At 36.4% G+C, this 72089-nt stretch overlaps 2 protein-coding genes and 1 long non-coding RNA gene across 3 annotated transcripts; 2 read left to right on the top strand and 1 right to left on the bottom strand.

Moving 5' to 3' along the window:
• Window positions 1-26780: 26780 nt before the first annotated feature.
• Window positions 26781-28808, bottom strand: LOC124542777. The gene is made up of 3 exons (XM_047120669.1): window positions 28246-28808; window positions 27357-27772; window positions 26781-26831 (listed from the first exon to the last, which is right to left on the bottom strand). Exons 1-3 carry the CDS (start codon window positions 28523-28525, stop codon window positions 26781-26783), a joined length of 747 nt encoding a protein of 248 aa, XP_046976625.1. The 5' UTR covers window positions 28526-28808.
• A 5687-nt stretch (window positions 28809-34495) lies between these two features.
• On the top strand, window positions 34496-35068 carry LOC124542717. Its single transcript, XR_006967364.1, has 2 exons — window positions 34496-34801; window positions 34958-35068. It is a non-coding gene; the product is annotated as an uncharacterized LOC124542717 (long non-coding RNA).
• Window positions 35069-45433: 10365 nt separating this feature from the next.
• Window positions 45434-54322, top strand: LOC124542776. The gene is made up of 8 exons (XM_047120668.1): window positions 45434-47529; window positions 47914-48031; window positions 48653-48855; window positions 51756-51919; window positions 52026-52235; window positions 52559-52693; window positions 54022-54145; window positions 54240-54322. Exons 1-8 carry the CDS (start codon window positions 45510-45512, stop codon window positions 54320-54322), a joined length of 3057 nt encoding a protein of 1018 aa, XP_046976624.1. The 5' UTR covers window positions 45434-45509.
• The last annotated feature ends 17767 nt before the right edge of the window (window positions 54323-72089 follow it).

Raw genomic sequence — 72089 nt, 5'->3', positions numbered from 1 at the left:
CCCCGTCAATAAATTTGTAGCACCAGACGGGGTCCATACACAGAGAATAGAGAGTCACTGGAGAGTCATGAAAAGATTATATGCCAAAGAAAATTATAAAGGCAATTTTACAGAGTGGCTAATAGAGGTGATGTGGAGGAGAAAAATTAAAATAAATCATTTAGATCCTTTTGAAGAGATAATAAAATGTATAAAATATGTATATAAATAAAAATGTATACTTATAATACTCTTTTATTTTAATGGTATGTAGATCATCCAAATTAGTGACAGAACTGAATTAGTCAATCCCGACCCTGCATGATACTAGTATGCCCTACCCCTAGAGTGTATATAAAAGTCCGGAGGCGCGGAGGGAGAGCAGCCCCCGCCCGCCGTAACAGACTGCAGGCACCATGCGAGCCGAAGCGGCTGAGGCTGGTCGCCGCAGGCGACCAAAAAGCCGAAGTTGCGTAGGCGAGTATGAAGTGGCTGCAGACTGTTACGCAAGGGCAAAGGGGCTGCACTTCCCGCAGCGCTGGAGACGTTCGAAAGCCAGATTTCTAATTTTTTACCAAAGTACTATAGTTCAAATGGCTCTATATTTTTCATACATTTTTAGGTTAGAAATCCAAGATTTAAAAAAATCATGTCTCAAAAACTATGTGTTTCCGAGGGGGGGGAGTGGTACAGGGGGGTTCTCCACCATCCCCCCCCCTCCCCCCAACCTCCCAAAATCCGAATTTCGTGGCCTTCTAATCTAAATCCCTTCCAAAAATTATTCGTTGCTGCTAGGAAACATTTCGGTATGAAAACTTGCTGGACATCTGACGGAGTAATCATTGTGGCGCTTCCAGATAAAAGCCGTAAAAAGATCCTTACATCAGCCGAATTAAAGGATCTTTGCGAAAAGTTTCCTCAAGTTTCCAGTGCGTCGGACAAGACAAGATCTCGGCGGGTTAAAGTTACTACAAAGTAAAGGTTTCTCATATATTCCTAAATTGCTGTCTGCCATACATTACGTCACCCGTGTCTGTGTATTTGTGTCCGGTTAGTTGATATTTTGCTGCCTATTAATAATATGTTACTCTTATTTTTTCTTATTTACGAGTCGGTAGTCTAAAAATTCGTTAAATTCTTCAAATTGTTTTTAAACAGTATAATTTAACCTTAAAGACAAGAGACTTGAACGGCAGTCAAAACACTGACGCGTGACAACTGACATTGACACGCTTGACAGCAGATTAGCGATCGGATATTCTGTTTGAAAATGTTTATCTTTGTGGTGCTATGTTTCTTTTTCTTTGTATTTTGAATTTTAAAATAGATTTTTTTTTTTTTATGGAATAGGTGGCAAACGAGCAGGAGGTTCACCTGATGGAAAGTGACTACCACCGCCCATGGACATCTGCAACACCAGGGGGCTTGCAGGTGCGTTGCCGGCCTTTGAGAAAGGAGTAGGCTCTTTTCTTGAAGGTTCCCTGTCCCTGACCTGAAGGTTGATGTCGTATCGGTTCGGAAAAACCGCCGGCGAAAGCTGGTTCCACAGAGTGGTTGTGCGAGGCAGAAAATGTCTAAGAAATCGCGCTGTTGTGGATTTTCGGACATCAAGATGGTGCGGGTGAAACTTAGAATTTTGACGAGATGTCCGAAGGTGAAATTCAGCAGCCGGGATTAATCCGAACAATTCCTCGGAACATTCCCCGTGAAAAATTCGGTAGAAGTTGCAGAGTGATCCAACATCTCTACGCAAAGCCAAAGGATCAAGGAGATCGGAAAGGGCTTGATCGTCGATAACTCGAGCCGCTCTACGTTGGATGCGGTCAAATGGAAGGAGCTGGTACTGGGGAGCACCCGCCCAGAGGTGAGAACAGTACTCCATGTGAGGCCGAATTTGCGCCTTGTAAAGTTTTAGGCGATGGGCCGACGTGAAATACTGTCTCGCCTTGCTGAGCACACCGAGAGACTTCGTTTAACGAAGACTCGATTTCAGACACAAGTTTGTTCCGGTTTTCTTCGACGTTTTCCCGAGAAATATTAGCGCGGCCGGTGTATAAGGTGTCAACGGTACTGTCGTCTGCATAGCAATGAATATTCCCGAATCTAATATATCTAATATCTATATTTTGTAGCTGCTATTTAGAATTTCAAAATATTTGTGTCATCTAAGTTATTTTCTTTTATTTATTGTTGTACTTGTATAATTGTAGATATGTAGCATAGATAAAGACATTTTTTTCTTTGTTTCTTTTATTTAGATTAAGGTCTATATATTTATATATTAATATTTATTTTATATCTATATGTCTGACTTAAGTGATGCTTGTATAAATGATGATTTCTTTTCATGCTCTTCTGATGAATTCCGTAGTGTTTCTAGCCATAATCAATCTTTTGATAGTGAATGCTTGAACGTTGATTCACAATTAAATTCTATCTTTTCCTGCAATTCTAATGGTCTTAATTTTGTACATATAAATGCGCAAAGCATTCCGGCACATTACTCTGATTTTCTCGCATCATTTAGCAACGTGCAGGTCGACGGTATCCTTGTTTCTGAGTCTTGGTTAAAACCTTCTCTTCCTTCGACTCTTTACACTCTACCGGATTTCACTCTAATTCGTAATGACAGAGTTTCTCAGAGAGGGGGAGGTGTTTGCATTTTCTTACGAAAAAATATACCCTTTCGGTTAGTACAACAATCCTCAAACCTTTCCCCTTCACCCACATCCTTGAATACCTCTTCATAGAAATTTCTTCCCATCACACTTAACTCCTTTTAGGGGTCCTCTATTGTCCTTCCTTAAATATTAATTATTTTAACACCTTTGAAGACCTTCTTGAGAAACTTTCACCTTCTTTCACTTGTCTCGTGAAAAATGATCACAGAGCGACAAATTTAAAATCTATCGTGTCTTCTTTTAATTTTACTATTCTTCCTCTCTCAGAAACTCATTTTTCACCTAATTGTACTCCGTCTCTTCTTGATGTCATTATTGTCTCCAACCCTCACAGTGTGTCAGCTCATGGTCAACTTACAGGTCCTTTCTCCTTCCATGATTTACTCTTCGTTAGCTATAAACTCTCCTTCCCAAAGCGCAAGACCAAAACAATTTTAAGACGCAATATGAAAAATATAAATATTACAAATTTATGTTATGACGCCAATGGCATTGACTGGAGTAATATTTATGTGTTGACGAATTTTGACTATAAGGTGGCCTATTTTAATGAGTCATTAACAAAATTGTATGACAAGCACGCTCCAATTAGGAAAATTAAGGTAAAACATCTACCTGCACCTTGGCTTACTCAAACTATTAAAAATATTATGGCAAAACGTGACAAAGCCAAGAGAGTCTCTAAAAGGAATCCTACTGACCTCAATATTGCGACTTAAAAAAAATTGCGAAATCTCTGCAATAGGATGTATAGAGATGCTAAACGCCGATTCATCCACTCCTCCATCGTTAAACTGACTACTTCACAAATGTGGAGATTTTTTAAATCTTTAGGCGTGGGTAATCTCTCAAAATCTTCTCAACATTCATTTGATTTGAATTCTCTAAATAAACATTTTTCTACTCCCCCTTTAACAATTTCAGCCTCTACGAAGGCTGAAACATTGTTAAACATGGCGAACGCCATCACGCCTGATTGTATTCCTTTTAATTTTCATACAGTCACAGAGAGCGAAGTCAAGAGAAGCTTCCTGTCTATCACTTCCAAGGCGGTTGGTAATGACAACATTAGTCGGGATATGTTAATACCTATCTTTGACTCTTTAAACCCTGTTATTACTCACATTTTAAACTTTTCCTTTGAATCCAATACCTTTCCAACAGTTTGGAAGTTAGCACATGTGATTCCTTTACCTAAAATATCAAGTCCCTCTTCAATTTCACAATTTCGTCCCATCTCTATTTTACCTATCCTATCAAAAATCCTTGAAGACGTTGTACATAAGCAACTGTCAGAATTCCTAACTCATAATCATCTCCTCAGTCCCTTTCAATCCGGTTTCCGTTCCGGTCACAGTACTTCCACCGCACTGCTTAAAGTCACTGAAGACATTCGCTTTGCTATGGACAAAAGAGAGTTTACTATTCTAATTTTGCTCGATTTTAGCAATGCCTTTAATTCAGTCGACTTTGAAGTATTGCTTGGTATCCTTCGCTCACTTAACTTTGCTCAGCCTGTGATTGATTGGTTCCAATCTTATCTTCGTGCTCGTCGGCAGATGGTAAAGTCTGATGAGGCTTCCTCGGACTGGGCTGACATCTCTGCTGGCGTTCCGCAAGGCGGCGTACTTTCTCCTCTTCTGTTTTCAATCTTCATTAATGAAATTACCAAAGTTATTTCTTCTCACTACCATCTCTATGCAGACGATTTACAACTTTATAGACACGCCACCTTATCAAATCTGTGTTCGACCATACATGCTATCAATTATGATCTTGTAAAAATTAAGGACTGGGCTGCATCCTTTGGCCTTCTTGTTAATCCCTTGAAGTCGAAGGCAATGATAATAGGTACCAGACAGTTACGTAGCAAGATTAATTGGGACATTGTACCATCAATTATCTATGATGGAACTCAAATTGCATATAGTGACCAAGCTACTAATCTGGGGTTAGTCATAGATTGCAATTTATCATGGAGAGCTCAGGTTAACGAAGTCAGTAAACGTGTCCATTTCTCTCTACATTCTCTAAAACGTTTGCAGAATTTCCTTCCTTTCAAAACAAAAATATTACTTGCACAATCTCTTCTTCTTCCTATCCTGGACTACGCTGATGTTTGCTATCTTGATGCGAATGAAGAGCTACTTGACAAACTAGATAGACTTCAAAATTTGTGCATACGTTTCATTTACGGTCTGCGCAAATTTGATCACATTTCTGAGTATCGACGTCAGTTAAAGTGGCTTCCTATCCGACTTCGCCGGAGCTTGCACATATTATCGCTTCTTTTTAATATATTAAACCATGGTAGCCCTGATTACCTACATGAGCGTTTTCTGTTTTGTCCTGCTCGTGAAAGACCAGTACGCGCATGTGTGGCGTCGAAAACGCTTGAGGTACCATTTTTTAATACGACTTCTCTATGGTAACTCGTTTTCCGTTGTTGCCGCTCGCCTATGGAACTCTCTTCCAGACAATATTTTCCATAATAATGTTACCATAGATAACAGATGGATTGTACCATACTCTCCAATGTTGTGCAGGTCATTTAACGCCCACATTAACGTCGAATACTGCCATTCAGTTCAGGTTATAAAATATATATGTAAATATATAAATAAGGGTTCTGATCAAACCACGTTCAGCGTTAACTTCACGTTTACTTTTGTAAATGATAATTTACCCAAATTAGTCACAGACCAAAAACAGGCTTTTGATGAAATATATTGATAGCGTAACGAATAAACAAGGAAAAATATTTTTTTAGATGCCCCAGGGGGCACAGGGAAAACATTCCTCGCTAATTTAATATTAGCACATGTTAAGCAATCCGGAAAAACAGCTTTGGCAGTGGCTTCTTCTGGGATTGCAGCTACTTTATTGAGTGACGGTAAAACTACCACTTCAAACTCCCATTGACAGTTTCTTTGGAGCAACAGTCGGTATGCAGATTTCGATACGATAAAATGGGCCCATTGGTCAATTGTTACAGAATACGTCGTTGATAATGTGGGACGAATGTACCATGAGTCATAGAGTTCATGTTGAAGCAGTGGATCGAACACTTTAGGACTTAAAAAACTCAGTCGCTGTCATGGGTGGTGTCACTTTTGTGTTTGCAGGTGACTTTCGTCAGACACTTCCCGTCGTCACAAGAGGGACACATAAAGGCATGTCTAAAATCATCGCCCCTATGGAGTACAGTCCAAACTTTGAATTTACGTACGAACATGAGAGTCCACGTTATGGGAAATATGGATAACGATTTTCCACAACAGTTGCTCAAAATTGGAGAAGGGTCTTTGTCTGTCGAACCTTGGTCTCTAACTCTGCGGAAATCGTTATAAATGAGAGTCTGGGTCTAAATGGGTCGTACAGTTCACAGTCTGTAACATCTTATAGACGCAGTATATCCTGACCTCGAATATTTACTAGATATTGGCTTTGTACAAAGGCTATCGTCTTACCAAGGAACGATACAGTCAATGTAATCAATAATCTAATTTTACAAAAAGTTCCCCGCCATGGTAAAATCTACACGTCAATTGATACAGTGTGTAATATCGAGGATACAGTCCACTATCCACAGGAATTTTTAAATCCACTAAATCATCTGGTTTGCCACCTCACGAACTGCTGTTGAAATTCGGAACGCCTATCATACTTTTAAGAAATTTAACCCCACCTAACCTGTGCAATGGCACAAGGCTACTAATAAAAGATTTAAAAGAGAACCTAATTGCGGCGATTCGCATCGGCCCAGGAGCTGTCCAGTTAGTGTACATCCCAAGTGTTCGCGCATACAGTCATTTAAGGGAGCAGTAACTCCTGAAGACCTATTTTGCTATTATTTGTAATCAGGCGCTTCCTAATGTTTCATACAATTTGTTGCACAGGTTTTCTGTATCTACCGACCACATTATTTTAACTTTTATAAAAATGTAATTTCATATCGTTCAAATTATTTCTGTGTCACTTCTAACTTTGCACTCGAACCGTTGTACACCTTTCTATTAATTAGAACTGTATCAAGAATTGTTTGGGTTTAATTTCAACACAATTAGGCTCCATAGTGTTCACTACGAAACATAAATTTGGCGACCGTGACAGGACAATTATATATACAAAACCAAAACGAAGAAACATACAACTAGGAAAATTGCAAATCATCGTCGTCGATCGTCATCATAGATCGATTGATCTTGAAGAACTATTGAAAGCACCATCGCTTAATGCAAGGCAGTGATCCAGCTAAAGCGTCCCCTTCGCAGCTCAGCACGGTGTATCCCTCTAGTTAAATGAACTTTCCTTTGTTCTTTGTTCATAATCCCATTCAATACCTATCAACACAATTACCTTATGCCCTCGTAAAATGCAATTATTTTCCAGTGATAGTTCGTTACGTAATAGAAAATAAGGTTTCAACTGTAAGTCAGTTACTTTACGTGGCCAACCGTTTTTAATAAATTTAATAACTTGTTGTTAAGACCTTATCCCGCCCCGTTTCGTACATAATTTCATTAACAGTAACGGGTTTTAAAAATTTGTTCGAAATGAAATTTATGTAACAAGACTTATCAAGTTCATTTGTTAACATTTGTGAATTATCTCCCACACCGCGATAAGTAATCCGCAACATTGTTTTCCCCTTTAACAAACTCAATATTAAAATTATACGCCGACAAAAATATAGCATATCGTTGCAAACGATTAGCAGCTAGTCCCGGAATTCCTTTTTGTTTTCTGATTATCGATAATAATGGCTTATGATCAGTTCGTAATGTAAATGGAACCATACGTCCATACAAATAATGGTGAAATTTCTTAATCGCAAAAACAATAGCCGCCGCTTCTTTTTGTATTTGTCCGTAATTACGTTCAGCTTTAGACAAGGACCGCGACGCATACGCCACTACTCGCTCCTTACCGTCTGACTGCCGCTGCGCGAGCACTGCACCTAGCCCCGCTGGCCCCGCGTCCGCCGTCACTATAGTCGGCAGATCGGGATTACAATGAACTAACACCTGATCGGAAATTTACTTTTGTTTAATTTTATTAAAAGCAATCTCTTGATCTTTCCCCCAAGTCCACATCTCGCCTTTCTAAAGTTATAAATGTAAAGGACTTAAAATCCTAGACGTGTTAGGCACGAAACATCTATAATAGTTAACATTCCCCAAAAATAATTTTAATTCGCTTATATTTTTAGGGCACTTGGCATCCAGTATGGCTTTAAACTTTTGTTTCGATTTATGTAAACCCTCCTTATCGATGTCAAATCCTAGATATTCTACGGATGACTTAAAAAGTTCACATTTTTCAGGTTTTAACCGTAACCCAGCATCTTGTAACCTACCCAATATTAATTCTAATCGTTCTAAATGAATATTTCTTGTCGGACCCGTAACTAATATGTCATCCAAAAATATTAACGTTCCCTAAATATCCGATAATAATTGTTCCATCATGCGCTGAAAAATGAATGGAGCGTTCGCTAAACCGAAAACTAATCTATTATATTGTAACAGTCCCTTATGGGTATTGATACAGGTAAGTTTTTTAGAATCATCCAAAATGAGCTGGTTATAGGCCCTAGATAAGTCTAATTTTGAAAACTCAATACCCCCGTGTAGCTTAGCAAAAATATCCTCAATTCTTGGTAAGGGGTAATTATCCACATAAAGAAATTTATTTAACGCTACTGAAAAATCACCACATATCCTAATATTTCCATCTAAGCGCAAAACCGGATCAATAGGAGTTGCGAATTCTGAATGATCGACTTTTTCTAAAATACCCAAATCAACTAATCTCTTTAATTCTATCTCGATTTTAGATTTTAATGCTAACGGTACCGGTCGTAGCTTGAAAAATTTTAATTGCGCCTCTGGTCTTATTTTTAACGTAATTTTAAATTTTTTAAAACTGCCTAATTCGTTAGAAAATAATTTAAAATATTTTTGTATTAATATATTGCTAATTTTATCTTCCTTAATATGACACAAATGTAAATTAAAATCAGAAATAAAATCACGACCACGACAATAGCACTGGTTGCCTTAAATTGGTTTTTACAACATATATCTTAAGCAATTCCTCGTGACCTTCATAACCCACTAACAATAACAAATAACCCAAGGGCTTCATTTGGCTATCATTATAAAAATTAAAAACAACACAACACGATTACAGTTTACACCTTTGCAAAAAAAATTATCATAAACATGTTTCATATTTCACATATAATATTTTCACCCCCTATTGAAACTATTTGTTGCATTGGCGCTCTATTCACACATTTAATATTAAAACATTGAAAATTACCTTCAACAAGGTCGTTATCGCCCATTTCCACAAAGTAATTATATTTAATTTTATTTGCTTAAACATACGTTGTAAATGACTTTTTACAATACATCTACGACATGTATAATTCTTATAACGACATTGATCCTTTATATGATTTTTGTAACCACACACTACACAGCACTGTTTTACGTTAGAAACACTCGAAGCACTATTCTTCGGCGGCGTGCGGGCCCTCACCGCAAACACGGTGCCGCTGCCGCTCGGAGTCCCTCGCACTTGCACCAGCGCTCCGTCCTGTGACGATGTTGGCTCATTGCGCGCACTCTGCAATGCCATGCGCGCATAGCGAACCTAATTCCAACGCCTTGTTGAATGTCAGATGTTAAATGTTTTCGGCGAACAATTTCTCCTTCTCCTTAAATTTTTCTAACCCCAATACAAATCTATCCCGTAATGCCGTATCAAGGTCAGATTTAAACTCACAGTATTGTGCAAGACTTCGCACTCGCGCCGCCCATTCCGCTAGTTCCTCCCCGGGCCTTTGCTCAGCCTTATAAAACATATATCTTTCAGCAAAAGTACTTCTTTTCGACATAAAATGGTTATTTAGTTTTTCCACTAAGCTTCCATATTCTATCTGTTCAAGATCGATTGGGAAAACTAAATTCTTTGCGACGCGGTAGGTGTCCTCGACGAAAGCAGTTAGTAAAAGTGCACAACATTTAACGCCGCTCGTATCATTCACTTCGTTAATATTATTAGCAAAATTGCTTGAAACGACTAATGAAAATACTCCACTCTTGCGTGCGGTGATCAAACACGAGTGGACCTGCATATGCCATTTTCTTATTTTCTTCTATTTTTCGTGTAACAAACGAACTCAAAATAAGAATATTATGTGTGGATTTCGTTACTCGTCGCCAAAATGTAGTGTTTAGAAATAAAACACGGACTCGATGCGCAGACAAGAATCTCCGTCTCACGTACTTTTTTAATAATACCCCCATTACAATATACAATAATTTAATTGCAAGTTACAATCATAATTTAATTCTTACATCATTGCTATATTTTTCTAAAACGGTTAGCAACGGTCAACGTAACGGTTACATTTTTTTATTGTTATTATTTTCTTTTCATTTTATAAATAATTTCACACTTCAATAATAAATAAATCTCGTAAAAATCATCGTAACCGTTGCGTTATATCAAAATTATTTCAAGTGTTTTGCCGAACATTCCAACGTGCTGCGTGGCGCGGTCCAAAGTCCATCGCGCCGCTCCTGCGCGGTCCAAAGTCCATCGCGCCGCTCCTGCGCGGCGTTGATCAGCTGTTGTTCGTGGATTCAACCAAAGCGAGGAGCGTGAGATATTTTCTTTTTATTATTTATCCGCGGGAATTATTTATTTTTATATTGATTTTTATTTAACTATTGTTGACAAACTTTACCGTTAATATTTTTCCGTTAAATTTTTAAATCATTTTATTTAAATTTTTGTTGTCATTGTTTTCAAGTTTATTAATTAACATTAAAAATGATTAGTGATGAAAAATATAGTGCAAATCCTACCAAGGGTACCTTAAGAGAGCTAGTCACTAAGCGTAGCTCAATTAAGGGACAAATCACAAAATTTAAAAATTATCTAGATAAGTCAACAAACTTAGTTGTCTGCAATCGAATTAGCTGAACTGTCATTAAAATTAGGTAAATTCAACAAGGTTCGACGAGTTGCAAAGTCAAATAGAGGTGATAAACAGTCAGGATCTTGACACTGAAATTGATGAAAGAGACGATATTGAGCAGGACTTCATCGTGAATACCGTTAAGGCAAAAAATATTTTACAAAAATATGACAACATTAAAGATGAAGTTAGATGTGAATCTGTATTTCGAGATGCTCAATTTGGTCTCGATCATCGCAACATTGGCGTAAAATTGCCACAAATTGAAATTACAAAATTTAACGGCACATATTTTCACTGGCTTGAATTTCACGACACACTTTTAAATTTAATTCACAATAATCAGCATATATCAGACGTTCATAAGTTTCATTATTTAACGTCTTACCTTGAAGGAGAGGCAGTCCGCATTATTTCAAATCTGGAGGTTTCCTCATCCAATTATAAGGAAGTGTGGGACTTGTTATGTTCGAGATACAACAACAAATGACTATTGATTAACGATATCTAAAATCTTTACTCAACGTTCAACAGATCAGTCGTGAGTCTGAGGTTTCGTTACGATTTTTAGTAGATCACGTGACTAAGAATTTAAGAGCTTCATCTAGTTTAGGGCAACCAACAAATCATTGGGATACTTTATTAATTTTTATATAATCTTCAAAATTAGATTCAACTACTTTTATGAAGTGGGAGGAGATGCGGAACACTCTTGACGAATTTCCTACACTAGAACAATTTAATAAATTTTTAATTGATCGTGCGAATGTTCTTGAAGCTATAAATCACAATTGCAATTATAACAAAACATCGCAGAATACACAACGCCCTCCTCCACCAATAAATAATAATAAACAACCAAAATTTGAGCGAAGCTTGATAAAAACTTTTCCTTCTATAGCTTCAAAGGGTTATTCTTGTGTAATCTGTGATGACAATCATCGTATTTATGATTGTCCAATATTTAAATCAAAAAATTATAAAGATAGATTGGCTGAAATAGAAAAATTAATATTATGCCCCAACTGCTTAGAGCAAGGTCATTCCGTTAATGAATGCCGTGCCGGTCCATGTCGTGAATGCAAGAAGCGTCATACTACATTGCTTCATCCAGTTGATACCATTAGTAACACAATTAGGAATAGTGCTTTATGTAATTTTGATTCTGATTATGTTATTCTGTCTACAGCCCTAATAGAAGTGTCAAATCCAAGGCCAAATCAACATGAAACTGTCCGCGCATTTCTAGACTGTGGCAGCCAGGTCTTTTATCAGTAAATCTTTAATGCAAAAATTGTCTCTCAAATCAAATCCTATTGAACTTGATGTAATAGGCATTAGCAATAGGCCTGCAGATACAACAAAAGAAAGTTGTACTGCCCAAATCACATCTAAAAACAGTTCATTTAGTGTAACATTATCATTATTTGTGCTAAAAGACATAATGGGAAAAATCCCTAACAGTACAATAAATAAATCAAATTTTAACTTACCTAAAAATGTAAGTTTGCCCGATCCCTATTTTTACCAACCAGGTCCAGTTGACATATTGATTGGATCCGATATTTTTTGGGACATACTTGAAACAACAACGTTCTTTAGGTCCAAAGTCCCCTAAATTAATGAGCTCAAAGCTAGGTTGGTTGGTTGGCGGTCCTATAAGTATATCAACAAACAAACATTTTACGATTCATTGCAATCATATTAAAATATTAAAACTTACTAAATTCTGGGAGATGGAAGATCTGCCCCACAGAACTATCCTAAGTGAGAATGATAGGGCTTGTGAACTTCATTTTACTAAAAATACTATTCGACTACAGTCAGGCCGGTTTTGTGTCAAATTACCCAAATCAGACTCACCAGATCGCCTTGGTGACTCCTATACTGCAGCGAAGAAACATTTTCTAGGCCTTGAAAAACGGTTTCGAAAAAATCCTAGTTTAAAGGCACAATATGTTGAATTCATCCGTGAATATGCCGATTTAGGTCATCTTTCTAAAGTTTGTACACAAAATCCAAATAATTCTTATTTTCTGTGTCATCATGCCGTGTTCAAAGACAATAGTGAGAGTTCTTAGATTCGCGTTGTTTTTGATGGATCCGCTCCAACTACATCTGGTTACTCTGTTAACGACATCTTATTGGCAGGGCCATATATTCAGGATTCGCTTTTCTCCATTTTATTACGAGCGCGTCAGTACAAATATTTGTTAACAGCAGATATCGAGAAAATGTACCGCCAAGTACTCGTTCATGAAGACGACCGAAATCTACAACTAATATTATGGAGGGAAGATGAATCCTTGCCCATAGAAACACTCCGTTTAAGCACCCTTACTGCAACTTTACTGTTAGTGCAAGTTTTCTATCAACACGATGTCTTTGGCGGGTCGGGGAGGAATGTGATGATGAAATGGTAAAAACTATAATTCAAAGAGATTTTTATGTCGATGATCTCATAACGGGAAGTGATGATGAGGCATCATTACTTCACATTCAAAATTCGGTTTCAAAGACGTTAAATTCCGCATGTTTCAATCTAAGAAAATATAAATCCAATTTACCTACTATTTTTAACAATATATCTAACACTCAAGAAAATCTAATTTTTAGAGAATCTTCTAGTACTTTAGAAATTGTTTGGTGTCACAAAACCGACAATCTACATTTTCCAATTAGGCCTCCAGCACAAAATTCTGTAATTTCAAAACGATCAATAATGTCCAATTCATTTAAAATTTTTGACCCTCTAGGCCTTTTAAGTTCATATACAATACAACCTAAAATGAGTTTTCAAAAATTATGGAAACATGAACTTGATTGATCCTTGAATCTTTTTTTTTAAATTTAAGGCTAAATTAAAAAAATACTGTCAAACTTTATAATTATATTTGAATGTTTGTCTAAATAAGGTCTAAATCCGATTGGGATGAGCCAGTCCCTCAAGATATTGAGCGAGATTGGATTAATTTTGTAAATAGCTTAATCTACATCAAAATTTTGCAGATTCCGAGAAGGGTAATTGGTAATTCTCCAAAAACTATAGAATTTCATACCTACAGCGACGCTTCTATGAAAGCTTTGGGAGCTTGTATTTTTGTCTGGACCATAGACGACAATGAACAAATAACTGTCAGATTTCTATGTGCTAAGTCCAAGATTTCACCATTAAAAACTGTTACCGTTCCCCGCTTAGAGCTTTCTGCTGCTTTACTTGCCGCTAGACTTTCTAAAAGCGTAGCTAAATAGTATAAGATACAAACCTTATCGTTGGGTACATTGGTGCGATTCAACCGTTGTTCTGGGGTGGCTCAACAGTGATCCTGGAACGCTTAAAACTTATGTAGCTAATAGGATCCTAAAAATTCAAGACACAACGTTATCGTCATGCTGGCGTTATGTGCCCACCAATCTTAACCCTGCTGATTTAATCTCCAGGACTCAACGCCTCTGAGTTGCAGAATTGCGATTTATGCTGGAAAGGCGAACAACGTGTGGGTAGGTCGTACGAATAACATCATAATTCTTGCTCTGCACTTGTTTTTTTTAATTTAAATAGTATTTCTCTTTTTTTTTTAAATAAAAAGTATATATAAATGATTTAGGGCCCTCGCCCACGGAGACTTTTTGTAGCGATGCAGTCGCGCGTTTCGTAAAGGCGCGACAGCAGCGATACTAACGCTCGTTAGTCGCATTTGCAACTGTATCGATGCAAACGCGCGGCCATGTCGGACGACATCGGGGAGACAACGTTGGGGGGATGGCGCGTGAGTAGAGAAACGAGCGAAACCACCAAGTAATCTCTCTTTGTTAAATGGGTGCATCCAATATTGACGCCGGTTTCGTTGCCCTCGTTTCGGCTGCTCACAAAGCAGCACCAAAGACAACGTGACTAATGTTGCCTCAACGGAGTCCATCTTGCAACTGTAGCGATCACCACAGGCAATTTTGTGCCGTTACTGAATCGCATTTGCATCGCGACAGAAGCGCGACAGTATTGCGTTGACATCGCGACTGAATCGTGGTTATGTGGGCGAGGGCACACTGCCAGCGATCGCATCGCGACTGTATCGATTCGAATATGCGACAGCATCGCTACTACATCGCTACAAAAAGTCGTCGTGGGCGAGGGCTCTTAGTGTTTACCTACGTCAGCTGGCACATTTAATTACTCAACATATCATCTTTATTTTGCACAATTTTTATTGGTTACACTACAATGGATCTACACACTCAACTAAATAAAAATATGGAAGATATGACGAAAATGTTCGAGGCACGTATGGATCTCTTCGATAAAGCTTTGGCTAAAACACAAGTTGCATCATCAAGTCCTGACGAAAGTGCTTCGGGTAATTGTTCCTCACTGGCGGCCGACTTAAATGTGTTCAAGGAGTTTGTTTGGAAGGCTCTATCGATGTTACGGCATCAGTTGCAATTGCTCAGCACGGGAGTCGACAATCAAGAGGTATTGTCCAGAAGAAATATACTTCTACTTCATGGTGTATCTGAAGATAACAATGAACAAATCAATATCACAGTTGAATCCATTTTGCGTGATCGTTTAAAACTATCTGATTTTGATTACTCTCATATTGATATTTGCCATCGATTAGGTGTAAAGAAGAATAAAGCTAGACCTATACTCGTCCGCTTTATTAGTTGAAGGGCCAGGAATGCAGTATGGAACTGTAAAATTGCACTTAAAGGTTCCGGCATAACAATTACTGAATTTCTCACTAAACCCAGGCAGGAGTTATTTGTGGCTGCCCGTAAGCATTTCGGAATGAGAAATTGCTGGACCGTCGATGGTAATATCGTCATATCTTTGCCAGACAAAAATCGCAAGAAAGTAAATTCTATATGTGAACTGAAGGTATTAATAGAATAACATCCGCTTGCTGAATCGCTATATGAACAGAAAACTACAAGATCTCGTCGAAATATTAAAACATCAGCTAAGTAATTGTATTTGATGACCTCCGTGGTCGAGTGGTGTGTACACCGGTTTTCATGGGTACGCCACTCTGAGGTCCCGGGTTCGATTCCCGGCCGAGTCGATGTAGATTACCATTAGTTTTCTATGTTGTCTTGGGTCTGGGTGTTTGTGGTACCGTCGTTACTTCTGATTTCCATAACACAAGTGCTTCAGCTACTTACATTGGGATCAGAGTAACGTATGTGATGTTGTCTCAAATTTATTTATTATTTATTTATTCCTTGTTGGAGGGTACTATGTGGTCAGTTTCTTATTATTACACCTTCATCTATTACTTATTCCGAACGACGGTAGGCATAGTTTATTGCACTAAGTTCAATTTTTCACTTGTAATGTTTATCCACTTAATTGAATGAGGTCCGGTAGATCCAAATTTTTTTTAATTTTTTTTCTTCACTTTTTATAACCTTAAGTTGTAAAAGATAACTAATAACTAAATGGCTGTCACAATCTGTCATTGTCTTAATGACTACTCATTCCCACAATAAATTGATATAATGTGCACACATTATTTATCATTTAGACAATCCTATATTGTCATTTTGCACTACGTTCGGATATTCCTGTAGATAGTTTTTTATAGATAGAATATAATAGCTGATAGTTTCTTTTTATTTTATTTTTATTTTTCTTTTCAATTTGTTAATGACTGTTCAATATGTTTTTAGTAAGCTATTTTTGAGTTTTTTTTTTCCTTTTATAGATATATGAATTTGCTCCAATGAAGTTTTGTGTAATTTAATGATATCTCTCTCCTTTCGCCAGTGTGAGTAGGTTTTTGCTTGTAAAGTTATTTTATCTACTTCTGTTATTTTTATAAGTTATTTATACATTTTTTTATATAATACTCTATATATTTATTTATTTTATTGTTTCATATTAATTTTTATTTTGATAATTCTCTCAAGTTTTTTTTTTTTTTAAATAAGTATTCTACATATTATAATGTCTGATATATTGTTCTTTGATGATGAATATTTCTCGTGCTCATCTTCTGAAGATTTTCAAAGCCTGTCAAGTAACCATTCTTCAATGGATGATTCATTTACAATTGGTCAAAATCTCAGTTCCATTTTCACTAATAAATTACATGGCCTTAACATAGTTCACATTAATGCTCAAATCATTCCGGCTTATTTTCCCGATTTTCTAGCATCTTTTAGCGGCATCTTAGTTGATTGTATTCTTATTTCTGAGTCCTGGCTAAAGCCTTCTCTCCCTTCTGCCCTTTTTCATTTACCTGAATTTACTTTAATTCGGAATGACCGTACTGGCAAAGGCGGTGGAGGCGTCTGCATTTATCTTAGAAATAATTTAAATTTCAAGATCATAAGTCAATCTCCTTTCACATACTCTGGTAGTTTTGAACATATTTTCATTGAGATCCGCTTGAACCATACCTCACTCCTTGTAGGGGTGGCATACAGCCCTCTATCTACTATTAATTATTTCGATGCCTTCGAATCACTCTTAATAAATTTATCTCCCGCTTATAGTGACACAATAATCATAGGTGACTTTAATACGTGCCTACTAAAAAATGATTACAGGACTCAGAAATTATATTCTTTGGTTTCATCTTTAAACATGTCAATTCTTCCTCTCTCTGCTACCCATTTTCCACCTAATGCTCATCTCTCTCTTTGAGATTTAATAATTACTTCTCAAACGTGTAATGTATTATCACATGGACAATTAACTGCACATTTCTCCTATCACGACCTCTTATATCTACGCTGTAATTTTAGCATTCCTAAACGTAGACGTAAAGAAATTCTGCATCCCAACTTCAGAGACATTGATATGGAGCGTCTGCGTGTTGATGCCGTAAATTTGGACTGGTCTAGTGTGTACAATGAATCGGACATAAACAACAAAGTATCTTTCTTTACTTCATTGCTTATTGGACTGTACGACGTCCATGCGCCAGTAAGACCGGTCAGAGTTAAGCATTTACCTGCTCCATGGCTTTCCTCTACAATAAGGAATGTAATGACCAAACGCAACAAAGCCAAACTCAAATGTAAAAAGTATCCAACAGCTGAGAATGTTACTGCCTACAAGAAATTACGTAACCTATGTAACAGATTGTGCAGGGACGCTAAACGACGCTTTATTTTTAACTCAATCGAATCTCTTTCCACTGCTCAAACATGGAGATTCCTTAAAACTTTTGGCATTGGTAAAACTGATATGCACTTTAATAACACAATTAATCTTAATGACCTTAACAAACACTTCTCTTCTCCACCTTCCACGCTTCTAACTTCAAAAAAATTTCTTCTCTTCAAAAACTGGCTGCTATACCATCTCCTACATGTCTTCCGTTTTCTTTTCAAGATGTCGCAGAGGAGGACGTTAAGAAAGATTTACTTTCAATTTCTTCAAAGGCCGTTGGCAGTGACGGCATAAGCCGGGACATGTTAATTCTCATCATTGATATAATCTCTCCTATTATAACTCATATTCTAAATTTCTCCTTATCTAACAAAGTCTTTCCTACTGCATGGAAAATGGCACATGTCATTCCTCTGCCTGAATCCCCTAATCCCAGTTCTTTTTCACATTTTCGCCCTATATCCATTCTTCCAATTCTTTCTAAAATTCTCGAGAAAGCTGTTTCAAAACAGTTGGCCTCTTTTCTCCTCAATAACAATCTCTTAACTTCCTTCCAATCTGGTTTTCGTCCTTCTCACAGCACAACCACAGCTTTCAGTGGACTTTGACTTATTGCTGGGTGTCCTTCGCTCTCTTAACATTTCCTCCTCTGCGATTGATTGGTTTCATTCTTTTCTCTATGACCGTCAACAACGTATACGTTGTGAGGTGAGTCACTCTGACTGGACTAGACTCTCTGCTGGAGTACCGCAGGGCAGCGTTCTATCACCTCTGCTGTTCTCTGTATTTATTAATCAGCTTACTAAAATTGTTTCCTCACACTATCACCTGTACGCTGATGATCTGCAGATTTACAGACATTCCTCACTGAAGGAATTAAATGATGCCATTGGAAAAGTTAACTGTGATCTTGCTTTAATTAAAGATTGGGCTGACTCATTTGGGCTGTTAGTTAACCCCACTAAATCTAAGGTACTGATAATTGGTAGCAGACAGCTTAGAGGGCGAATTAACTTTGCTGAACTACCCTTTGTAGTCTATGATGGTTTACCTATAAGTTACGTAGATAAAACTAAGAATTTAGGCTTAACATTGGACTGCAATCTGTCCTGGTCTGCACATATCAATGATATCAGCAAACGGTTGCATCATTCCATTCATTCTTTGAAGCGATTGCAGAATTTCCTCCCACTAAAAACAAAAACTATCTTGGCTCAATCTCTTTTACTTCCTCTCCTCGAGTATGCCGATGTTTGCTATTTAGATGCCACGGATGAGCTACTTGACAAACTCGAACGACTTCAGAATTTATGCATTCGATTTATATTTGGACTGCGCAAATTTAATCATGTCTCCCATTTCAGACGTCAATTAAAGTGGCTTCCGATTCGTTTTCGCCGTAATGTACATGTTTTGACCACACTTTTTAATATATTAAATCATTCTACTCCACCCTATCTTTTCGAACGATTCAAGTTTTCTGCACCGCGTGAAAGACCACTTCGATCTTGTGTCTTGAATAAAGTTTTTAATATACCCCCTTATAATGGTATTTTCTACAAAAAATCCTTTACGGTGGTTGCTGCTGAACTTTGGAATTCTCTTCCGGGCTATATTATAAAAAATTGTAATTCAGTACATACATTTAAATTCAGATTCAAAAAATTTTATCTTACAGTTTCATCACAACAATAGATATCATATATATAAGTATATATGTGTATTTTATTTGGTATATGTATGTATGTATATATTGACAGTCCATTTATAGAGGAAAGCTTTGGGCTATATAACATTACGCTGTCACCAAAAGTGTCAGTGAGGAATGTTGCAAAAACGGGGAAAATTATTAACATTACCACTTTCTCTGACAAACCGAAAATCACGCGGGCGAAGCCGCGGGCGGCCGCTAGTTATTGTAATATATTGAAATAGTTTGTATTTCATTAGTTTTAACCAGTCTCAGAGCTTTGTTCCAGTCTCCAGAAAAACACACTTTTGTACTTCAAGATTTATTTAGAATCACAATTCACTTATTACACTTGCCGATGTTCCGAACGGACTAACTGTACATTTCATAATTTCAACTGACAACAACAATTCGTTATAGTGGAGTAACTCAACAAAACTAAGTGCATAAAACATAATAATTAAATAAGGAAAACGTAACTTTTATTATCATTAACATAACTTTTGCTCCGTGAACGTCTCCTTTCATATATGCTCATCGAACGTCTTGGCATGTCAACATCATTCTCTTGCAATAATTTGGTCTCCATCTGAGGCTTAAAATACTTATATTTTAGTGTCGATGAAAAGTAATAAGTTATTAAATGAAAAGAATAAAGTGTATTGAGCCTTGGTGCATCAATGTTGAACAAAATACAATTTTACACATTACGTTAGCTTATAAATAACATATGTATTTATAATATTTTATGGATATTCGTAAAGAAAATTTCACCTGATTTAAATATATTAATATATTACAATTATATTTTAAAGTATTTTAAACTTCAAACACAAAAAAACTAACAAAAATGCAAAAAAATAAAAAATTCTCATAAATGTAAATATATGGAAAAAGAAACCCAATTATGCATAAAATAAAATAAAAATAAACAATTATTAAGCGATACTTACGTAAGCGGGCTTTACGGCCGATTTCGAAATAAATTAATATTGTTCAATCCCCACTTCTGAGATGTTGGAATAATACAAAAACTCTCCTCACAATCAATACTTTATCTCTCCTGAAGTGGTTCACAATCAAAACTAATACAAGACTGATTATTTTGCTCGATCCTCTCAATTCGACGATTAAAGTAAGAATGACCATTTCTAGGCTTACTCCTAGTATTTAATGTTTACACGCCCCACCTCCGACTCTAGCAACATCCGGTTTTGATTTACCGCACTCACAAGTAAGTGAATCTAGTAAGAAATCTATGCCTGTTAAAGAATTAATAAAAAGGAGGGTACATAAAGCAGTAAATCAATGTTTGAATAGTGAGTTAAATATTAGATCTACAATACATACCTTCTGGAGACCGCTGAAAATCAGTTTAGAAGCATCATTGATGCTTCTTCTTTTACTGAGCGAATCTCCATTTGGTATTGTTGTACTGCAGCACAATTTTTTTTTTCTTCCCTTTTTCTATTATAATATTATTTATTTTTTTTGTGTAATTTTAATTTATTGTGTTTTTATACTGTTTATATATGTGAATAAGATTGTTATTGTGTTGTAGTGCAACTTGACCAATAAATCTTTATTATTATTATTATAAAATTACAAAATGCAGAAAAATTAGTTCCTGATTACGATCCTGATAATCGTGATTTAAATATAAAATGTTGGATTAAGAAAATTGAGCAATTAGGCGTAATTTATCATTGGAATGACGAAACTAAATCATTTATTTTGCAATCAAAGCTACAAGGACAGGCTATACAATGGTTTAATAGATTGGATTCGTATGACTATTCGTGGGATGAATGGAAATCTATGATTATAAGGGCTTTTCCACGTCATCATGATTACGCATCGTTGTTAGATGAGCTTTTGTCTAGAAAGAAACTCCCAACTGAATCTATGACTAAGTATTTTCAGGAAATGTTAGCTATGTGCTACAGGTGCCAATTGAGCGTTCAAGCCGCTGTATCCTGCATTGTGCGTGGGCTGCCTCAAGAACTTCGAGCAAATGCACAAGCATTTCAGTGTCATACTCCAGACGAGCTGTATGAAGGTTTTCTATGTGCCATTGATTCTTATCAAAACAATTCACAGAGAACGCAAAACTTTCCTGACAAAGCTGTTGGGCTTTCGAAAGCTTTGAACGCTGAAGGGTCTACCAGCTAGTTGGAAAATACCAATGCGAGAAAAACACCGGTCTGCTATCGCTGCAATGAGATAAGACACGTTGCGACTACCTGTAAGTTGCCTGATAAACGTAAATGTTTTAGATGTGGTAAACTAGGTCATGTGGCAAGCACGTGCACTGCTGATGGTGAACAGGTAACTTATACTAAGGTACAGCTATTATCAAATTTAAACGATGTATACATGAAAGCTTACATCGATACAGGGAGCGAGCTAAATGTTATCAACAAGAAGGCATCAGACGCACTTAAACTGAAGGTAAAGTCTACAAACACTGTTTTAAAGGGTTTTGAATGCACTTGCTAACAAATGTTTTAACATCTTTATCCAAGCCTGGCCAGTAAAATTTTCTTTTAATATTATTTGTCATTCTACGCACACCTGCATGACCTGCGGTGGGTAGTAAATGAAAGTCATTTAATATGTATTTTCTTTCTTCCTCATCATATATTCTTTTAACTCCTCTTAGAACATAGATACGTGGACCACTCCAGTCCTTACGTTCTTTTATTTCTTTTAACAATTCTTTTATGAAATTTTCAATTTCATTATTCTTTACTATGCATATTGCATGCATTTATTTTTCTAGTTTTACAAAATTCTCCTAACTTAGTCACAAATTCGGCTCGCGTAAATTGTGCCCTAAAGTTAGATTAATATATAATATTTTTCTACGTAGACTATAAATAAAACATTCTTTCTCTTCGTATAAGTTATCATTATTTTTCAATTTATTTAACTCCTCATTATTTATAAAAGTCATTTCCACTGAATCATTTGGTATCTTTAGTACCTCAACTACTCGTGGTTGATCAGGCCACAATTCGTTAGGTTTACTAATTTTAATTGTATTATTCTGCTCTACTTTATTTTCTAAGCGCCTCTTTTGGCCTCTAGTCATAACTAACAATATTTCTTCGTTCATTTGTTTTAAAGTGTCCTATGTTATGCGAATTCTAGACAAAGCGTCCGCTACGCTATTATCCTTACCTTTTACATATATAATTTTAAAGTCGTATTCTTCTAGTGCTAACCTAAACTTAAGAAGTCTACTTGAGGGGTCTTTCATTGAGAATAGATATAATAAAGGTCTATGGTCTGTCATAATCGTAAAGGATCTACCGTATACATATGGTCTAAAGTATTTTACTGTCCACACTATAGCAAGTAACTCTTTTTGAATAGTGGGGTAGTTTATTTCGGCTTTATTAAGAGGTCTGCTTGCAAAAGCTACCGGTTTCATATTTTGATTACACAAAACAGCGCCAATTGTTGTACCTGAAGCGTCAGTTTGAATGACGAATTCATTATTTTCTGAAAAATCGGGAAATTCTAGTACGGGGGGACTTGTCAAAGCCTGTTTTAATGTTTCGAAACTTTTTTGACACTCTTCAGACCAAACAAATCGTTCATATTTTCTCGTTAATTTATTTAAGGGATATGTTATTTCGGCAAAATTTTTGATAAATTTTCGATAGTAATTACAAAAAGCTATGAACCTTTTAACTTCGTCAGTATTGGTAGGTATGGGATATTTTTGTAGGATTTCGATTTTTGCAGGGTCAGGTAAAACTCCATCTTTTGAAACTAAATGTCCTAAATAAAGAATTTCTTTCTTCAAAAAATTACATTTCTTGGGATTTAATTTTAAATTAACTTTTCTTAGCCTTTCCATAACGTCAATCAAATTTTTATTATGTACGCTCAAATTTCTTCCAAATACAACTAAATCATCTAAATAAACAAAACACTTATCAAATGTTAACCCTGACATTGCAACTGACATGGCTCTGCTAAAAGTGCTAGGACTAGTCTTAAGACCCATTGGTAATCTTTTCATTTGGTATTGACCAGTGTTTGTCGTAAAAGCCGTGTATTCCCTACTTCGTTTATCTAACTCTACCTGATAGTAACTTTGATTAAGATCTAAGTGTGAGAAATAGATAGAACCACAGAGAGAGTCTAAAATTTCATTTATATTTGGCAAAGGGAACTTATCGTCCACAATGCAGTCATTAAGTTTCCGATAGTCGATAACATCACTTCACTTTTTTTCGGTACTAACAAAATTGGACTTGACCACTCGCTCTTAGCTTCTTCTATAATGTCGTTCTTAAGCATTTCTGTAATTTGATTATTAACTTCATTTTTTAAAGAATGGGGTAATCTATACTGCTTAACATATACCGGACTCGTATTTGGTTTCAAAGTTATTGATTGTTGATAAATATTGGTAGTATTTAATTTATTGCCTGGCAAAAAGAAAACATCTGAATACTTTGCACAAATATCCTGAATGGATTTATGCTCCTCTGTATTGAGGTGATTTAAATTTAAAATGTTTAATAAAGTTTAGCCCTATTGAAGTCATTAGCAGTTGACCAAAAGTCGCATAACTCATAATCTTGAATCGAATATATTTCCGGTTGAAACATTGGCAAAGTAACATCATGTTCATTGGTATTTAAAATTTTAACAAGTAATCTCTTGTTTCGTATCCTACTGATACAACCTGCAAGGAAAACATTATCAGCTAATTGCTGACTGTGGATAACACAGTCATTTTCCGAATTATTATCCAAAAGTAAGTAATGAAATGATTCACAACGCGCTGGTATAAGTAAATTTTCATTAGAATAATTCAACGAATCATAAAGTTATCAATTCGTCTGTATTTTTTTTTTTGTTTGTAAGGTAGTGCTTCCCGTGGTGTCCCATTTTAATTTTATTTTTTTCCGATGATGGTATCCGTATGAAAACGACATAAGTCTTAAATTTGCATTATGTATGTGCGCGATAAATAGGTAATTAACTCAAAATTGGTTGGCACAATTTTGATTATTCTTTTTTTATTATAAAGGATATACTTTAAGGGTAGTTTGGTGAAAGTTTGGTAAGGTTCTGAGCATAGGATCTATAACAAATTAAGGGAACGGGAGGGAACGGAACAATTCTGAGGAGCTCGTTAGCAATACTCGGTCGAATCTTTTATTTATGGGTTACTTGGATATTTGAATCACCTTCCGGAACGTGGTTATGTTCATTTAATTGTCATAATCGAATATTATAATCAACTAGCGACCCGCCCCGACTTCTCACGGGTGCAATACTAATACTAAATATACTAAAGAATTTGTTTATTTACGACATCACATTGCAAACTTCTAAAATTGTCAGTGTTTCTTTACTATATTGTTCATGTATTATATACACAAACCTTCCCCTTGAATTACACTATCTATTAAAAAAAACCGCATCAAAATCCGTTGCGTAGTTTTAAAGATATAGGGACAGAGAAAGCGACTTTGTTTTATACTATGTATTGACGGAACTCCTAAACGGCTTACAGTTAGGGTGCGATTTGTGGCAGAATTTCATACTGTCTTTAATCAAATTTTGTATACATGATGTGATGTCATATGATGTACGACATATAATAGCTCTTTTGCAAAGTTTTTTACCGAGGTCGATTACAGCTCTTTCGAGGTACCTTGTAGTTTATGCCGCATGACGTATTAAAACCGCATTTTCGAAAGTCTATTTTTGCTTTATTCGAAAGTTTCTTTTGAAACTGTCCCCGAAGTAGTTTCTGAGTCATATAAACGGAACGCTTAATCTATCCATATTAAGAAAAATTAGTTAGTCAACATCAGCTTCACTTAAAATCAAAAAATAAATAAAATTTTAACAAAAAGAAAAACCGACTTCAAACAAAACACTTTTTTAAAGCAAATAAAAATGTACAATTTTATTTATTGGCTAATTCTTTAACTATAAAAAATAGAATTAAAAATGCACATAACAAAATAAAAATGACTTGGAAAATTATTAATTGTGAAACTGGTAGAAGTGGTAATCGGAGCTCCGAATTAAACTTAAATTATAATAATAAAGGCACGGTGGAGTGACGATATACGCAAGGCGGCAGGCAGGAGCTGGATGCGAGTAGCCGGAGAAAGACCACAGTGGCGTGCACTGGGAGAGGCCTATGTCCAGCAGTGGACAAAAATAGGCTGTTGATGATGATGATTGATGATAATAATAAAGTCATAAATAGTGAACGGGAAGTTGCTTCAGTTTTTGAACAATTTTTTGCTGACATACCAGTTTCTACAACTAAGTTACTTATTTCTTCTCCAGCTGTTGCCGAATCATTGATGAAAGAAAATGTACGAGAATGCAAATCAAAATTTAATTTTACCCCTGTAAACACCAATATCATAATTTGTTTGATTATTTTAATGATGAAAAGGCACTGGTATCACTGCTCTGGGTGACATGTCAAATTTGAATTTCTTTTAAATATTTTAAATTATTTAGTTTTAAGTGCTTTAATTCCAATTAATGTAGTATTCTGTATTACAATTCTTTAAAAAAGTGTCAATAGTGTTTGTGACGCATATACGCAACTAAATCGGAACAAAAGAAGAATCGAGTCGACTGTTATACTCTGACGGCCGCTTAACTTGAAATCTACGTAAACCCGGGGAGTATTTAGTTTTAAAATTTATTTACTCATTTTTACACGTTCTAAACCTAATTCGAACAAGGCTTACATGTTCTGGACAGCATCTGTCTTCTCCTTTGGCGTGATTACTGTCTCACTTTGCTTGACAATTAGTTGGAAGCAAGGTTGAAAATTTTAACATAGTCCTCAGATAGTTCTTCACAATATCTGTGCTGTGCATAGAACCCAGCTTATTTTGTAAGCTGTAATCCTTGTGTTCAGTACATACTAAGCATATATTGTTTGAATTAGTTGACAAGTGAATAACTAAATACCTACATATTTATAAAAGTTAAATAAGTAATAATATTGTATGTGATTAAGGAAGGGATTTAGATTAGAAAGCCACGAAATTCGTATTTTGGGAGGTTTATTGGTGGAGAACCGCCCTGTACGACACCCCCCCCCCTCGGAAACACATAGTTTTTGAGACATGATTTTTTTAAATCTTGGATTTCTAACCTAAAAATGTATGAAAAATATAGAGCCATTTGAACTATAGTACTTTGGTAAAAAATTAGAAATCTGGCTTTCGAACGTCTCCAGCGCTGCGGGAAGTGCAGCCCCCGCCCGCCGTACTTTTATATACACTCTAGGGGTAGGGCATACTAGTATCATGCAGGGTCGGGGTTGACTAATTCAGTTCTGTCACTAATTTGGATGATCTACATACCATTAAAATAAAAGAGTGTTATAAGTATACATTTTTATTTATATACATATTTTATACATTTTATTATCTCTTCAAAAGGATCTAAATTATTTATTTTAATTTTTCTCCTCCACATCACCTCTATTAGCCACTCTGTAAAATTGCCTTTATAATTTTCTTTGGCATATAATCTTTTCATGACTCTCCAGTGACTCTCTATTCTCTGTGTATGGACCCCGTCTGGTGCTACAAATTTATTGACGGGGTCACTATGGTTTACTTTTTTATGTATGTAGCCATGTTCAGGAAGGCAATCATATCCTTTCCAAAAATCAGTGTGTATTGTGGTGCCTTCCTGAACATGTTTCTTGATTAGCCCCACTAACAAATCGGCATTACGCTCGTTTCCGGGGCATACTTCTAGGCGAAGATCGTCACTTCCGTCTTCAATGAGGCCCAGAACCCAATGTCCTTCTACATTGCGTCCTCTGTTATACTTTCTGCGTCCAAATTTGGACTCATCTCACTTCGGACTCACCTGGACAATTTTGCCTGGGCCTCCAATTTTCTGAAGATTATCTTCGTTTTCCAAATGATATACTACGATTGCTTCCCGGCAGTAGCTGTACCAGTCAGCAATCGTAGCTTGAGACACTACAGTTTCTCTATAATGTGTCGTCTCCTTTCGTGCCAATTCGTACGTATAATTCTCACTAAATAAATATGTAAGTTGAAATATTAAAGGTAGTGGCAACCTTGAGTTTTCGAACCATGTTTCCAATGCCCTACTGTACGATTTGTTTCGGCATTTGCCTTTTCGGCAAGAAAACTTGCCCACTTGACCATGACTCGTGGTTTCAGTTAGTTTCATTGGTTGCTTGTGGTATGTACACATTTTAGAAGTTAGCAGTAAGCCTCGCTGCTCAGCGAAAGCAATACATTGCTCATGAGTACCTGAAACAATATGAAAAAATTCCACTGTTATAAACCAAGTTCAAGTACTTTATAGTGAATATTTTGATGACGTTCATTATGTTAATAAGTTTATTACTTATGGCTTAAATACTGTTCTATTTTATTTTTATTTATTTTATTTAAGGACCACTAGTAGCTACTACATGTTTTTATGAAATGTAAAACAATTAAGTGAAAATAGCTAACATGTGAAGCTTTTTAAAGTAGCCACAACAATTACAATATTTGTTTTAAAAATACATTAACACATAATTATAGCAACATGAGTAGAAAGATTAAAAAAAAAATAAGTCAAAATTGATAAAAATTAAAGACCATAAAAAATAAACATGCAATTAATAAAATTAAAATTAAAAACACAAATAGTTTAACTTTACTTTAACTGTGAATTTAGAAACACTTTATTTTAACTGTGAATTTAGATAAACGAAAGGTTAAAATGACTAACTTACCAAGTGTCGAAAATATCATGAAAAGGTTCCACTGCGAACGAATCTCGTCAGCATACAAGTTTATGCGTCGTCCACTGGAACCAGAAGACGACGGCTGCTCTGGCATATCCCGGGACGAACCAGGTGTTGGTTCGGCGGAACAACCAGGTGTTGGTTCGGCGGAACAAACAGGTGTTGGTTCGGCGGAACGACTAGAGACCAACTGCACTACAGTCAACTCTTCGGGGGACGATGGCGTAGATAACGAGGCTTGGGGCTTCGGTGAAGACATGGTAGTCATACAAATATCGACACGAGTACAAAAAGATGCTCTCAACTGCGCGGCTATAAGATGACTGATGTTTGACACTTGTTTGTTCGTTTGGTATGAAACAAAATGGCGGTCACCGATTGTCACCCATAAAAACGTCAAAATTGTTAGTAAATTATTGTATTTTTAATTATTAATTTCGATCAAACTACGTGATTCCGAAACCTAATATTTTGTGGAAATACTTAAATAAATATAATCTTTCGAACAGTAAACATTTGAAACAGAAATTCGTGGCTTTCTAATCTAAATGTGAGCCCTAACTATTTATAAGTAAAATGAATTTGCAAAGACATTATCTATTTATAAACTTTTACTTTCATTTCCTGTTTATATTTTTATGTTTCAATTATTTTATTATATTGATAATACCTAAATGATTTGTTTATTTCATTATTTAATAATAATCATATATAATTTGGTGTATATATTTAATGGCAATTATATCTCATTGTCATTATGTATATGGACCAAATTATATTTATATTATTCGATTCTTTTTTCTAGATTATGATTATTCTGTATGGTTGTGAATTTTTGAATAAAATTACTGTTTGCGATTACAGTTTCATAGAAGAAATACAAACCTGGATACTACAATAAATATAGATATGCAAATACATTAATGCTGTATTTTCCATCGTGAGGCTACATCTCTACCTCTAACTTGAAGATTCTTTGTGAAAATATAGTAATAAATGTAGTTTTAAATAATAAAACAAATAATAATTACTGTAATAACTTTGGTTTTTTTTTTCCTAAAATATAATATTATGAATTGCATACATAAGTTATGTATTTACATTAAACAATAAAGATTGTTTAATTGTTTGTTTTAATGTACCCATTAATTGAAAAAGTATGAATAACAACAACAAAGTGTATTATTAAGCAATGATAATGTTTTTAAAATTGGTTATTTATTAGTGTTCAAAACAAACCATTGTATTCAAGAGTATTCATATTTATTAATAGATTTTTCTTACAAAATTATGAAGAAATTTTTAATCATTCTTAATTCAAAATTATTTTATAAAACCATGCCAGTAACACAAAATAAAAGATACTAAATAAAGAGATAAATCAATTTTTCTTAGTATATTTATTTTTAGAAGTAAATAATTAGAAAATTAATTATATGGATATGTAGATTGTAGTTTAATGAATGGCCACATCTTTCTTGGATGTTGTCTGTCTGCACCAAATTATCATTAATAGCTTAGCTGCTCCAAATAAAGGATTGATACACTGATAGCCTGAAAAATAAATTTATTTCATTTAAAGATGTTTACACTAAAGATTAATGGTTGAATAATAATACTATGCATTATCTCCATTATATCTACAACACATTCTCAACTTCCACCCATGAATATAATAAAAATAAGTAAAGTAAATATTATGTTTATGAATATACTCATTTAACCGAAAGGTACAAATAACAAATATATCTTCTGTTGTAAAATTTTGTTCTCTAGTTTAAGTAATGTAGTGTAAAGTAATAATAAAATATTATTAAATTACTTAATTGTCTTTACAATTGTCATTTATTTCAATGTAATTAAATAACGTGTTAGCATCCCATAAAAATAAATTTTAAATTTACTCACCTTGCGGTTGTATTATATTATGTAATTAGGTTATATATAGATAATAATATTTAAAACAATATAATCAGTATTTTCTTATATGAATTGAGCATTCATTTCTTCTTCACATGTCCAAATACTTAATAACTTTGTTCTAAGGCAATCATTAATAATGTTATAACCATTTTAGCTAATATAATATTGTTTTCCGTATTTGATAGTTAATTTTTAACGAGCACTCACTGGCTCCAAGCTAAATAAAATGAATTACAATTCCAAGTTCCAACTCGATAAGAAATTAACGAAAACGTCAAAATACTTGCTTACGAATTATATAAAAGCCTTCGCAAGCTATAAACCTTACAGGTTTAGAACTTAAAACCGTACATGACGTTCTAATTTTAATATTCCGAAAATTTCGCTTGCTGGTGAAAATCGAAAATAATAATTCGTATATGAGGACTAGCCCAGCTTACCTTAGGCTATAATATATTATCCTAAGTTATGGAAATAAATGAAATTTTATGTAGTTATAAATAAATTCACGACTGGCCATCGAACTTGGCACCCATTTAGATCTCACTTCTTTTGTCGTTGAAGTCAACAACCAAAGTTTATATCATAATATTGAACTTGGCTCTCATTTTACATTTATGTTTTTGATGGGATTAGTTTTACTCGCTCTCTCTTGTTTGCGGGTTTAAGCCACCTGCCTGCTGAGTCCGAGTTTTCACTCAGCTGCACGCTCACGTCACTCTCGGAGCAAGAGCAGCTGTCCTCAGCGTGGGTCTCACCCTTCCGCCGCACATCTGTTATATCCATGTGTGGAGTATCAATCGACTCCACCGTCTGCATGCTGCAAACTGAAGAGTCCGACTCCGACAGTTTGCGCAGGTCCTGCGTGTTCCGAGCTTAAGGAGCTCGGAGTCCTTTTGGGGTTTTGTTTTTTCGTTTCTTCCATAGCTAATCCCACGAGTAAGGGGGAAGTGACGGTCCGCCCAGGTGGTGCCCCCTGTACCTGGGTAAGCCTTGCGTAACTCGTCGAGGGTGTCGGCCGGTGCCCTGACGAGGATCGCGGTAGCGACTGAACTTCCCATCAGCCATGCATCCCCTCGTACCGCGTCGCCACTTGGGATTCGGGGTGATTTTTATAGAGGTTGTCTTCCTCACGGTCCGGCCGGTTAAGGCAAGACCCGCGGTCCCGCTCGAAGCCGCGAGACGTGTTCCACGACACCTCACTTAGCGGGATTACGCGTTACTCCTTTGGTCTCCGAGGTCAATAAACCTCGGAGACAAAACACAAAACATGTTATACGCCACAAACAAATTTTTGACAAATTTAACACCTAACAACGACTAACGATTGACACATAACAACACCAAACGTCACAAACAAAAACTCCCCTTTGCCACGAAGCCGCTCACACAGTCCACTCTGCTAATCAGAGAAGTACCAGGAGCGGTCCGTGACATACCCTCCCCGTCAGTCTTAGCCGTTGCCGACGACAAAAGATCGTCGACACCGTTGCCCAGGGTGCGCCACGAGGAGGCGACTGACATGCACCCCAACCTAACCTTTTTTTTTTTTTTTGTTTTTTTTTTTTTGTTTTACGAGGAGGAAAGGCATTTATGCCTCCCGCCCGGCCGGGGGACTGGGACGGGTATGTGGGACTCGACCGGGGCCATAAGGGCCCCGTGCCAGGGCAGAAGGCCCTGTCCTACCCACTAAAACCTCCTCGGGTTTCCACCGTACCGCGTAATGGAGGGGCTACGGGAACGCTAAAGCATACTTCGGGTCGGCATTAGAAATTCGCATCCCGAATTTGATGATAGTAGGGGTTGTTTCTTAAAGGGGTTGTTCCCCTCTCTCGAAATTTACCACTCCCAACCCGCGGAAACCCATAGTTTTTTTTTAATGTTCGTTTAAAGTTACGTGTAACGGATCGATATTTTATATTATAATTAACCTTAAATCATTATTTTTATGTTTATTAGCTTTTTTTCTGTATTATATTTTAACAAATACTATATTAATTTATAGTAAAACGTGTAAAAATTTAATTTAATTTTGTAGTGAAGTGACTTTGGTAAAGAAAATAATAATCACCCAGAAGATTTTACGAACATGACAATAGAATACAATATAACATAAAATATAAAAAATATCAATTTATCGCATTATTAGATGTAGTCAAGTATATATACAGATAAATGGTTCTTATAAATTTATAAAATATACCTATTGTTGTTTCTATTTTTCACCCAAAATTAACAGCTGTGAGGGGCACAGGAGTGGCGAAGGCAACAAAAATAGTAGATAGTTATAGTAGCTAAGGATAGGTTAGGTTAGGTTAGATTTTATGACCAAACGCTGCGCAAGCCGAGCGAGCGAAGCGAGCGTGCCGCGGCAGCGGCCGGCGCAGCGCCAGAAATCACATTGTATACCAATAATTGGAATTTTATATCTCTTCCTTCCTTGGACCACCACTCCTCCTTCAGTGCTCGTTATGAGCCCTTCCCTCTATATATACATAAAGGAATGTCAGAAGGGGCCTCATAACGATCTTGGCTGTCGTTATCCATGATGGGCGTTGTAACGGTAGGTATTTTGAAAATAAGAAATAATGCACACTCGTATCGTCCAAAGTCTTATTATTTTATTGTTCTTTAATTCAACACACAAGATACACACAAATAACACTGGATTATAACTTTACGAGCCAATAGGTTAGCACGTGTACACCTTTTGCGGCAGCTGTCCACTGAATGACGGCCGCTATTCATCTAGGCGACACCCACTACTCTATTCGGAATTACCCGCTCATAAAAAAAAAAACAACAAACAATAACACAATCGACTAAAACTAAAACAATATTGAAAAATCTAATTTTGATTAACATTAAATCATAATATAATTTCGTAAAGTTTATCATTTAAACTAATCGAAAATCAGCGCGCCGTCACGGCCGTCCTGCATTATCACACGTCCTCGTGTGTATGAGTCTCATCTGTAAGCCAAAAACATAGTTTGTTTTTATAGCACACTTCGTTCGGTCACCCTGACTGAACTATTTGCGTCCAGATACAACGAAAGTTTCGTAAATTAAATAAGAACCACACATAGCGTAGGGTCCTATGACACATGTCTCATTCGTTATTTAATGCCACACAGGCTAGTCGTTGCCACACAGGCTAGTCGTTGCCACACAGGCTAGTCGTTGCCACACAGGCCATTTGATGCCACACAGGCTAGTCGTTGCCACACAGGCCATTTGATGCCACACAGGCTAGACAGTAGATTAAAAATACAATGGAAAAAAAAACTAGTATAATTACTTACTATGGCCGTCACCGGCACATTCTGCCTCAGTTTGGTTGGTTGGGATTTCTAGTCCGCCACTCAATTCTAATGGAACATAACATTCAGGCATTGCACGCATACGATCGTGCGCATACTTATAGGTCCTATTTGAGTTAAGGGCCAGCAGTAAATACCGGTCACCATCCAACAGCTCAACTACCTTATAGGGGCCTTTAAATTTTGTCAAGCTTGGTTTGGTTACGCTCGTGATTTTCAAGAAGAACATAATCACCTACTTGAAATTTTTTTAACATAGCTTTACTTTTATCAAACCTTACTTTCTCCGAGGAAGCGTTAATTTCTATTGCGTGTGTCGATTGCTCTCTAATATGATTTAAATCTATTTCTATGTCATCGGTTTCTAATGACATTAAGTGTAAGGGCCTAGCAACCTTTCCTATTAACAATTCCAAAGGACTTGCCTTTGTAACCCTACTCATAGTACAGTTAATGGCAAGCTGAATATCAGGCAGTGCATCTTGCCTTGACTTATTATTGTCTACCTCAACAGCGGTTAACATATTCTTTAATGTGGACATGACTCGCTCTACCTGCCCGTTCGCGCGGCTTGTGCCGGTGGCTATAAGGTGTAGATTAGAAAGAAAGAAAGAAAGAAAGAAAAAACATTTATTGACATACACACATATAAAGAAAAAATTGATATAAAAAAACATAAACAAAGAAAGATATAATAATAACGAAAAAAAAAAAATATATTGTATATATATATATATATATAAAACTTGTGTGCAGTCAAAAGGAGACAGCTCAGGCTATGAGGGATTTTTATCCCTCTGCTGATTTTCAGCTGTCTCCCTTGTAGCCACGCAATGACAGTATCAACTTAAACATAAACATACTCATAAACATTTGAGGGGTACGGGACGCGAGGCGCAGGTTGCGACCGATCACACCATCGCGTCGTCTCAGGAGTGTTTATGAAAAAAAAAAAAAAACAGGTTTCGCGCGGGGCGGGGGGTGCGCGGCCGCAACGTGGACGTGGACATAACGGAACACCGTCGACGTCAGTGTGATCGTCACCGCACGCCCGTGTAGATTGCGTCACGTTGCGTCATTATAAACCTATTATGTTACTTATTCTGTGACGTGTTATTACTACCTTAAAGTAATTTTATTTGCTTACATTAATTGTAAAAAACAATAAAAAGTGAACAACAAACATAGTAAAAGCAACATAAAAGAACTACCATAGGTTAATTGAGAAAATTATTCCATATTTATACACTAAACGATATTCAGCAACACATAATGCAAATGTCCTGTGCTACTGTAAGGTATGTTATGCATTATTTTATTTAGTATATCTGTTAATTATATATAAAATTTTATTATCAACTTATTTTTAGTCAAAGAATCTGTTTGTGTTATATATTATTTGATTTGAAATATGCATATTAATATTGTAATCGTATTTTTGTATGTATTTTCAGGGAGTGAAACATCATAGGCGAGTCGAGGCAATCCGGCATCCGTGTTCAAGTAAGGAGCAACTTCCATATTGCAAGATGGCCATAACCGATAGGCAAGTAGTTAATCAAATTCAAAAAATAGGTATACTATACGTAATATTTAAAAGGTTGTTGAATTAGAAAAATTAGTTGAGTTTAGTAACATTAAATAAATAAATAATAATAAAAAAACAATAATAATAATAAAGAAAAAAGTACCTACCTAGTATATACAAGTAGTACCTACTATAAATTATGTATACACTAGATCTATGTCTGCTTTTGTAAATTTAGCAGATGGGTCTTGAATTTTGTTTTAAAATTATTAATGTTTTGCAGGCTACGGATAGGCGGTGGCAAGTTGTTCCAGATTTTGCTTGCGGAGTACCGGAAACTGCCTCGAAAACTAGCGGAGCTGTGCTTATGCTGTCTGAGCATGTATGTGGTCGCCCTGGTACCATGCGAGGTATTTTCGTCTCTCGCCCATCGTAGTTTTTTGTAAAGGTACAAGGGTTCCTTATTTTTTATAATGCCAAATAAAAGTGTTGCTAAATGTAATTTTCTACGGCTTTCCATCTTTAAACAACCAGAATTATTCAAAAATGGCGTGACGTGAGTGCGAGGGGGTATGTGAAAACAATATCGAGCGCAAGCATTTTGAACACGTTGTATTACGTTTTTAGTTCTTGCAAGTAGTCTTGGTCCTGTAATTGCATCAGCGTAATTCAGCTTAGACATAACCAAACTATCACACAATGTAATACGCAAATCAGTACTCAGTGAGTCACGGATACGATACAGAATCTTTAAACGGTAATAGCAATTGCGGACAATTTCAGAATAGTAGTTTTCAAAGCGTAGATTCTCGTCCATTAAGACACCCAAATTTTTTGCTTCAGAAACTCTCTGAATATTTTCACCCTTAATTTGTATGTTGAGGGTTGTAACAGATATTTTTTTAATTTGATTAGGAGTACCCAGTAACATATATTTAGTTTTACTTGGATTCAGCACTAATGTATTGGACTCAGACCAGTTTGAGATATTACTAAGATCTTCATTAAGCTTTTCTAGCGCGTTGTCTGTCTCTGAAGGTTTAAAGGAAATATACAGCTGAACATCATCGGCATATATGTGATAATTGCAATGTTTAATACACTTCGTAATGTCCGAGCTGTATAATATAAAAAGAAGTGGGCCTAGAATTGAGCCTTGTGGCACTCCTCTTTTAACTGTGGAGCAGCCTGAGATTAAAGGCCTCCCATCTTCACACTTCAATTCAACTCTCTGTTTTCTATCATTAAGGTAACTGGAAAACCAATTTAGAGATGTATGATCAAAACTTGGACAATAGCAGAGGAATATTAATACAGTCAAATGCGCGGGAGTAATCTAGCATAACGAGAATAGTGCCTTTTCCTTCGTCTTGAGCTGTAAGTATGTCGTCAACAACACAGGCCAGAGCGGTAGTTGTGCTGCGACCTTTTCTAAACCCAGACTGCTCTTCAGGTAGTATTCGATTTAATTCTAGATATTCTGTTAATTGACGACATACTATCTTTTCAAGAACCTTAGAGAGACATGGTAGAATGCTTATAGGTCGAAGATCTTTTAAGCTAACAGGGTTATTATTCTTGGGGATAGGTCGAATTACTGACTCTTTCCACATGTCAGGAAATATATGAGTCATTATGGATTTGTTTATTATGCTCGTTATAATTCTGAGTGTATAGGGAATAGTCAATAATATCATATCCAGAGATATGCCGTCCCTCCCTATGGCATTTGATTTTAAACTATGCAGCTCCTTTAAGACCATTTCTTCGCTTACTAGCTTTAATTTAAAATTCAAGTCATCATTAAATGAATGTATATCAAAATATGAAATGGCAGATAATGGTGCATTTTGTGACCCGGGAATATTCAGAAAGAACGTATTAATTGACTCCGGATCATTAAATTTTTCCGGTAATTGCAAAGTTTTTTTACTTTTAATTCTAACATGTTTTTTCAAATTTTTCCACATGATGGGGGAATTTTTCGCGTAATTGTTAATAAATATTTTTTGTAAACTTTCTTTTCATTTTGCATCGTTTCCTCTACTAATTTTTTTAACATTTTATAATATTCCCCATGAACCTCATTATTCGAGAGCTTAGCCTGTGTATGAGCTTCGTTACGTAAATTCATCATTAATTTTATATTATCTGTAATCCAAGGATAATGTTGCTCATTTACGTTCTTCATCTTTATGGGAGCTATTAGATCAAAGACTTCAATAATAACACCTGTAAACTCAGTAACTAAGTCATTGACGTTTTCTAGCCCAGCTAGAAAATCCCAATCTATATTTTCTAGGTATGGACTAAGTAATTCTCTATTGATAGTTTTTAAGCTCCTAATAGTTATTTTAAGTGGTCGGGATTTTTCTACTTTAATGTTAAGAATACCGGTTATGAATGCATGGTGGCTAAGGTCGGATATGTGGTCTACATTAGTCTGAATGTTAAGTGTGTCAGTACAAAATAAGTCGAGCAAGGTATTTGCGCCCGCCGTAGAATGAGTAGGTTCGGTTATATGTTGAGTTAGACCAGTAAACGAAAGAAAATTAGCCAACGCTGCAAACCCTATTGAATTTTTGTTGAGATAATCTATATTAAAATCACTAACCAATATAATACTATCATAATATTTAAGTGAACCTAACGTTTCGGTTAAGGCGTCAAAAAAGGTTTGCGGGTTTAGCCACTGGGGTCTATACGCTGTGCCTATTATGATGACCTTACTGTTTATTTTTACACTAAGCCACATTTGCTCCACATTTGTAGTAGCCGGGTGATTGAGTAAGTGTGCTGAGATACCACGCTTAATGTAAAACCCGACTCCTCCTCCACGTTCGCGCTTAGTGGATGCAGGTCGTGGTATATGATGCAAGCTATAGCCAGGCACAACCGGGGCGCAGCCCTCTTCGTCTGGTCTCAACCAAATCTCATTAACTGCCATTATGTCAACTTCATGTTTTTGTACAGCTACGATAAACTCCTCATGCCTAGTTCTTAATGAACCCTTATTTAGGAAGCCAATTTTTAATTTCTTATTATTCAACATTGCAACATTTAAGCGATTTGTTAAAAATTTTAATATACAACCAATTATACTTTTTAGTTTTTATATATATTGTAAAGATAGGGTAGATGTCATATAATTTGCATGTTCTAAAATAAAAGTATACTATACATATAAACATTAGTAAAATTGTAAGTTTTAATAGAATTGTAATATTTTTATATAATGAGTATTTATGTATATATGTATATTTATAAATTGTAGTTGTATAAGTTATTAAAAATATATGAGTTAAAAACAAATATATAGCAGCAAAACAATATCTTATCATTATACCATAGTTGCACACTCCTATTCGACACAGTATTGAGATATAAAAATAACAAAAGAATATAATATAATTTTCTAAAATAATAACAAATATTATTATAACGATTCTACAGATTTTTGCAAGATGTTGACTAAGTTGTACATACTTGCTTAGAAAAACGAAATATGAAGTATAAAATTTAGCTAATGTAAAAATTAAAATTAAGAATACATTACGAGTGCCAGTATACATGAGTTTCCAATTTAATCGACTCCAAAAAATTTCATTATATCATTTTCAGAACGTATGCGATGAGACATGGAGTTGGCATCTTTTCGGACAAAGATACGACCTGCATTTGTCCAGATGAACTTCCACGCCTTCCGTCGACCTTCTTCGCGAGCCTTGAAGAATAGCTGAGCGTTCGTCCTTGTCAGACGTTCATTAATATAAAAACGTCGCGGCTGTCCTTCAATAATACCCGTCGAGTCCACAGTACGACGCACTCGTGCCGCCCGTAGTAGCTGATCGCGCACCGCACGTCTAGCGAGGCGCACAATGAGCGGCCGGGGGTGCGGTCGCTCCTCGCCTTCATTGAGACCGCGGCGGGGCCCCGCTCGCTCGATTAATGTTGTGTGTATTACAAAAGTCCCTAAACTCTTTTCCAGCAAAGCATCTACCCTGATCAGCTATGACGCGTGAAGGAGCACTAAACAAGGAGACATTGTATTTTAATGCCGAAATGGCACTATTTGCATCTATGTTGCGTGTATGATGTAATATCACGTACTTGGTAAAAGCGTCTACTGATACAAAAACATACTCTTTTGCGTCTTTCTTACCGCTTAATTTACCTGTTGCATCCATGTGAATGGTATGCCATGGGATTGGAGTTTTAGGAATTGGATGTAGTTCAGCTTGAATTTTTCCCGAGTTAGACTTTGCAATTCTACAAGTTATACAGTTTTCTACAAATTTTCGTACATACTTATTCATGTTTGGGAACCAATAGTGGCAATAGGCTTTTTCCAATGTTTTCTCCCACCCTAGGTGCATGATATTTTCGTGTACATGATTAATTATAGCCCACTGAAATTCCCTAGGCACTATTGGCAACCAATAGCTCTTGTTATTTCTGTCAATTTTGCGATAAAAAAGATCGCGCCTAATTTCGTACGTTTTTGCGATATCACTACTGAGCCCATTTGCCTGAAGTTTTGTCATTATAGAATTAATTTCGTTATCATTTTGTTGTTTAGCCTGTAACCAATGGTCGGAAATCGCAGTCAAATGGATACGTTTTTGTTCGGCTTTGATGGCAGAACGTACTGTGTTTGGCAACGGGTTACGGGAAAGGAAATCTACGTGACTCATTTGTTTCCCTAGTCTATATTCGACATCAAAGTCAAACGCTTGCAGGAAACACCACCACCTATGAACACGAGGCGTAAGGTCAACCTTCGACTTAGAAGCCTTGACAGCATTGCAATCAGTAACGACTTTAAACTTTCTACCCTGCAAATAGTGACGGAAATGCTTGACAGCGTTCACCACTGCAAGCGTTTCCAGCTCATATGAGTGGTATTTTGATTCAGCGCTGGAGGTTCGGCGACTGAAGTATTCGACTACATGCAACTTGCCATCAACTCGCTGCACGAGTATTGCGCCATAGCCTTCAGCGCTAGCGTCTGTATGTAGCTCCGTTGGGAGATTAGGATCAAAGATCATCAACACAGGTTTATCAGTCAAAATGTCTATTATACCCTGACGAACCTTCTCTAGTTGGGGATTCCAATTGATTTTACCTTTTCCCGACGTAAGCCCATAAAGAGGAGCTGCTTTTTGAGAAAACCCAGGTACAAATTGCCTAAAGTAGGAAGCTAAACCAATGAATTGTCGAAGTTGAGAGACATTTTGAGGTGGTGGAAGCTCAGTAAGAGCTCGAATTTTGCGAGGATTTGGTCTTATTTCACCGGCCGACTCTTCATAACCCAAAAATTCAACCCTGGTTTTGAGAAAACTACATTTTTTTTATATTTAGCGAAAATCCTGAATCAGTTAACGCTTTAAGAACTAGCTGTAATCGCTCGATGCCCTCGCCTACTGTTCGTGATGGAATGATGACGTCATCAATGTATACTACTGCAAATGACTCGGTTAATGCCCCAAGGGCTTTATTAATGGCACGTTGATACACTGAAGGTGCATTGCGAAGCCCAAAAGGCATTGACAAATACTCATACTGGCCATCCGGAGTTACAAACGCGGTACATTCTATGGAATTTTCTTGGACAGGAATTTGATGGTAGCCGCTAGCCATATCTAAAGAAGTAAAATAGTTTGCACCCACTAAACGCTGTATTTGATCCAAAATAAGTGGTAGAGGATATCTATCGGGCACCGTATTACTGTTCAGTTCCCTATAATCTACGCAGAGCCTATCGCTTCCGTCCTTCTTCTTAACTAGAATAATTGGACTTGCAAAGGGGGAAGAACTCTCGCGTATGATGCCAGCTGATAAAAGTTCTTTAATTTGACGGCGTACTTCCTGTCTTTCGTCTGGACTCAACCTATAGGGTCTTCGTTGAACCGTGAGATTAGGGTCAATTAACTTAATGACCACCTGACCCGTACTAACTCTACCCTCAACGAAATAACTAGAATGATTTTTCAGTAAGGCTATTAATTGCTCTTTCTCGCGATCAGACACGTCGCACTCTATACTCTCGAATTTGTCTACCTTTTTACTTATGTCACAAATAGAAACTACCCTGTTCTTTTTAAGAATGAGAATGTTTTCAGAAATCTCTATTGAGAACCCTAATGTAAGCAGATCCCTTTCAATCATTATATCGTTGGAAATACACGAATCGGGCACCACATGAAACAGTATCTGCACTGAATAACCCTGAATTGAAACTGTAGCTAGAATTTGGATATTACATTTGAGGCAAGCGTTACCTATACCTAATAATGTTACTGCATTATATTATCGTTTACCCGGAAACCTATTTGACAGAACTTGTTTTATTAAAGAGCACTCGGCACCCGAGTCAAAATAAAATGAAAACATCTCACCGGTCTCGTCTATGAGCTTATCCATAGCTGGTTGGATGGAACAGATATTCACTCGCCGTTCCGTCAGTGCATCGCTGCCCTTGACATCCGCACTGGGGCAGCGCGGCGCGATGTGGCCTCGTTCGCCACACTTGAAGCAGGTCGGAGTGATGGTCTTCTTCTGCACGCCAGCTTCCTTCCTTCCTTCCTTCGACTGTTGAGAGGATGTTGTATCTGATATCTCAAAACGCGTATTAGTATTGCTGTCACGACTACGGTTGCCTCTACAATCACTGGATACATGACCCATCTTGCCACAGTTGTAGCATCGCCGCGTATTCTCCATACGTGGCTTCTTCGCTTCTACAGGCGTAGTAGTCTTCTCACTAGGCGGTGGCCCTCTTTTTCTAAAGCCAAAAGCCATGAGCTCTTGTTGTAATTTATTACGAGTGTCAATCTCAGTAGTAAATGTTATTCTTTGCAATCGCGGCTCAATTTTTGAAGCATGTGCTAGAGTAAGCGCGATCGCAATCTGTTCTTTCGACAAAGACTTCCACTGCGCCCTTATAAAGTGCTCATAAATCGTCCAGCATATGCAGACAAACACTCATCTTCCTTTGGATTACTATTCAGTAATCGCCATAAACTCGCAGCTGGAGTCTCAACAGTGTCAAATCTAGCCAAGAACAGTTTTTTTTTAATTGCTGTCATGTAATTCCCGAAAAACTAGATTGGGCTAGCCATGGTGACGCCGATCCCTTGAGTGCTTTGCTCATAGTGATGATCAAATCACTGCCAGAAATAGGTTTTTCTTGTAAACATATGTCCACCGTCTCACACCAAGCGCGAGCATCGTGCTCTGGAGTATCTGGATTAAACTCAGGCAACGTAATCATGCTGGACCCACGTGGTTCTCGTATAGCCCGAATTAACTCCATCATGTTTTGTTGCTGCATTTCAAAAAGACTTTTCCAACGTTCACATTCATTTACTTGTGAAATATTATTGGACTGGCCTGTATTCTGTTCCTGATTCGTCACAGGTAATCCCACTTCTGATAAAGGAATGTCAGAAGGGGCCTCATAACGATCTTGGCTGTCGTTATCCATGATGGGCGTTGTAACGGTAGGTATTTTGAAAATAAGAAATAATGCACACTCGTATCGTCCAAAGTCTTATTATTTTATTGTTCTTTAATTCAACACACAAGATACACACAAATAACACTGGATTATAACTTTACGAGCCAATAGGTTAGCACGTGTACACCTTTTGCGGCAGCTGTCCACTGAATGACGGCCGCTATTCATCTAGGCGACACCCACTACTCTATTCGGAATTACCCGCTCATAAAAAAAAAAACAACAAACAATAACACAATCGACTAAAACTAAAACAATATTGAAAAATCTAATTTTGATTAACATTAAACCATAATATAATTTCGTAAAGTTTATCATTTAAACTAATCGAAAATCAGCGCGCCGTCATACATATATACACAATTACAAATATTTACATAATTTAAGGAATTTTTTTAATTTGAGGAAAGGCATTTACGCCTCCCGCCCGGCCGGGGTACCGGGACGGGTATGTGGGACTCGACCGGGGCAGAAGGCCCCGTCCTACCCACTAAAACCTCCTAGGATTTCCGCCTCTCTGCAAAGCGGCAGGGCCACGGGAACGCGTTTGGCTCACCACCGCGACCCTGCCAGCGGCTGTCGCAATAGGGGCGACACTTCGCGAAAGGTACGCCAGGGTGTTACGGCGCACCTTCCGACACTCCGCCTCCGTCTGAACCGTGACGGACTCCCCCCGAGTCCGCCACTGGAGGCTAGGCGGCGGCAGCGGATGTAAAGGTCCGCTGCCGACTACGTTGCGTCAAGTCTAAACAGGGCTATGCGACAGCGGATGTAAAGGTCCGCCGCCGATAGCGCTGTGTCACATCCGGGTAATGCGGCGGCGGATGTAAAGGTCCGCCGCCGCTGCGTCAAATCAAAGCATCCGGCCTAGATGGTCGCGGTGCTGCCGACCGGTTCTCCGTCGGCGCAGCGGGAGGGCGTTCGGATCGTCCTCCCGCTCTCTCCGGACCACTTCGCACAGGTATTTGGCGAAGCAGCCGTGACCGGTTATGAGCTGCGTCAGGTGGTACGTCAGTGGGCCGTGCTTGCGCTCGACCCACTCTCTCAAAACGGGCCGGATCGCCGCCACGAGTTCCCCACTGGCATCCGGAACTCGCAGCCGATCCTCCCACTTCTCCATGAGGCGGCGTCTTGCCTCCTCCCTCAAATCAAATCAAATCAAATCAATTTTATTCAAGTAAACTTCACAATGAAGCGTTTTTGAATCGTCAATAATCAAACACTACCACCGTTTCGGAAAGCAGCTTCTAGCGAGAAGAAACGGCAAGAAACTCGCATAGTTGTTCTTTTCAAATAAACACATTTACAATGCTGTTATTGACAGTAATTAGCGTCCTATGATGGAACCCGAGCCTAACTCCAGGCGTTTCTCTGAAAAAAGTACTCTTTTAATGAATAGTATGATTTATTTATTAATTTAGTCTTAATAATATTTTTAAATTTTGAAAATGGTAAATTGATTATATTTTCCGGTATCTTATTATATATGCATATACCATTGCCCAAAAACGTTCTATTTACCGTATGCAAACGGAAACTGTGGGTTACAAGTTTATTCTTATTTCTTGTATTAATAGTTTGTACATCAGCATTGATAGAATAATTTTTAATATTCTTTTGTATAAAGATTATTAAATATGTATGTTGTGAAACAGCCGTTAATACGCCTATTTCTTTAAATTTCTCGCGTAATGATGTCCTGGAGCTAATATTGTAAATAGATCGGATAGCTCTTTTCTGTAGAATAAAAACAACTTCAATCTCTGCTGCATTACCCCATAACAACATTCCATATGACATAATACTGTGAAAATTACTAAAATAAACTAGTCTAGCAGTACTTATGTCCGTGAGTTTCCTAATTATTTTTATTGCATAAATGGCACTACTTAGTTTTCTTGCCAGGGCATACAAATGGGTGCCCCACTGCAGTTTGGAGTCAAGGGTTATCCCTAAAAAGACCGTCGACTCAACAAACTCAAGCCTTTCATTTTTCAAAGTTATTGCAGAAGGATTTGATTTGACATTTGGCAAGGAAAACATAACACAATTAGTCTTTTTAGCATTTAGTACAAAATTATTTATGTCAAACCAACCAAGAACCCGCGACAGAGCACTGCTTACAACGTCATAGTTGTTTATTTTTCTATCGAGTTTAAAAATGAGGGATGTATCATCTGCAAACAGTACAATATCGCAAGTATTTTTTACGAAATAAGGTAAATCATTTATATATATGTCGGAAATGAAGTCAAAACCACAACTATTGGAACGCCAGCTCCATCTACAGGAGCTCGACAGAGTCTACGTCGTGGCAGTCCTCCGGGCTGAGCTCAGTTCTGCTCGGTCAGGCGGACAGCTCACTACTAGAAACTGTCTCGCGTTCTACATAGAGTGTACATAGTGAAAGTGAAGTGATTAAAATAGAGAAGTTAGAATCAGTGTTATAATTAAGTGATTAGTAATTGTCGTGTTAGTAATAAAATTGTGATTTAATAAAATCTTTGATTACCCATTGCTCGTTATTTGGACCAACACTTCTCAGCCCACAGTATATACTATGGATCGAGAGATCGAAAATAGCGATAATCCGATATCAGAAGCGGGATCGGTGTTGGTTCAACCGCAAAAGGACTTAAGTGAGAGTGAAAGATGGCGTTGTATGTTTGAGCAACAAAACGCTAACATGAGAGCTCTTATTGAGGCCTTACAAATACCTCAAACAAAGAATAATATTGAATTACCCGAATTTGATCCTAACAACACTGATATGGACGCAAGATCATGGTGTGCAACTGTTTTACCGACTACCCTCCACAAGGCGGACAACTGGTTGTTATAATCATTAAAGGCGTTAAAAGGAGCAGCATCGACGTGGATTGTGTATCCGGGATTGACGTGGGACGAGTTTAAGGTACTGTTTAAGGCAAGATTTGTCTCGACTGAGACGTTGGCCGGTATGCTTATTAACCTCAACAATAATACGCCGAATGAAAACGAGACTATTGTCGCTTACGCAAGCCGCTTGATGACGACACTGACTAATTGTTGGAAAGATGCTAGTAAAGATCAAATAGCAATTGCAACTATACTCGCTCACATATCTCAATTAGATCCGAAGTTACAACGATTGGCCTTCACTACTGATATCACCTCGCGTGATAGGTTACAGCAAGAACTGCAAGCATTCACCCATATGAAACGCAAAGCTAACATATCTGGTGAATCATCAAAAGTGTCAGACATTAAGCGTGCTAAGATATCGTTAAGATGTTATACGTGTGGAAAGATGGGTCACAAGCGATCCGAATGTCGAAGCAAGGCAAACGATAGCAAGGGGGGACCTACGAGGATAGCTGCGACATCGCAACCACCAGTGAAGTCCCTGGTGTGCTTTAAGTGTGGAAAACCAGGCCACATCGCCGTCCGGTGCACGAGCGTTGGCGGAAGCGGGCCGGGCGACGGCAGCGGAGCTGGTGCAGCGCGCGACGAGCGCCGCGTAGACGTATGCGTCGTACAACCGCCTTCGAATTATTTGGAACATAGAGGTAATCTGTACCTTTTTCATTATGATTCTGGTGCTGAATATTCATTAGTTAAGGAACGTGTAGCAGCCAAATTATGTGGCAAGCGATTTAATAATGTAATTGCAATGACTGGTATTGGTCAAAGTCGAGTATTCAGCACAGAACAAATATTATGTTGTGTAACGATTAACGGTCATTCATTTGAAATCCTACTACATGTTTTGCCTGATAATTATTTACAAAGTGATATTATGATAGGGCGAGAAATACTGAGTTTAGGTTTGTCGATTACTATGACTGCAACTAATTTTTCTTTACACAAAATTCCCTCTATTATTATGGTAGAATACTGTACTGAACAACAATCTCAAATTATAAGTGTTGTCAATACGGATGTTAATAATACGTACAAATCGGAACTCCTTAAAATTTTAAACCGGTTTTCTAATTTCTTTATTACGGGTATGCCTACAACACGAGTAACCACAGGTGAACTCAATATACGATTGATTGATCCAAACCGCACGGTGCAGCGACGACCATATAAAATGTCAATTGAAGAGCGTAGTATTCTAAGGAATCGTATCCGAGAATTATTAAACGCGAATATTATTCGACCTAGCTGTTCTCCTTTTGCTAGCCCTGCTATCTTAGTAAAGAAACATGATGGTTCAGATCGGATGTGTATTGACTACCGCGAACTCAATAATAATACCGTCCCGGATAGATACCCTCTTCCGCTAATATCAGATCAAATTTCTCGTCTTAGTGGCTCTAATTATTTCTCACAATTAGATTGCGCTAGCGGTTTCCACTCAATTCCGGTAAATGTCGATTCTATAGAAAAAACTGCCTTTATAACCCCAGACGGTCAATATGAATTCTTGACTATGCCCTTTGGATTAAAGAACGCTATCTCTGTGTTTCAAAGAGCTATAATGAATGCTCTGGGTGACTTGGCTCATGATTATGTTATCGTATACGTTGATGATGTTTTGATCACCTCTCCAGATGTTGAATCAGGTTTAGAAAGACTCAATGTTGTGTTAGAAATTTTGACTAAGGCTGGTTTCTCTTTAAATCTTAAGAAATGTTCTTTTCTTAAAACAAAAGTAGAGTTCCTAGGCTTTGAAGTAGAGGCAGGACATATTAGACCAAACCATAGAAAGATAGAAGCACTAACAGCGCTTCCACCACCACAAACCGTAAGCCAATTGAGACAATTTATCGGGTTGTCATCTTATTTTCGTCAATTTGTAAAAGATTTTTCACGTTTTATGGCTCCCTTGTATCGCTTAACTTCTCTTAAAGGTAACTTTGTTTGGAAAACGGAGCATGAGAATATTCGTCAAAGTATCATCAATATTCTAACAAGTGATCCTATTCTAATGATTTATAACCCTAAATATCAGGTAGAGCTTCACACGGATGACAGTAGTTTAGGCTATGGAGGTATACTATTTCAAATCATAGACGGTAAACGGCATGTAATAGCATATTATAGCAAACGAACGTCCCCCGCAGAGAGTAAATATCATTCTTACGAACTAGAAACTCTAGCGGTAGTTAACTCAATCAAACATTTTAGACAATATTTACATGGTAGGAAGTTTATTGTTGTTACCGATTGTAACTCGTTAAAATCATCTCAAACTAAACGTGATCTGACTCCTAGGGTACATAGGTGGTGGGCATATCTTCAGTCTTTTGATTTCGATATTGTCTATAGAGATGGTAAAAGAATGTCACATGTAGATTTCTTTTCACGCAACCCTATTCCTATTCAATCAATTCCGCGGATTCCTTATATAGAGCAAAAGCGTATTAATATCACAGAACTTTCCCAAAACTGGCTACAAGCTGAACAACAGCGTGATGTAGAAATTTCAAAGATTATTAGTGATTTAAATAGTGGTCAATTAGATGAGTCAATTGCTAAGACTTATGAACTGCGGTCTGGAATTATTTATCGTAAAATCCAACGTAACGGGATAACTAAGTGTTTACCGTATTTACCCTGGGCTTTGAGATGGTCTGTAATAAACAATTTTCACGATTCTCTCATTCATTTAGGAGTTAATAAAATACTTGAAAAGCTCTTTCACTATTATTGGTTTCCTGGTATGCGTCAATACGTTACGAAATATGTAGACAACTGTATCACTTGCAAAGTCGCAAAATCTCACTCTGGTAGGGTTCAGGCAGAACTTCATTCAATTCCAAAAGTTAGTATACCTTGGCATACCGTACATATTGACGTAACAGGTAAACTTAGCGGTAAAAATGACCGCAAGGAGTATGTCATCGTTTTAATTGACGCATTCACAAAATACGTGTTACTATTCCATACCACTAATATAGACTCTAAAAATAGTATCCGCGCAGTTAACCAAAGTGTATCGTTGTTCGGAGCCCCTACGCGTATTATAGCAGACCAAGGTAGATGCTTTGCTAGTAAAGAATTTCGTGATTTCTGTCAAAGTAAAAATATCAATTTACATCTTATAGCAACTGGCTCCTGTCGCGCAAATGGTCAAGTAGAGCGTATAATGAGTGTTCTCAAAACTATGTTTAGGGCAGTCGAGGTTAATGAGAATAAATCATGGCAGGATGCAATAGGTGATGTACAGCTCGCGATTAATTGCACTTTTAACAGAGTTACAAAGGCTTCACCTTTGGAACTTTTGATCGGTAAAGTCGCCAGACCTTTATCTTTAATGTGTAACGATGTAGATACGAGTGTAGATATTGACCAAATTCGTGAAGTAGCTTCAGAGAGTATTCGAAACTGTGCTAGTTATGATAAAGCCCGATTTGATATAACTAAATCTAAAGTAGCTAAATTTTCCGTTGGTGATTTCGTTTTAATAGCAAATGAAGAAAGAAACCAAACTAAGTTAGATCCAAAATTTAAAGGTCCATATAAAGTAATAGAGGTTTTGGATTGTAAGCGTACGTACAAATACGCTCATGATAGGTTAAGGAAGATGCCAGAAATTCATGTACCAATTGATTAGAATGTAGAGGATGATCATAATGGTGAAAATTTTAGTGATGTCATAGAAAACTGATGTAAGCACTCGAAGGGCCGTAGTGTCGACCGTACTAGTAGCTATAACGTAGTCATAGCCTGGTAAAAATCGGTCTGTTGAGAATCTCAATTAGACCGTGGGTGTGTGATGCGCGTTTAGTACTGGCGGAGGTCGGGGTCTGTTATGACCGTAGGGTGTAGTCATCAGGTGGATGATACACGTGGGTAAAGCAATGTAATTGCTGATGGCTTGTGAAGCCGTGGCCAAGCGAGGGGTGGCTTACATAGTTGTTAGTGTTGTATAAATAAAAATTTTAACAAAAAGAAAAACCGACTACAAACAAAACACTATTTTAAAACAAATGAATATGCACGAAAAAGTAATAAAAATAATTGCGTATTCAACATATTTTTTAGAGTCTTCCTAAGTTAAATGAAATGAAAAATATTAGACTACTTAAAAGTCGATTAACGATTATATCATGTAGTTATAGTTATTGGTATATTTGGAGCCGGTGTCAGCCAATCAGCCAATTTACTTGGTGGTAGGGCTTTGTGCGAGCCCGTCTGGGTAGGTACCACCCACTCATCAGTTATTCTACCGCCAAATAACAGTAGTCAGTATTGTTGTGTTCCGGTTTGAAGGGTGAGTGAGCCAGTGTAACTACAGGCACAAGGGACATAACATCTTAGTTCCCAAGGTTAGTGGCGCAGTGACGATGTAAGGAATAGTTAATATTTCTCGCAGCGTCATTGTCTATGGGTGATGGTGACCACTTACCATCAGGTGGCCCATATGCTCGTCCGCCAACCTATACCATAAAAAAAAAAAAAAAAAAATCTACGCTAAAAATGGGTGTTCCACAAGGTTCAATTTTGGGTCCCTTTCTATTCCTAGTATATACAAATGACCTTCCTTTCTTTGTTAAAGGTATTTGTGATATAGTATTGTTTGCTAACGATACTTCACTGATTTTTAAGGTTGACAGGAAAAAAACTGACTATGACGATGTGAACGGTGCTTTATCACAGATACAAGATTGGTTTAATGTAAATAATTTGGTTTTGAATACTCAAAAAACAAAATGTGTAGTTTTTACCCTACCCTATGCTAGAAAGCAAAATTATAATATATCTTTAAGCGGTGGCCCGCTTGATGTAGCCGATACTACGGTGTTCTTGGGAATACAATTGGATTCCAGACTTCAGTGGAGTCCCCATTTGTCGTCCCTAACAGGGAGACTCAGCTCCGCAGCATACGCGGTTAGAAAAGTTAGACAACTAACTGATATTGATACCGCTCGTTTAGTTTACTTTGGGGTAACGCTGCAGACATTGAATCTGTCTTTATTTTTACAAAAGAGAGCAATTCGGTTTATTTATAATCTTGGAACTAGAGACTCTCTTCGGGATGTTTTTAACAGAGTAGGAATACTCACTGTTGCGTCGCAATATATTTACAACAATATCATGTATATTCACAGTAACATTGATAACTTTGATAAAATCAGTGATAATCATTGTATATGCACTAGAAGTAAGGATAAGCTTATAAAGCCAAGTTTCCAACTCCGCAAAGTCAATAAATCTTTCTTGGGGCAAGGTATCCATTTCTATAATAAAATTCCACAGAGATTTTTAACTTTGCCGTCTCGTAAATTCAAATCGTTTATAAAAAATACATTGGTGAAAAAGGCGTATTATTCGATACAAGATTTTGTAGATGATAAAAAAGCGTGGAATTAATACCTGTTGACTTCCAGACAGGATATATTAATTTAATAATTGTATTAACTTAAAAATTAACTAACATGACTGTATTTTTTTTAATGTTGAAAAAGAGTAACTACTGAGTTTCTTGCCGGTTCTTCTCGGTAGAATCTTTCTGAACCGGTGGTAGCTTCACTTAATTGTTAAATGACGATTCAAAAGTGCTTGTAAAAGCCCACTTGAATGAAGTATACTTTGATTTTGATTTTGATTTTTTGATTTTTATAACTCGCCACTAGGCAGCGCTGCAATCTATAGACATTCATTGTACAAATACAGATATATAGACTTCTGCATCGGTCATCCGTTTGACATGAAAATTAGTATGAACAGTTATTTTTACACAGGCGAAGTGACTATGAATCGACTTCTATACCGATCATCCGATAATATTAAAATATATATAAATATAAATCAACTAACTTAATTTCCATTATATTTCATTCGCAAGCAAAAAAGTGTGGAATATTATGAAGCAAAAATAAGGAAATTGCAACAAAAATCGAAAAAACACCGTCGTCGAATAGCTTATTCTTCGTCCGACTCCGAAATAAACCAAGGTAATATTTTATTTTTATTTTTAATAATTACTCATATTAATAATACCTACATGTGAAATATTTCGCTGATTTCTCTAAAAGTATCTCTAAGTTATCTTCTATTAAATAGAAGATAGGATGATGCTTAAAAATAGCCCCTAAGTTTAACAAAAGTTAAACAGGCGGGTTGTTAAATAATATAATAAATTATTCAATTTCTTGACAACTCCATCCTAATAATAAACTTTATTACATCTCTAAGCTAGACAAAATTTAGCATGATGTATAAAATAAATCGACAAATAAAATAAAAGTGTATTTTTCTTTTTGTTGCGTAGATGTCGGTAGTCAAGAAATAAACACGTTAGAGACAGCGATAGAACCCGATCCGATTCCAGAACCTGAACAGGCTTCCGACCTGCTTACGTCTGAGTCGGCACAAAATATGCTGCCAGTCGAAACCTTCAGAAACATTTGTGCCAGATATCGATCCAGATTTTTTGTCAGCACTTGGGGACGCGGTCGAGGATATGCCAATTTATGGGGATAAAATCCACGATAGCCTTGCGCAACGTTGGACTCCAATTTTAAAAAAGGGTCTGTTACAGGAAGTTAAAACAAAACTTCTCAAGGAATACCCTGTACCTGACAACTGTAGGTTGTTAAAAGCTCCAATATTAAATGCTGAAATATCAGCGGCAGTCGCTAAAGTGGTAAGAAATAGAGACAAAAGTATTCAATCTAAGCAGGATCAGCTGGGTCAAGGTATCGCTGCTATCAATAAGGCTCTTACCTTGTTACTCCTCGGCGACGACAAAGTACAAGCAATTAAAATTCTTTCAGATGGTTATAGAATACTTACCGACCTACATTTTACTGAAACTCAGCTTAGAGCTAAGTTAATATCACCTTGTATTCAAAAGTCTATCTTATCATTAATTGAAGACCGAAACAGAGACGAAACTCTTTTTGGTGCTGATTTGCCCGATAAAATAAAGTCTTCGAAAGCCATAGAAAAACAAGGCCATCAAATAATGAAAAGTACTGTTAATAAGACGACTAGGCAGCCACCGGTCGCACCGGTCACGAAATCGCACCAGGAAAACTGGCGAGGCCCTCCTCGTTATTCCTCGTCGAACAGGCGGGGGCGAGGAGGGCTGCACAGAGCAGTTCCGGCCCATTATCGCCGCATAGCCACAGTCACAGCACCGATGACGCCACGCGCCACGACATCATCCAACCAACAGAAACAACGTGCCCCGCGCCAGTAATACAGGTACACGCGGGGAGACTACAATATTTTTATGACTGTTGGTCAAATATTACTAACAACAAAGTTGTACTTAATTGGATTAAAAATGGCTATAGTATACCCTTATCTCAGACAGTATTACAAAGTTTAATACCGACTAATAATTTATTTTCTAGTAAAGAAATAAATAACATGTTACTGGCCATTCAAGATTTAATAAAGTTAGGTGCAGTATCTAGACGTAAACCACAGCCAGATCAATTTATATCTAAAATATTTTTAGCTCCCAAATCGAACGGGGGCCAGAGATTTATTTTAAATTTAAAAACATTTAATAAGTATGTTTCTAATAACCATTTTAAAATGAAGGATTTCAGAACAGTTTAAAAAATTATTCATCCTAATATGTTTATGGCCACTATTGATTTTAAAGAATCTTATTTACATGTTCCTATTAACAAAGAACAAAGAAAATATTTAAGATTTATTTTTCAAAACAAAATTTATGAATTTAATGCAATGCCCTATGGGTTATGTTCTGCACCTAGAACTTTCACAAAAATTATGAAGGAAGTTATGATCTATCTAAGGCGTCAAGGATTTTTATCCGTTATTTATTTAGATGATATATTGTGCTTAGGATATACTTACAATGATTGTTTACGAAATGTTAAAGAAACATTAAAGTTGTTAAATTGTTTAGGTTTTATTATCAATTTAGAAAAGAGCTCTTTAGAGCCAAATAAAGAAATAAAGTTTCTTGGTTTTATGTATAATTCTATAAATATGACATTATCGCTACCGTTTAAAAAACGCGATTATATATTATCTCTTACGAAGAAATATTCTAGTCTACCTTTATGTACGGTTAGGGAATTTTCACATTTCATAGGTGTCCTTGCAGCGGCTTGTCCCACCGTAAGATATGGTTGGGTATTCACTAAGCGACTTGAAAGACAAAAATTTCTAGCTTTACAAAATTTAAATAATTACGATATTAAATTTAAACCATCAGCTGAGATTTTATCTGACCTAAGATGGTGGATAAAAAATATTCAAACCACCGCTTGTCCATTAAAATTATTAAAATATGAATTAGAATTTTTTACGGATGCGTCTAGATCTGGTTGGGGCGCATTTTGTAATGGTCAACGAGTGAACGGGAAGTGGAAGCGTAATTAAACTAAATTCCATATCAATTATCTAGAACTTCTAGCAGTATTTTTAGGCTTAAAGTGTTTCGCACGAGATAAATTTAATACAAATATTTTATTAAGGGTTGACAATACAACTGCTTTGAGCTATATTAACCGGATGGGTGCCCAATATCCCCATTTAAATAATCTCAGTAGAGAAATTTGGCAGTGGTGTGTGATGGAAAAATTTGGCTAACAGCTTCGTACATTAATACTAAAGATAACAAAGAAGCAGATGAGGAGTCTAGAAAAGTAAATCCCAATATTGAATTGTCTTTAAGTAATTCTTCATGGTTTCCCTTATTAAAAAGTATGATTGTGTCTGACATAGTGTTTCTTGATTCAAATAAAAATATATCTACGTCTTGTTCCAGGAATTACAAATACAAAGGCCCTGGGTGTAGCCAAGCTCTCCGGGAAGCTTTCGCCAAACGCGGAGCTCCCAATACATCCTTAGAATTAATGTTAGCTTCTTTGGCAAAAAACACATTATCACAATATAATGTTACGTATAAAATTTGGTGGGAGTATTGTTACAATCAGAATATCGATCCTTATTTGGGTTCAGTTGCCTCGATAATGACATTTTTAACCAACGAATTTAACCGAGGTGCTGCTTATGGCACCTTAAATAGTCATCGCTCCGCTCTTTCATTACTCTTAGGAAATGATCTAGGTTCTGTAGAACAGATCAAAAGACTTCTTAAAGGCGTATTCTGATTAAGGCCATCCGTACCCAAATATTCTTTCACATGGGACCCCCCAATAATTTTAAATTATATTTCAAAATGGGGCCCCAATAAAGAATTAACCTTAGATAAGATTACTAAAAAATTGGTCATCTTACTTGCCCTATGTACAGCCCACCGTGTTCAAACGTTTTCATTAATAAAAATTGACGATATTAAAATTAATTCAAACGACGTTGTTGTTGGTCGAGACCAACCAGTACTTGTTTTACCTTATTTCCGAGACAATATTAATATTTGCCCGGCTTCTTGTGTGAAAGAATATTTGTCACATACAAAAAGTATTAGATCTAATGTTATGCAAAACCTATTGTTAACAGTAAAGCGACCGTACCATGCAGCGAGTACACAAACGATTAGTCGATGGATTAAGCAGGTGCTGGCGGAGAGCGGCGTGGACGTAACGTAGTTCGGTGCTCACAGCACGCGACACGCAGCTACTTCCACGGCGCGTGCCGCCGGCATTTCCCTTGATCTAATCAGGAAAACAGCCGGCTGGACGCAAAACTCGCAAACTTTCGCAAAATTTTATAGTCGACCTATTATTAATGATCGAAGTACTTTTGCTTCTGCTGTACTTACAATTAGTGATTGATTTTAAATCCATCAAATAATTGATACTCATTTGTAACAATGAATGATTTTGATTAATTAATAAAAGTTAATCAAAACAGTCTTTCATTTTTTTAAAAACCCAGCTTTTAATAAAATAGGTATAATTATTATTTAATGGTGAACAAAATAAACATTTGCGAAACTAGGATAACAAAATTTTACATTAATACTCTAAACATATACATTGTTGAATTATATCTTCGAATAAAGCGAATGAAATATAATAGATGATCAAACGAACTTCTGAAGTGAAGTTCGATCACTATTATATGAATTAGCTTTATTCGAAGATATGTAAATCCCCTCCCACCACAAGCCCCATAAAATTTTGTTTCTTTCTCTAAAATAATGAAGATTAGTACAGCCTGTCAAGACGGATAGAACAAAAAAAAAGTAGGGTTGTCTAAAAGTTATTTACAATGTCATCGTAGAAACAAAATATCGGAACATCGACGAGAAGCGCGCAGCGTCATACAACCAAGAGCTACTGAAATACCGAAACCGAATTTCTTCTTTGAGAGCTGATGAAACAATTAGTCCACGTAATGATCAGGTTGCAGATTTTTGAATAAGAGCATCTTTATTAAGAGCTACTGAAAAATCTGACGCGCAAGTCTCACATCTGAATGAACAACGATTGCCTGTAATTATGATAAAGGTTATGATAACAAGATGCATCCCGATGTGATCATTGGTTCGATAAATATAGTATGCCCAAATTGTCACGCAATAAAGTTGAAAAAAAAAACGGCTGGTATGTGCTGTGCCACTAGAAAACTACGTAACTAGAACCACTAAGAGTATAAATATTTCCTTCAATATATTAGAAAATATAATTCATGTTTGGAGCAACAAATATTGTACAATAAAATAATTTCGCGTCTACATCTGCAAGGACAAGTAGATCAACAGATTAGTTCACTTCTTCCAGTATCTCAAGAAAATTCCCAGTTTCTGCAAATTTATTTCATGGAAAACGTGGAAAAAAAATTAATCGACGATGCATGTTCAGTACCACAACTTATCGAGAAATCATCGCTAATTTAAGGATTATGCTACTTGAAAATCTTTACTATATTTAGTTAGAGATTTTAAAACTGCTCTAGAAGGTAAAAGGACAGATGATTTCAGATGAATTAATTATTGAAGCAGATAGAACGCAATTGAATGATCATCCCAATGCCATGGCTCCTAAAGTCGCAGCTGTAATTGTCGGTACAGAAATTACGAAACGAGATATTTATTTATTTTATTTATTTAAACTTTATTGCACAACTATTTAACAAAAAATAAATTGAGCAAAAGGCGGGCTTAAAGCTATATAGCCTTATCTACCAGCCAACCTTAGCATATGCAAGAAAGAGCGTACAGTAGATGCATAAAGCCATCCTTATATTGAATTACATTACACATACATACATATATATACACATATATATATAAACATACATACACTTACATGAATATATATATACATATAACATACATTTAATAATATACTAATGATAAAGTAACAAAAGGTTAACAATAATACTAAAAGTACAGTGTAATAATAACAGCTTAAATAAAATAAAAGGGAACGAAACCAAGAAAGGCGATAAAAGCTAAGACTTATATTTCTTTAAGAGAAATTGTTTTACCCTACTTTTGAACAGATCTTTAGAGGACGTTTCTCTGATGACGACTGGTAATTCATTCCAAAGTCGTATAGCGTTAACAGTGAAAGAATTAGATACAAAACCAGATGTGTGAGGAGGAATAGAAAGAAGAAGGTTATGAGAAGAACGAAGATGCCTAACATGAGTATCGGAAAGAAAATTAAATTTGGACTTAAGATAAGAAGGAGCAAGTGGATTATAAACAAGAGAGTGTAGAATACATAGTATTCTTAAATGCCTACGATCTTTAATAGGTAGCCAATTAAGCATTAACCGATATGAAGAAATGTGCTCAAATTTACGGAGGCCATATATAAATCGTATGCAGGTGTTATGCAATCTTTCGAGTTTACTTAAAAGTGTTACATTAAGATCGGGGTAACATGCATCACCATAATCTATAATTGGTAACAACAGACAATTTGCCAGTTGGATTTTTGATTTAATAGGCAAAAAGTTTTTAAAGCGCATGATGGAGTGTAGCGTGGCATAAAACTTGCGCGAAACCTCATTAACTTGGTCAGACCATTTCAACGAGTTATCGATTAAAACACCCAAATCTTTAACCTTAGATGAAATAGGTATAACAGTGTTATTAAATAGTAAATCAGGTAAGGGTGGTAGGCTTTGAATTAAAGCTAACTGCCTAGGGCTCCCAATAATAATAGCTTGGCATTTTGATGGGTTAACACTAATTCTATATTTTTTTGACCAAGAGGCAATACGAGAGAGATCGTTATTAAGGGCGGAAATAGTGTCAACCAGGTGGTCTACGCTGCACTGTTTATAAAGCTGCAAGTCGTCGGCATAAAGATGCTACTGGCATGAAAGAATTGAGGAAATAGAGTTAATAAATAATGAAAATAGTAGTGGAGAAAGAATACCGCCTTAAGGAACACCAGCAGCAACATCGCACCAGTCCGATCTATCGGTTCCAACACAAGTTGCTTGCTTGCGTCCCCGAAGATAAGAAGAAAACCACTGGAGAGCGATGTCTGAGATGTTTATGCGTGATATAAGAGAGAGTAATAAGTCATGATCGACAGCATTAAACGCGTTACTAAAATCGATGAGTATGAGAATCGTCACAGTCTTGTTTTCCATACCCTCTCTAATATCCTCGGTAACTTTAATTAGTGCAGTAGTAGTGCTATGGCAATGGCGAAAACCAGACTGAAGTGGATTTAATAGGTCGCAGGACAACAGATATTCAGATAATTGAAAGTGGACATTGGACATGGACATATTTTTGTCACTAAGCGACAGAAAAACAAGCAAGGTGTCGCTGAAAGACACCGATCGTATGACCATTATTCCGATTATCCAATATCTGCGAGCAAAAGACGGATGTTACCGCGAACTGTATCAAACTAATCTCACGATAGGCTCTATGACATCAAAGAGAGTCAGTTGAATGGATTTTATGCGTATAATCATATTCTGAAGTGTCATCAACTTTCATTGTTGAAATGTACACTAGGGTCGAGAATTAACGATTAAACTATTGAATGTAGTTTAGTCGTTCATTCTTGATTCAACCAATCAGAACTTCGAACCGAATAGTATATTAATTTAAGAGATGCAATATCGAATGATAAAGTAGTTGTTCATATTGGAAAAAGAGTAAATACTTCCATCTTCGAACGCTGGAACTCCAAGACGAATGCTGCACGAATATGCTCAGGATGCTGTATGTTCGCAAGTATAGACAAGGTTGTAAATGTAATAATATCGATATTTGATAGAACTGTATGATAGACTCCATGTTGGTGTCGTGGAAACTTCTACAGAGTACAGAAATTTAAAGCTTGACATTTAAACAATAAGGTACAATCAACTTTACATCAAGATTTCACCAACGAAAACATTTTCTTGAATCATAACTGTTTCCGGATGAAATAAAAGGAAAGTTTGATTTTGAAAGCAAGTTTATGGGTGTCATGAATGATGTGCAGCCAATAGATGATATCATAAAATATGACACATTTAAATAAAACTAGTTATTATATATATATATATATATACATAATATTCAGTTTCGCTCCGACCGCCGAACGAGTCGGGTGTTATATGTCTAATAGTTTACCCATATATAATTTACATTTATTATAACAATAAATTTTACGTTTATTTTAACAATTTAATTGTAATATTTGCTTAAAATAACTATTAGTGCGTGTACATAATGTTGTCTTAAATTTTCGCGATTATTACACATTTAAATAAAACTAATTATAACGGATGAATCGCGTATATTAATTATTTTTAAACATCCCGACGTTTCGAGCACTTTGCAGTGTTCGTGGTCACGGGTAGACTAAGATGACATTTGTCTATTTGAAGAACAAAGGAAATATTATTAACAACTACCGCCAACGATTTCTCAATTGATGTCTTGAGTAACGTTCCGGTTGCACGCAGAAGGCACTAACTGTATCTTTAGGTCTTGCAGTCTGTTGGATTTGGGATTTCAAATTTTTAATAAGTGGATCCCAGGTGTTAGAAAGTCTCCAACCATCTTCTCTATTGAAGTTCGGATGTTTTTGAATTTCAATAGCCTCGCGTATCATTCTAGGAATGAATCTGTGTTCTCTAGCGAGGATCTGTGGTTTATCGAATCGGATAAAATGGTTAGGTTTATCCAGAGCATGTTCACAGACTGCAGACTTTGAAGAACGCCTATTTTTGACATCTCCTATATGTTCCTTGACCCTGGTACCGATGCTTCTCTTTGTTTGGCCTATGTAAGATAAACCACACTCACATTCGAGTTTATATACTCCTGCAGTTTGTAAAGGGATATTACTCTTGATAGGTCTCAAGAACTGGCTCACTTTCTTATGAGGCTTGTAAACGGTTTTAATGGAAGCTCGCTTCAAGATGTTGCCAATCCTGTCTGTAACTCCTTTCACATATGGTAGAAATGCAGGTTGTCGCTCAACTGTGGGTGGCTTGGTACGGCTTCTGCGATGCTGGCGAGGCACGGGCAGCTTGTTATGGCCGCAGAAGCCGTACCAAGCCTTAAAACTACCAATATTCTTAAAAAGACATCCGCGTTAATATCAAAACATCAAGAGAAATTAAATCTGGACAAAAAATCACTCGTGCCTACATGTGCAAAGCCGCCAAAACTGTATGGGTTACCTAAGACCCATAAAACTGGTGCTCCGCTGCGTCCTATTGTAAGCCAAATCGATACACCAACATATAGATTGGCTCAACACATAGCAAGGATATTATCACCCCTCCGAGGACACACTGCGGCGTATGTCAAGGATTCTTACCAGTTTGTTGGTGAAATCAAAGACCTTAAATTAACCAACAACGAGAAAATGGTTAGTTTTGATGTCCAGTCATTGTTTACATGCTTACCCATACAAGACTGCATCGAAATTGTTAAGAGGAAGCTACAGACACACAACATGCCTATTGAATATGCAGAGCTGTTACATCACTGCCTCACATCAGGTTATTTATTGTGGAATGATGAATTCTATGTACAAGTTGACGGGGTAGCCATGGGTTCTCCAGTATCCCCCGTGGTCGCCGATTTATTCATGGAAGACCTGGAGGAGAGGGCTCTTCGCTCCGGACCAATAACACCTAGGTTTTATAAACGGTACGTAGATGACACTTTCACAATATTACCTAGTGATCTGACATCTGCATTTTTAGTACATCTTAATTCTATAAATAAAAACATTCAATTTACTATGGAATTAGAGGCAAATAATTCTTTAGCTTTCCTTGATATCCTTATTATCAAGAATCCTGATAATACATTAAGTCACACAGTTTATAGGAAACCCACACACACCAACAAATACCTCAATGGTGACTCGCACCACCACCCTAGTCAGTTAGCTACCGTTGGCAAATCTTTGTTTCAGAGAGCCCACCATCTCTGCGATGCTGAACACCTAGAGGACGAGCTACGTCAGGTCAAGCTTGCACTCCACCAGAACAAGCTGCCCGTGCCTCGCCAGCATCGCAGAAGCCGTACCAAGCCACCCACAGTTGAGCGACAACCTGCATTTCTACCATATGTGAAAGGAGTTACAGACAGGATTGGCAACATCTTGAAGCGAGCTTCCATTAAAACCGTTTACAAGCCTCATAAGAAAGTGAGCCAGTTCTTGAGACCTATCAAGAGTAATATCCCTTTACAAACTGCAGGAGTATATAAACTCGAATGTGAGTGTGGTTTATCTTACATAGGCCAAACAAAGAGAAGCATCGGTACCAGGGTCAAGGAACATATAGGAGATGTCAAAAATAGGCGTTCTTCAAAGTCTGCAGTCTGTGAACATGCTCTGGATAAACCTAACCATTTTATCCGATTTGATAAACCACAGATCCTCGCTAGAGAACACAGATTCATTCCTAGAATGATACGCGAGGCTATTGAAATTCAAAAACATCCGAACTTCAATAGAGAAGATGGTTGGAGACTTTCTAACACCTGGGATCCACTTATTAAAAATTTGAAATCCCAAATCCAACAGACTGCAAGACCTAAAGATACAGTTAGTGCCTTCTGCGTGCAACCGGAACGTTACTCAAGACATCAATTGAGAAATCGTTGGCGGTAGTTGTTAATAATATTTCCTTTGTTCTTCAAATAGACAAATGTCATCTTAGTCTACCCGTGACCACGAACACTGCAAAGTGCTCGAAACGTCGGGATGTTTAAAAATAATTAATATACGCGATTCATCCGTTATAATTAGTTTTATTTAAAAGTGCGTGTACAGTTAAACGGGAATATATTTTACCAAAAAGTGTAATTTAAATAGTGAGTTTTGTTCGATAATACTTTGAATTATCCTACACTGTGTGCCATTAATGTGTCTTTGTTTAATGAGCTTGTGGAGTTGGACACGCCCCAAGTCAACGAACTCTGTTGCTTCCATCATTGACGTCAAATAGGATCTCCATATTCGCTCTATAATCTTATACATTGTTTGGCTCAGTGGTGCAGCTATTGCTTTTTACGCTTGAGTCCTTGGTTCGCGCCTCAACCGGCTCTGCACTTTGTCTAATCATAATTATTTATTTATATTTAAAACATGAAGTTTGCGTGTTGCAAATCTTTGGTAGGTGGCGCCTCTGAATGCATGACTTGTATTAAATGTGGCCAGAATTACCACTATCATTGTATTCGCCCGTCTAGTAAAACTAAACCATCTCAAGAACTAATGTTAAAATGGACTTTTCCTGATTGCTTATCGTCTATGCCTCGTCAAATAAACAAAGATAATACGCCTGTACGAGGCCATAGTTCACAGGTCAAATCTGACTATAGTGAGAACATCACAGTGCGTAGAGGTGGCTCGACCTGCGGAGTGGTTTCTCCCCGTAGTCCTGAAGACTCCAATGAGTCGTTTTTGAGAGAGATACGGCAGATCATTTCATCAGAAATGTCATCACTTAGATCTGAGCTTAAATCAACTATTGCTCCTATCCAAACAGATCTAAAAGTGTTACGCGAAGATGTATCAAGTCTGAAAGATAGCTTAGATTTTATTAACAATAAATATGAGGAAATTAGAGGTAAGATCGACAAATGCGAATCAGATTTGAAACTTATTTCTGAGCGTTGTAACAAAGTAATGTCTTTAGAGTCGAGAATACAGACAATCGAAACGGATTCCAACAACCGTGAGCAGTGGGCGAGAAGGTCTAATGTGGAGATTTATGGCATTCCCGAAAAAAAGAATGAAAATAACATAACAAGTAGTGTTATTTTGCAAAATATTGCTGACCGGGCTGGTTTTGATCTCAATGTTACCACGGACATTGACTTTGTTACAAGAGTATCCTCTAAAACTAAAGACTTAAAGAAAATTAAGCCCATCATAGTCAAATTTCTCTGTCGGTGGAAGGATGATTTTATTTATTTATTTTATTTATTTATTTATGTACCAACAGAGTATACAGAAAATTATGTAAATGAAAATGTGTACAAAGGGATAACTTATCTCTAACAAGAGATCTCTTCCAGAAACCCTGAATCTAGTGTAGATTATTTTCTTTCTAGTTTTCTTGCTAAAGCAAGAAAACTCAAACTTAAGTGCCATGATTTAGGGTTCGCCGCTAGTGATAGCAATATATATTTTAATGATCATCTTACCAGCGTGCCTGAGATGGCCCAGTGGTTAGAACGCGTGCATCTTAACCGATGATTGCGGGTTCAAACCCAGGCAAGCACCACTATATATATGTGCTTAATTTGTGCTTATAATTCATCTCGTGCTCGGCGGTGAAGGAAAACATCGTGAGGAAACCTGCATGTGTCTAATTTCATCGAAATTCTGCCACATGTGCATTCCACCAACCCGCATTGGAACAGCGTGGTGGAATATGTTCCAAACCCTCTCCTTAATGGCAGAGGAGGCCTTATCCCAGCAGTGGGAAATTTACAGGCTGTTACTTTACTTTACTTTTACCAGCTCCAACGAGGCACTCCTTCAAGTTGTTAAGAAAACCGCTAAAGACAAAGCGTACCGATACGTGTGGGTCAAAAATTGTTGTATCATGGCGAGATGTAATGACTCTAGTCCGGTTATGCATTTTGTTAACATGTGTGACGTAAAAAAAATTGTGTAGGTGTTATTGTTTACTTATTTCAGTGTCATAATATTTTTTTAACATTTTATCATTTACTAAAATTAGCTGTTATTATGAATGAATATTTTCTAGAATTTTATTATAAGAAATTATTGCACTTTTTATGTAATATATAATTATATTTTGTTTTGTGATTGCTTTATTGATATTACTTTATTATTAGCAGTGTTAACGTTTAAGGGCAAGCAGTTAAAATGGGCTCATACTTACACATTTTTTTATTTATTCTGTATTGGTAGGCTATACACTGAAAAAATATATTTACAATTGTTTTACGGAGAGTTTTATGAAAAGAACGTACTTAATTTTTTATGGTCTATGTTGATGAGAATTTTTATTTGATTTGAATTTAATTTGAGTGTTTTTTATCAGAACGTACGTGGCCTTAGGACCAAGACGAATATTTTTTATAGAAATCTGATCCAAACAGATTATGAGGTAATATGTCTTAGTGAGACCTGGTTGCATGATGCTATATTTGATTCTGAATTTTTCGACTCGCGGTACATCTGTTTATAGAAATGACCGCGGCTATGTCTTTCGTGGAGACAGTTTAGGTGGTGGAGTGCTGATTGCTCTCCGGTCACATTTAAATGTCCATTCCTCAATGCCGATTAAATTAAAAAATTTAGCAGCTGAGGTTATCAAAGTCTCTGTATTTACTAATTCTCTTCCAATATCTAAGTTATTACATATTTATTGTTGCTATTTTCTGCATAGTAAATATCCCTACGAGGCTTTATGCGAATATTTTGATTTAGTCTCAATAGATATAATCTGTCACCCTGGTGATAATTTTCTTATATTAGGAGATTTTAACATCTCCAATGCTTCTTGGATGTGTTGTTATAACATGGGTTATATGGATCTTCGAAATTTTCATGACGATGACATCTACATTAACTCACTTTTCTATTTTCTAAATTTTAATGATTTAAAACAATTTAATTCAGTTTCTAATGCTAATAATAGATACCTTGACCTAATTATAAGTGGTTGTGAATGTCTGGTATGTAGATGTAATGACCCACTAGTACCGGAAGACCCACACCACCCTGCATTAATCTTGTCTCTTAAGGTTACATTATTGTCTGCAATAAAATATGCTCCCCGTACTAAACGCTTATTCCGTGAGGCAGATTACGATGCAATAAATAGTGCATTGGCCAGCATTGATTGGTTTGAATTACTTAATGATTCTGATATAACTAATGCTGTAGATTTATTTTATACCACCATTAATGATATAATTAATGACATGGTACCAACTAAGACAGTTAAACATATCAACAACTATCCCTTTTGGTATTCTAAATCTTTAAGAAAAATAATCACGGAGAAACTGAAATTTCATGTAAAATGGAAGCTATACAAAAGACAGACTGATTATGATACGTTTAGTTTATTAAGGCGGAGACAAAAACAAGCACAACTGACATGTTATAATAACTAAACCCATAATGCCGAAAAAAATTAAACAGAATAGTCATTTTTTCTAGAATTTTGTAAAATCAAAAAAAAATTGAATGATTTCCCGGATTCAATGTTTTTTAATGGAACTGTCGGACATGGAGGTATTGAAATCTGCAACCTTTTTAACTCCTACTTTAAATCAGTGTATGAGCCACCGGATACTTATGATTCATCGAGCCTTACAAGTGACCCCTCTAAAACCCATATTTCTATTGGATCCATGTCAATATCTATCGAGATAATTAATAAGTACCTAAAAGCTTTAGATATTACTAAAGGTTATGGTCCAGATGGTCTTCCTCCTTTATTTATCAGATCATGTGAAATGTCTCTCACCTATCCAATTTACTTATTATTCAACAAATCTTTGAGCTGCGATGAAATCCCACTAATTTGGAAAAATATCGTATGTTGTTCCAGTTTCAAATCAGGTGATAAACACAACGTTCAAAACTATAGACCGATTTCCAAATTATGCGTTTTGGCTAAATTATTTGAGAAAATAATTTACGATCAAATTTCTCCTCTGCTGCGGTCTATAGTTCTTGATCAACAACACGGTTTTATTAGTAAGAAGTCTACTGAAACCAACCTCTGTGAACTTATCCATGAAGTCACTTCAGACATGGGTAGAGGGTTCCAAACAGATGTCGTGTACACCGATTTCTCTAAAGCATTTGATAAAATTTCACATAACATATTAATTAATAAGTTAAGAGGAATCGGTATACATGGTGACCTTCTTCGGTGGCTGACATCATACCTTCATAATAGAAGCCAAGCAGTAACCATCAAAGGTTTTTGTTCATCTTTTGCTCCAGTTCCTTCAGGTGTACCTCAGGGGTCTCACCTCGGTCCTCTTCTTTTTATCTTGTATGTAAATGATATATCAAAAATTATTAAGCATTCCTCAATCCTACTATATGCAGATGATATTAAGCTTTGTAAAAGGATTACGTCTTCTACGGACTGCTTACTTCTTCAAGATGACCTTGATAACCTATGCGCATATTGCAAGAATAATTATTTATTCTTAAATGTAAAAAAATGCAACATCATTTCCTTCACGAGGAGGCATAGTCTTTTTACACATGACTATTGTCTGAATAATACGATAATAAATCGTGTGACCGAGGTGAGAGACCTAGGGATACATAATAATAATAATAATAATATTCTTTATTGTACACCAAGACAAGTATAACACACAGAAAATAAATATAAGAAAATAAAGCATGGCACAAAAGGCGCCTATCGCTGAGAAGCGATCTCTTCCAGGCAACCTTGGGGCAGAGGAAATGGTCTATTAAAGGCATAGGTGTACAATTTTTATAAATGGAATATTCAATATACATACATAAGAGTATATTTGTGCATACAAAAATAAATAGATACATATACACAGGCAAACATACATATATAATCAATAAATATATAAATAATATATAAACTAACCGATAAATACAAATAAAGAAATATTTATATAATACCAAGTTACATTTCTAGGAAATGTTTCTTGACAGCTTTTTTAAAAACTGGCAGTGATTGTGTACGTCTAATGGACAGGGGTAGGGAGTTCCAAAGACGGGATGCTTGAACAGTAAAGGATTTGCTATAAAAATTTGAGGAGTGGGAAGGAATTTCAAGAAGCAAATTGCTTTCAGATCGAAGGGAACGCTCGTGGGAATCACTAAGGAATTGAAATCGTTCTTTTAGGTATGGAGGGGAAACAGGATTGAACAGTATACAGTATAGCAGATTGAGAATATGAGTATTCCTGCGAAGGCGAATTGGGAGCCACTTGAGCTTCTTGCGAAATTCGGATATATGATCATATTTCCGTAAACCAAATATGTAACGTATACATAGATTTTGAATGCGCTCAAGCTTATTTAGTTGCTCCTCAGTGATGTCGACATAGCATGTGTCAGCATAATCAAGAATTGGTAAAAGAAGGCTATGTGCAAGCACAATTTTAGTAGGAATCGGAAGCATATTACGCAATCTGCGGAGTGATCCAGCTGAAACGAATATCTTACGACTTATGTCACAAATTTGTGGTCCCCAGGAGAGATGTTGGTCAAACAAAATACCCAGATTTTTGACACTGTCACTGTAAGAAATTTCAATATTATCGAATATTATTGGTGGAAGCTGCGTTCTATCGATTCGAGCTAGTAATTTAGAGCTACCAATTATTATCGCTTTAGTTTTAGTTGGATTGACTTTTAAGCCAAAGGATTTGCTCCAGTTTGCTATTGATGTAAGATCACTATTAATACATTTTATAGTTTTCGTTAAATCATTAACTGTGCAGTGAGAGTATATCTGAAGATCGTCTGCATAGAGGTGATAGAGAGAAGTGATAATATTGCTGATAGAATTAATAAACATTGAAAATAGGAGAGAGGACAACACGCCACGCCACGCCTTGCGGGACACCGGCAGAGACCATTGACCAGTCTGAGTATGAATCATTCAGTCTGACTCGCTGTCGGCGTCCCTGCAAGTAATTTTGAAACCATTCAGTAACCGTAGGAGATACGTTAAGAGTGCGCAGAATATCACACAGGATATCAAAGTCCACAGTATTAAAAGCGTTACTAAAATCAAGTAACGTCAATACCGTAACCCTTTGATTGTCCATATTCCATCGTATATCTTCAGTAATTTTGACAAGTGCAGTAGTTGTACTATGACCAGGACGGAAACCAGATTGAAGAGTATTAAGGAGACTATGATCTAAAAGGAAATTGCTAAGCTGTTGATGTACAAGACGTTCAAGAGCTTTGGACAAAAGTGGAAGAATTGAAATGGGACGATATTCGGACATAGAACAAGGATTACTTTTTTTCGGGAGAGGAATAATTTCAGCATTTTTCCAAATAGATGGAAAGGCGCTAGTGGAAATGGATGCATTAAAAATTGATGTGATAACAGGAACCAGGATATTAATGATGGGAATGATCATCTTACGACTAATGCAGTCAGACCCGATAGAATTGGATTTTATTGCTAAAATACTCTTCTTAACGTCACTTTCGGAAAACTGACTAAAAAAGAAAACAGGAGTATCAAGAGTTGGTAAAGCTGAAAGTTGATTCCTTGTACATGCTTTAGTTGCACTGTCAGTAGCAACAGAAGAGGAAAAATAGATATTTAAATAATTAAGATTCAAGTTTTGAGAAGAATTGTCCCGTCGGGTCTTACCAACTCCTAGTGACTTTAAAAAATTCCAAACTTTACAGGAATCTTCTTCTTCGATGACAGATTTGTAGATATGGCGTCGTTGTTCATCTCTACACACTCTATTGCAACGATTTCGAATTTTGACATATTTCTCTTTGTTTGACTCACTGGCGTCTGATCTATATTTCGCTTTGGCATAGTTCTTTTTATCCTGTAATTTCCTTAATTCAGATGTAATCCAGGGTGCTGGGAGATGTTTGATCCGCACGGGTCTGATAGGCGCGTGGACATAATACAGCTGGGTTAACAACGAATTGAAAATAGCAACTTTGTTATCGATTGTATGTGCATTTTCAACCGCCTTCCAATCGATTTTAGCTGCATCTTCAGACAGTCGCTCCAGATTCATACTACTAAAATTGCGCTGCAGAAGAATTCTTGATTTAGCTTTGGGTGGTTTAATTTTATAAGACAGATAGAGAAGGTCATGATACGAAAATGCATAGGCAATGCCATGTTTTGCTACATGGTCAATCGAGGAAACAATAATTAGGTCCAGAAGAGAAGGAGAACAATTAGGTAGAACATGTGTGGCAAGCAAAGGAAGAATGTTTAAATTAGCACTGTTGACAAGAGAATTAAGTCGGGAAGATCGGTGGTCATTTTTCAGCAGGCATGTATTGAAGTCGCCCATGATTACTGTGTGACTATATAAGGGAGTTAAATTAAGTAATAAGGTCTCAAAAGATGAAAAATAGTCAACAGTAAGACATGGACTATAAAAAACTCCGAGTAAAAGTTTAGTGTTGGAGAAAATAACTTCAACAAAAAGATACTCTGCTGCACCGGTCTGAGGTTGCGAAGTATTAATGATATTAAAAGGAATATGAGAGCGAAGGTAAATTGCAACCCCTCCACCTGTCCGGCCGATACGATCGTTCCGGATTAGGTGGAATCCCGGTAAAGAGAAGGAAGTGGAAGGCAAGCAAGGCTTTAACCAAGTCTTGGAAATTAAAATAGCATGAATATTAAATTATATTATTAATATTATTACTAAAAGACGACAACAGATCAGGATAATGTGCAGGAATACTTTGTGCATTAATATGGACTGCATTGAAATTTTTTGAACAATCTGTGAAGTGAGAGTTAAGACTATCACTCAAAGGGGGAATACTATAAAAACTGTCATCACTAGACAATCCGTCGGAAGAGGATAAGGATAAAAACGTGTCACAATCATGTGTTAAAGACATTTTCAAATAATAAAAATAAACAAATAAATATCTAGATGTAAATATATATATATATATATATATATATATATATATATATATATATATATATATATATATATATATATATATATATGTATAAATATAAAGTATAATATAATAAATAAATGTATAAAGGTATTTTTACTATAATAAATAAAAATAAAAACAAATTAAAATTGTATAAATTGATGTATATGATAAAATATCTATAAATATAAAATATTGTATAATACAGTTTATTATATACCTAAAATATATCAAAATAATACAATAAAACCTTTGTAAATTCCATTCAACGCACCCGCCAGCTGCAAGGAGAGTAATATAAAAATACACAACGTAACATAATAATAGCAAATTAGCAATACACACAATTACATATACATCCTGCAATTTTGTTTACTTATAGTTTTCTATAGGCTTGGAATTATAATTATTAGAATATGGACCCATTGCTTGGAATCCGCACTATAAATTGCACATCAACCGCTTGGAAAGTGTACAGAAGAAGTACTTAAAACACCTACAGTTTAAATTTGATGACAACACTCATTAGCTCAATAACAGTACTAGTATACTCTCTCTTGCTGATCGTAGAATTGTAAGGGACCAAATTTTTCTGTATAAATTGGTTCGAGGTTTCATAGACTCTCCATACTTGCTAAATTGTGTAAACTTTCGATGTCCCAGGTTAGCTGCTCGTAAACATTTACTGTTTAATGTGCCTTTAACACAAAGTAAATATGCTCAAAACGTCTTTATTAATCGTGCATGTAATAATTATAATGAAAAATTTAATAATATTGATCTGTTTGAAGTAAATAATGCTAATAAATTGACAGTGAAGATATTGCAATTGCTTAATGATAATAATAATAATGTATAATTTAATAATATACGTATATAAATTTTTTGTTTTTCTTTTAAATCCGTTATAATTTAAAATTGCTGCCTCTATTAATTTATTAATTTAATTTATAATTTTGTATCTTAGATAACTGATTTAATGTTTATAATTTTAATGTTTATTATCTTGACAATTGCTTATTGTTTTCATTGTTTATCTTATAGACAAACTCAGATTAGTTTAATTATATAAATTATCCTTTAAATTAAAATAAAATTGTAATTGCTGCTATTGTAATTGTGTAATATCCTCCTTTTTTCTTGTTGCTCTAATATTGTATATTAATTTATGAGTGGAAACTTGATTGGCTTGTGATTTAATTTGAATTTGTTAATATTAAGACTTATTGTACTGTTTGTTTCCCAAATAAAATAAAATAAAAAATAAATATGTCCAAAATAATTAATATACGCGATTAAAATCCGTAATAACTAGTTTTATTTAATTTTAAGAATTTAATTTCAACTCACATATTGCTTGACCTGTTCCATTCTAATTTATACATTGTAATGATAAAAAATGAATAACAAAATAAAAAATAAATTTTACTACGGCTATTGCTCAGCGAAGCGGGCGGGTAAAGGTTACGTAGCAAGATTAATTGGGACATTGTACCATCAATTATCTATGATGGAACTCAAATTGCATATAGTGACCAAGCTACTAATTTGGGGTTAGTCATAGATTGCAATTTATCATGGAGAGCTCAGGTTAACAAAGTCAGTAAACGTGTCCATTTCTCTCTACATTTTCTAAAACGTTTGCAGAATTTCTTTCCTTTCAAAACAAAAATATTACTTGTACAATCCCTTCTTCTTCCTATCCTGGACTACGCTGATGTTTGCTATCTTGATGCGAATGAAGAGCTACTTGACAAACTACATAGATAGACTTCAAAATTTGTGCATTCGTTTCATTTACGGTCTGCGCAAATTTGATCACATTTCTGAATATCGACGTCAGTTAAAGTGGCTTCCTATCCGACTTCGCCGGAGCTTGCACATATTATCGCTTCTTTTTAATATATTAAACCATGGTAACCCTGATTACCTACATGAGCGTTTTCTTTTTTATCCTGCTCGTGAAAGACCAGTACGTGCATGTATGGCGTCGAAAACTCTTGAGGAGGTTATCAAATCGTCTGTATTTTTTTTTTTATTTTTTTTTTTATGTTTGTTACCTCATAACTTTTCACTGGGCGGACCGATTTTGATAATTTTTTTTTTTGTTTTTAGAGGAGAGTTGAAGCTTCTTAAATAATACTCTTGATGAGCGATCGAAGGAATGATTTAATGAAAAATTGCACCGGTATATATACAAAATTTACAAAATAAATTAACCAATAAAAAACAGTATAAAGAAATAATAAGAAATAAAAGAGATGGAGGATATCGTTCCGTCTTGCTCGCACACGCTGACGTCTCGCGCCGAGCTGCGCGCGCATTATGCTGGGTCGCGTACCCGCTGCCGCGATGTTATAAATATCGCCCCCACACGTCGCGTCAGCCATTTCGTTCGAGCGCCGCGCGGAGAGAGGACGACTGCACCGAAGATCGCCGTGTCGACTCGCCATGGTTTGTGAAGTGTTGAAGAAAGATGAAGATGCTTGAAGAGATATGAAGATAAACGAATCTAAAAACAGTCCTTTTTAGGACTAATCTTGTTTCAATACGACGCGAAAAACAGTCCTTTTCAGAACTAATCTTGTTTCAATACGACTCGAAAA

Source organism: Vanessa cardui, chromosome W, assembly GCF_905220365.1.
Source record: "Vanessa cardui chromosome W, ilVanCard2.1, whole genome shotgun sequence".
NCBI classification, from domain to species: domain Eukaryota; kingdom Metazoa; phylum Arthropoda; class Insecta; order Lepidoptera; family Nymphalidae; genus Vanessa; species Vanessa cardui.
The sequence above is the reverse complement of the archived record's forward strand: the minus strand, read 5'-3'. Positions and strand labels throughout refer to the sequence as shown.

Excerpts from the sequence above, each read along its gene's own strand:
- LOC124542777 (XM_047120669.1), bottom strand. The coding sequence starts at position 28,525 with ATGACTACCATGTCTTCACCGAAGCCCCAAGCCTCGTTATCTACGCCA. Across the intron at positions 27,773-28,245 it reads CATGATATTTTCGACACTTG|GTACTCATGAGCAATGTATT; the intron begins GTAAGTTAGTCA and ends ATATTGTTTCAG. Across the intron at positions 26,832-27,356 it reads GCCCAGGCAAAATTGTCCAG|ATCATCCAAATTAGTGACAG; the intron begins GTGAGTCCGAAG and ends AATGGTATGTAG.
- LOC124542776 (XM_047120668.1), top strand. The coding sequence starts at position 45,510 with ATGCTTATTAACCTCAACAATAATACGCCGAATGAAAACGAGACTATT. Across the intron at positions 47,530-47,913 it reads CAGTAGTTTAGGCTATGGAG|AACTTTCCCAAAACTGGCTA; the intron begins GTATACTATTTC and ends TTAATATCACAG. Across the intron at positions 51,920-52,025 it reads GATATCGATCCAGATTTTTT|GAAGTTAAAACAAAACTTCT; the intron begins GTCAGCACTTGG and ends GGTCTGTTACAG.